The sequence below is a fragment of the Pinus tabuliformis genome, chromosome 3_2 (assembly GCF_031772625.1).
Source record: "Pinus tabuliformis cultivar Carrire ecotype Pingquan chromosome 3_2, CPIR1, whole genome shotgun sequence".
In the NCBI taxonomy this organism is placed as follows: domain Eukaryota; kingdom Viridiplantae; phylum Streptophyta; class Pinopsida; order Pinales; family Pinaceae; genus Pinus; species Pinus tabuliformis.
The window spans coordinates 24,113,187-24,185,275 of NC_142302.1; the positions used below are offsets into that span (position 1 = coordinate 24,113,187).

The 72,089-nt window shown below is 35.1% G+C and overlaps 1 protein-coding gene and 1 pseudogene across 1 annotated transcript; both read left to right on the plus strand.

The window, feature by feature from the left end:
• The first annotated feature begins 11,557 nt into the window (after positions 1-11,557).
• Positions 11,558-12,672, plus strand: LOC149179621 (fatty-acid-binding protein 2-like; annotated as a pseudogene).
• Positions 12,673-20,371: 7,699 nt separating this feature from the next.
• Positions 20,372-24,843, plus strand: LOC149179622 (glycerol-3-phosphate dehydrogenase [NAD(+)]-like). Its single transcript, XM_089413599.1, is given in 9 exon segments — positions 20,372-20,486; positions 20,593-20,669; positions 23,187-23,238; positions 23,652-23,717; positions 23,832-23,953; positions 24,055-24,166; positions 24,259-24,348; positions 24,453-24,521; positions 24,773-24,843. Coding segments are annotated over 9 exon segments (774 nt in total).
• Positions 24,844-72,089: the final 47,246 nt, after the last annotated feature.

Below are 72,089 nucleotides of genomic sequence, written 5' to 3' on the forward strand. Positions count from 1 at the left end.
ATAATAAAATAATAAAATCTTTCATACTTCTATATATCTATAAAAATGGATTGTTTGTGTGTTTTACTAATTCATAAATATATCAATCAGACTTCTCATTCTCATAGCCCATTTACTACCATGGACCGTTGGCCTTTAGGATTTGAAAAATATCAGAGATCCTTGAAGCTTAAGGCTACTAGATATTGTGTTGTAGGTACTTAATTCCACTAGATAAATCCTGAGGGACTAAAGCTAAAATGCATGATGGAAGATGAGGCTTAATATCTGATCAAGGATATGCACCCGGGGATCTACGAAAGTCATTTTGTAGCAAGGGATGCAACTTATTAAATTAAAAAATTTGGGAAATGTTGGCCTACCATGTTTTCTTATGTTCATAAATTTCCTACGACCAATATAAAATGCTAGAATTTTGCTAGAAGACAAAAGATCCCTGCATTACCTTTGAAGCGTGTCTAAATAGAATCCCCCTTCCAATGGCCAACATAGATGAATCCTTATAACTATTTATTAATTCACCAAATGGGTAGAGGCCATCCCCACCAAATATGCTATCGACCTCATTATCATTAGATTCCTAGAAAAGACCATAATATCTAGGTTTGGTTATCCTAAAACAATAGTAACTAAGAATGCTAAAGCCTTTAGCTCCCTTAGGATGTTATCTTTTTGTCAAAAAGACAAAATCATCCTCAACTTTTTATATCAATAACACCCCCTATAAATGGCCAAATTGAGTCTTCAAATCATTCTGGAGAAAATTATCAATAATACTTTAGCAAAGAGAAAAAAGGCATGGGACTCATAGCTCATGTATGCACTATGGGTAGACATGATCAATAGAAAGAGTGCCACAAGGAAAGCTCATTTTTAGCTAGTATATGGCATGGAGGTAGTGTTACCTATTCATATTGAGTTACTTATGATGAAGCTTCTACAATGGCCTTCTCACATCATTGTTATTTACAAAAAAACAAATAAGTCTTCTATGGATAATGCCTTAAGAAGTAGAGAGGCTACAACTATTAGTTTAACCAAAAGTTAATTGGCGGTCTAGAGTGGTAACAATAGTGAGCTTGATGTTGCAGCAAGCTTATTTCAAATGCATATTTTAACTAACTTGTAATCTATTTTCATTTAAGTTTATAGTTTGAGAAGTCTTTCTGGAAATTGTTCAGCTCGTGAAGTAAATTTCTAATTTGCATTTTACACAGGTTCTTTTTTACTAAGATAGAAAAATCTAATCTTGTCTATTGTACCTTAGCCAAATATGAGGATTTTGGTTCTCGAGATATATAAATATTAAAAAAAGGAAGAGAGAATTTATCATCCTATAGTGAAAACTGGAAAGGGCTTCAAATCATACAAAAAATATTCCCTCCAAAACTAGAAAGAGTCTAGATATCTCTTAGGAATATAGCCAATGTCACCTCATTGTGAATCTATCTCATTAGGATAATGCTTCTCTATGGGCTTCCCTAAATAGTCTAAATTATGCACTGATGATCCTAATGAATAAATAAGTTAAATTGTTAAGTATGTTGTTGTTATAAACAAAATCAAATACAAATCAGCAAGTACGATATTTTGGCACCCCAAGCAAAAAAACCTAAAAAATGACTCTAGATACCAAATATATGAAGTATGAACCTAAGCAAGTGATAATCCCCTTTTATTTTATTCTTAAAAAGAACAAATCAAAAAACAAATACCTCTCAAGAAAGCAAGAAAAATGTATAAAATATGACATTTAAATGGTATATGAAGTACACACTCTAATCTATGAAAATCAACTATAATGTCATCATATTTTTGCATAAAATAATGCAAATAAATCAGTTGACCTTGTTGAATTTGATAATAAAACACTATGAATGAAAAATATTAACCTAATATGGATCCTAAATACACAAGCAGGGAAAATGCTATAGAATCCACTTAATACTGCATAAAAAGTTAAAAAACAACAAATGAAACTTATTATTTGATAGAAAATACAAATGAAAATGCAACTAAATGATCCTTTGACTCTAAATGCATGCAAAATTGCAAATCTCTAAAAAATTATTGTACCTGTTACTTCCTAAAAATGTGTCTTATTTTGAAATTTCATGGGTTTTATTCTCTCACCACACAATAGAGAATACTCAGAGTTGGTAGTTACAGGTTGTGGGGATAGATTTTGAGGCCATGCATGCACCTTGATCAATTTTTCCTGAGCACCATTCATCATCCAGGGCAAGAACAAATGTGTAGAGGGGTGTCGTTGGTTTGATGGAATCTCATCTAAATGCATATTTCACCATGAAGTTTCAATGAGGCACATTGGACGTGTATTTGGAGTGATGACTACATGGCCTATAAAACCATTTGTTGCATCATTGATGGAGCACCATATTCATAGCTTGAACCCAAGTTCTGAGACCACATAGATGTACAATACTATGATGTGAGATATAGGGGAGACTTGGAAGATCAATGCCTTTACATGGAATATGTATAAGGCATGAGTTAAATTACGACAACATAGGGGGTCAAACATAACGCAAAGAAGAAAACAATGTGTCTCGCCACCTTTCTCATTATTCTTAGACTAAATATTCCTTGTGAAAGGAGTGTGTTTTCTCTAGTAATTGTTCTACATGATAATTCATAGAGAATAATGCAATGAGCCTTAAGAAAATCAATTTTTTGCCTCTACCTAGCCATAGTTTCCATCATTTCCACACTCTGAGAAGCCACTTGAGATTTGAAGGAGGAGAGATTTATGTTTATGTCTCTAATCACCTGCTCAATATAGTGTTGAGCCTGGCATACCTCACACACTATGGAAATGGAAACCTTCTAATACAATTTTCACTCGAAAGATAACAACTTACACAAAAGGGTCAGGGATGCCAAAAATGGAGGAAGGATAGGAGCAAGGGGAAAGACTTCGAGTCAAAGATGGGAGGACCCAGAGCTAGCACAAACCACCTAGAAATAATGAGCACAATACAAACTAGTAGCCCAATGAAATTGAAATCGCAAGATAATGTCAATGAGATAGAGCTATCCACAGAGTAGAGGAGCATAGCATATACAAGAAAGAACTCACCTTAAATTAGAAGACCCTTGTCACTTCAAAACTAAACCCACAAATCACCAACTTTTCATGTGAGACCAGTGGCTTACATGGAGTTCCATGTCGATTCTATATAGGTCTTCCTCATAAGTTAAAAAACCTCCTATTGAAACCTAAAAGGAGAATAGGTCAGAAAACCCCGTAATCCCAAAATTAAGATGAAATAAACGTGAAAACCCTGAACAATTATTGGACCCTATATGGCTCTTGTAAAAATCCTAAGAGATTGTTATTGCAATTCATCATCTAAATAAGATAATTTGCTTGTGTCCTTGACTAACTTCCATGTAGAGTTGACCGAGATTTTTCCTCAGCTAGCAACGTCTTCACTGAAACTTCTGCAGGGTTTTCGAATTAAAATAATTATATTGAAATTTCTTAATGGGGTCAAAACAACAAAAAAAAAAGAAAATCCCTCTTAATAATGAAAATTAACAACAATTTAACTCCACAGAAATTAGGTGCTTAAGATTTCAAGTTGACAGATCTCTTTGGGAGCTCTTGAGCATTCTAGGTTTACTAACAGAGCTTCAATAGTTCACAATTCTTACTTGAGCTAAAGGGGAGCATGCACACATGTGTCAGGAAATACCTATTTTAATCCCTTGAGGGCTTTGGTGCATTGGAGGGCATGTTCTTGAAGTTTAGTGTTGGATTTGCTCAAATTTTTGGATTCAAATAAAGAGAAAGGGTTTGATCCAAGGGATTTGGGCACATTGAGTCACAGGGTTTGAGGATGGTTGTTAAGTAAATTTCATACATTTTAAGAGAAGGTGCTTCGTGCTACACGAGATTTTTTAATTTAAATAATTAAAAATAATAATTTAATATACAATAAATAGTTTAATACAAAACTATAATTTTAAGACGAAATCATATTCATCTTAAATAAATGTCCTAAAGACCCCCTTTATGTAGTAGTGCTTGTGAGCTATGGAATATTTCACCCTTCCTTATGGAGTGGGGGGCTTGCTTAAACCAAATATTATTTTTTCAATTGAGTCTAACATGAATAGTTTATAGAAGTTTTTCAAATCACACTTGAGATATGTTTTACCCTTGTGGGCCAGTTAGAGCCTAGGGCTAGTAAGGTACAAGAAATATTATTTTTTCTTAAGTGCTTGACGTGGGACAATATGTCTTAAACTTTCCCTTTTTGTCAATTGGGTCTATCTTGAGTGGTTATGAGGAATAATTGTCATCCTCACCACCCAATTTCAAATATTTCTTGTGATAGGTTTCACTCTTCGTGAGCCAATAGTTTGATCAAGGTGCTTTGTTATCCATGAAGAAAATCGCACCCTTGCTTATGCGATGGAGGGTGGGATGCTATATTAAAAAAAATGTCAATTGTAAGATCCCACCCTTAGGTTCCTCTACCAGATCTATATTCTCTAACTTTAAATGCAATAAAAGGGCAATAATTTATTTTCTGACAAGACATTTAACGATGATAAATTACCATTTAAAATATAATTCCTACAATTTAAATAGTGAACATTTCATTTCCATCACTTACATGAGTAATCTATGCATAGAGGAATACCTGTACAGATAGCCTGGTCAAGATGCCTTTGAGTTGTTGCTCCTGCTGGAACACTCCTTTTGACTACTGACTGGATTTACCTCCCAGCCAACTAGGAAGTAATTCCTAGCCTAGGAAACCTCCACAGGTTCCCTAGCCCTCCGAGCCCAATTCCAACTAGATGTAGTGTGTGTGTCCAAGACCAAGATAAAAAATACTCCCCTCCTCTCTCTCAAACAATTTCTTCAAAACCACAGCCAACCAAAACCAAAAGCAAGACCCAGCATCCCCTTTCCTCCCTTCCTCCTTCCCCTTTTATGCCCCTCCTCTCTTCTCCACCTCAACTACCCCTCATTAATGTCATAAATTCTCCCTCATCCTTATAGTTGACTTCTCTTCTCTCAAGTAAATCTGAGAGGACATTTGGGAATGTGATATGAACATAAAATTGGGTAATTAATTGGAGAGGACCATGTCTTCTCCCAAGTAAATGTGAGATTACATTTTGGGGATGAGAGATGAATATATAAATTGGTAATTAATTGGAAAGGACCATGTCTTCTCCCAAGTAAATCTGAGAGTACATTTTGGGGATGAGAGATGAATATATAAATTGGTAATTAATTGGAAAGGACCATGTCTTCTCCCAAGTAAATCTAAAAAGACATTTGGGAATGTGATATGAATATAAAATTAGGTAATTAATTGGAGAGGACCATGTCTTTTCCCAAGTAAATATGAGAGGACATTTGGGAATGTGATATGAATATTTAGATTGGAATAATGGAGGGAGACCATATCCTATCCAAGATTAATTTCTAGAAGACAAGTTGGGAATTTGAATAATAGAAATAATAAAATTTACAGTTTCCCAAATTAAGGTATTCACCAATGTTTCTCAATATTTTCAGGTAATGTAAACATTAATAAAATTTGCATGATAAGATTAAGTGGGACATTACATACACCCCTCCTTCAGAAAAATTCGTCCCGAAGTTAGAGTGAAAGATACAAGGAGTTCGAAGGCATAACAAAATAGAGAGAGTTATAGTAGTAAAATTTGATAAGTCAGATAATGACATTTCTTCCCATCAAGAGTCTCCAACTGATCTATATCCTCCTATCCATCCCGACCTACTTCCGTTCCCACCCTATCCGTCCTCTGTTGTTATGTACAGTGGCATCGGCTATACCAATCTAACCACTGATAAAACCAACATGGCGGAAGCATCGACTATATTGACCTAACTTCCCTAGCAGGAAACTGGAAATCGTCATCACATGTCTAAGGTAGTATGTCCACCACTACCCTCCCACAATTCCAGGTTTGGAGGTTACACGGTGGGAAATGCCTCCACCCCTCCTCACCACTAGGGTCCACACCCTAATACGGACCACACTACAGTGTTGGTTGGACTTGTCATCGAATAATCCAGTCAGGTAGTCTTGCCACCTATCATTTACATTTTACCCATGTCATAAGAGTGTATATCAAGTAGATACCAAATGTAATAGAACAATGTACATCATACCTTTCCTCATTGGATATCTCGACCTTCCCCAATGGAATAGTAGATCATGGTTATCATATGGTTCTTTCCAATATGCAGTTTAGTTCTCATCCATGCATATCTATAACAAAATAGATATAGATACATGATCTTAAACATCACGTTATTAAGTCCAGTATCCACATGTCAATTTTTTTGTTCATACTAGAAATAAATCTTACATTAGATAAATCATAATTTCACTAAGTCATTCATTAGGTAAATCATATCCACTTAAGCCATATACGATACAACAATAACTCTGATAAGTCATGCACTAGATAAATTGTAACCAAGTAAGTCATACATTTGGTCATACATCAAACATTTCCATCATCAATACCTAATCCACCTAATGATTTATATAAGTAGTTTCACCCATCCAACTAAATGCATCAATATTACATAGCATTCATAAATAAATAACATGGAACTACAAAATAGAGCCTTAGCATATGTAGCTGTCTAAGTCAAAATGGGAATCACAGATGCTCATGTGACAACCTTGTGAAACCCCTTGACAACAATTAGAGTTGAAACAAGATTCAACTGTCCACAATGGAAAATAGCATTTGAACCTGGATATACTACAAGGTGGTACCAAAGTAAAAAAAAAGACCAAAATATTTGGCAAGCAATGGATTGGTGCACTATCAATTCCACTAGAAAGTGATAGTATAAGTTTCATGCATATAATTTCTTTAATACTTTAGTGAATATGATTAGCTCAATCTCAAGCCCATGGATGCTAGGCAATATCTTGACTCAGTCACCTACTATTTTATTCCCTTCTTATTTTTATTGCTTCTAACTCTACGTAATTTGAATTTGCCACTAACTCTATATATATATATATATATATATCTATATATATATATATATATATATATATATATATATATATATATATATATATATATATATATATATATATATATATATATATATAGATAGATATATAGTGAAATTGATCGAAAAAAGTCAGTCGGTAAACCCTCGGGAGAGCGAATATCCCGGAGACCAGCGATCGAACCCGGAGATGGCCCAATGCATCTGCTACTTCTCGGGCTCGGTAACCGGCTTAGTGCATGGAGGATCCAGCTCCAAGGCCGCCTGTCGACATCCTCTGCCTCGGGCTCAAGTAAATCCTGGAAGGAAAAAACCCCTGGACCGCCGAAATCTGCCAGAAACGGAGACAAAGGGCGCAGTCAAGCAGTGGAACGAAACAAGGGTTTCGTATGACCACTCAGGATATCACCAGGATCCAGCAGACGCAGACGAGAACAAGCTCGGAGGTGAAGCGGTTTACTGCAACAACGAAACTCGTGGGAAGGCAAACAGTAGTTCTTGTTCAAGGTATGGCAGAAACACCCTCTTCACTAAATATCAGAATGATGCTCTATATTTTATCGGAGTAGATCTGGCTTTTCTCCTACCTTGGAGCTCCGAATGGGCTACTTTCCCATCGATCCGCGGCAACCTGTACAACGCAGGCCCTCAACTAACAGAACTAGACCCTATTATGGCATATCGACCCAATCTCGTACAGATCCAAGGGAATGTGCGCAAGGCAGATTCAGGGGATCTGAAGGCATTCTCAACAGATCTAGGGTTCCAAATCTTTATAAAGCCCCCCACTGGGAAATCGACCCCAATCTGGGTTCAAGCTTCAGACAAGGTCTCAAAACGGAAGGAAATCATCGTCAAGCACAGTGGCCTTCCAGAACGATACCAACATCTGCTCTCAGAAGGCAGATCGTTACAAGATCACTGGACAATAGGCCACTACAACATCAAGCCAGGATCAAACATCATAGTCAACATGAGGCTGCGGGGAGGAGCATCAGCAAGCGGAACACAGACTCCAGGGTCCTTTCGTGATGCAGTCAATGGGACCAGCTCAAAGAATACAGGCTCCTTCAAGGATGCGGTGAACGGTAAAGGGGAAAACATTCAACCCAAACCAGTACCAGCACCAGAGCTACCAGGTCCCTACATTGTGGAACAAACATTAGAAGCTCCAACGATCCAGGTAACTTCACTGGGGGTAATCAATCTACACACTGATCTAGCCACTCATGCTGTTATATGTAGATTTAATGGTTTCTGGCCAAAATCAGATGCCCTGCATCACTGGATCCTCACAACATGGTCACCTGACTGTGAAATTCATCTCTGCTCAAAAGGTTTTTTCATAGTCCGCTTTACAACAGAACAGGAACGTGATAACATTATCAATCAGGGGCCATGGTTTTGGGAAAGGCTGGCCTCTTCACCATCCCTGGTTCCCTGAATTTGACGCAAATACTATGAAAGTGACAACCGTACCTGTTTAGGTGAGACTGCATAACCTCCCTCTACACTTTTGGCACTGTAAAGTGTTATCAGACATAGGGAATTCTTTGGGGAAATACCTTAAAACAGATGAAGAAAGAATTAACCAAGGAATATTCACCTATGCTAGAATATGTGTAGAAGTGGATCTAAGTCTGGGGCTACCTGACCGCATCACTTTGAACTATAACAACACGCAGAGGATACAGCCGCTTGATTATGAAAATACAGCATTCAGATGCCTTAGATGCATGCAAACAGGGCATCTTCAAAACACCTGCCCACTGGGCAAGAATGACCCCAAAGTGAACAAGAAACAACCAAAAAAGCCGAAAGGATGGCAGCACACCGATTGGAGGGAAAAAGAGGACATGCAGAGGGCAGAGCATACAGTGACCCAAGAGGAACCGGATACAAATATGGAACAGAACGGCACACAGGAAGAAAAAGCACCAGACCCTCAAATGGAGGACCATCTCCAGCTGCAGACAAATCCACAGCTGGAATTCAGTGGCAACAAAAGAACTCACGGATCTGAAGGATCAGAATCCGACAAAGAATCTCCAGCAAACATACCCGAGCACCCGCAGGCCATCATTATTCCCCCTCCTGACTCACAGGGTTGGCGTAGGGTGGAAAAGAAGAAGGGCAAAAAAATATAGGCTTGATGTATTTGAAATTTTTTATTTTTTTTCAGTTTTTGTCCTAACCATGGACAGCCATTTGCATATGCTCCAAGCATCTACAAAATGTAATTTATTTCAATCATGAATATAAATTACGACTTTTTTCTACGTGAAAAAGATATAGATATATATATATATATATATATATATATATATATATATATATATATATATATATATATATATATATATATATATATATATATATATATATATATATATATATATATATATATATATAATATATATATATATATATATATATATATATATATATATATATATATATATATGCTAGTGGTTAAATACACTCAACTCTCATGTTACCTTGGTCTTTGGACCCATTTTTGTTGGGTAATGAGCATACACAATAGTAGAATATTTGCAAAAATAGAAGAGATAGAAGAAATGGAGGTATTGCTTGTTATAACTCAATATGGAAATTGTCAAGACTAGATATATAAAGAGGAGTGAGACTACCCCATACAACCACCCTATTTCATTAAGACATGACTAACCCGGTTTAACTTAATATTATTTATAACATGTGATTTTATTAATTAAAGGCACTTATCCATAATATCTCTCTAATATTTGTCTTTCTAATGTATTGTCTAGAACTATTTCTGAATTGGATCCCACATAAGTAAATTCACTCTGGAAGTCAAGGAATCTAATTCCAAATGGATCAAATGGAACCAATTCTCCTTTGTGTTGGGTTTGCAATAATTGATCCAGTTATTGATCCGTTTAGTTAACAACCATTTTCCATGTTTTATGCATCTTTGTCGGTGACATGCTTTAAGTATTGACTTCTTCCAGGACTTCTATTCAAGGAAAGTCATCAACTACCTTTCGTTCAAGCTTCAAAATCTATCAACTTTGGACAAACATCCTTGAAAAAAACATGAAGCCCTCATGTTCCATTCAACTTTAGCCCATTACAAATCCCTTGAGATCAAGTCAAATCTATTCTCGCATTGCCTTCGAGCATTCAATTCCAAACAAACTGATCAGATCCAGATCAAGGTCAAATGCCATCATTTAACAATCATCAATGGTTGAGATGTGTGGGAATAATATGCCAAAGATACCTGTTCCAAATTGCAGTCTACATATGGAAGCTGAGTTGTTATGAGCAGAGACTTCAACTGAAGTGAAGACCTAAAAATTCTTGTGTACCAGAGACAATTAAAAATTATAGTGCCATTTTGCTCTTCTACAGATATAAAATAGGAAAATTTTGTGGGTGGATTAAGTAAAATGGAAACTACTGCAGGATGCCCATCATTAATAAAATTATGTCATGATAAGAAAATGTATCTTATGGAGGCAAACAATATACCAGAAATGTCCAAGCCAGGTGATGTTATTCTGGGAGATGTTGGCACTGAACAGGAGCTTTACAAATTAGCCTTTGGTGAGATCAAAGATGATGTGAATGAAACTAATGGAGAGTTCTCATGGTTGTTTCAAGTGCTAAATAAAGAATGAAGAGAGAGATCGATCTAGTATATCTCCTGCCATTGATCTAATTGCAAAGTCAAAAGAGAAATGCTTTTCAAAAACAGTAAAGAATGTAGCTGAGGGTTTGGAGGTGGATGTGCCTTTGGGATCCAGATGTCATGTTAACTCAAGTACTGTCATGGATAACTTTCCCCCTTTTTCTTTATAAAGGATGATAAAAGGGACTATGTAGGTAATTCCAAGCAAGATTATGTGGTCCTAAGCTGTGTTGTTGCAGACAGTTTTGAGGATGACTAGTGTTCCAATGATGCTGAAAAATGAGCAAAAAAGGGTCAATGGATCAGTGAATCAACTTTTGACCTATGAAAGACCTGCAAGTACTTTCCAGGTCCAAATTTGACATGCAAATACTCACAGGTAAAATGCACCTTGGAAAGTTTGACTCACTGCCACTTTGTAACAGCACAAGCAGGCCATTGAATCAGGCCCACGAGTCCAAGTCAAACCCATTGACTCCAATAACCATGTCTACAAAGTACATAGGCATGGTCAAGTGATGTTAGCACTCACAAAGAGTAGGTTGATCAAATTACTTTTTGTGTCCCTGAGCTGAAGTGTTTTAGGTGACATACATATTTCCATCCATATATGAGGTAACATGCAGATTAGTTGGTTATTCTTATCAAATCTTGGTCTTTCTAGATATCCATTCATCTCTGTTGCAGAGTCACACACATCATGCAATGGAAGTGATAGATGGCTAGAATTTGGCTTATTCATGGATAGTGTTCTTAATCGTTCTGGGAAAATTCGTGTCCCTGGATGCTTGGCTCTTCAAGGGGTTGTGGCATTTGTTGCTCAGGTGACAGGAGGATTTCTTTTCTCATTGAAGCAGAGGACTTTTGGTCCTGCTGTTACTTCTACAAAATCAGGCTGTTCACAAGATTCCAATTACAGAAATTGTCTTTCCCATAATGGACTTAGGAAGACATGTACAAAATCTGATATTGTTAATGGAAATATATCTAAACTATAGGAAAATCCTGTGTGTAAAGCAGATACACTCTCTGATATCCTTGGGAAAATTATGTCAATCATGGGAGGAAATCTACAGAATGAATATGAGCTCTCTCCATCATATTCTGCAGTAGCTCTTGCCACTACACTTGTTCCCTCATTTGACGATTCGTCTTCCAAGTTATTGCCCATTCTAGTTGAAGATACAAATAAGGAAATTAAGAAAGAAAGGCATGAATCTTTACGAAGTTTCTGTGAAGTTTAGGGTCATGAAGAATGGGATAAGCTTTACTTGACTCTGAGGAAAGATGGTTGTGTCAGTGATGTAACAGAGCCCAGGACTGGAATAAGATTTCCAACAACTCTTATTAGTCACTATTATGGAAGAAGCAACACAAGTCCAATTTCCCAGGTGCTTGTTGGTATTGGTTCTTAGTGAAAAATAGTTGCTAAAGTTAAATCTCTAAAAATATATGCTTTTGGTTTATATGTCACCCCGATTCTGTATGCAAGAAACTAGGTGAAAGGTATTCTAACTTGCCATTAGAAGAGTTGAAGAATCACCCAGATCTTTTGAAGACCTGCTGAGACATGATTTGCAGATGACAGTTCGACTTGTGGTACACTACAAAGGATTAAAACTCAGTATGGTGTGGAATGCTTTTGAAGGATCGTTGTGGAGACGTCTAAGAAAGATTCAAGGAGTGGCAGATGATGATGGAATGATTGCATTTTGTTCATACTTTTCGAAAGATATTTCTCTTTCCCCGGGAACTACTATTGATTTTCATCGTTTGTCAGGAGGGCAATTACAGACTGAGGTTTGTGGCGAGGAACTGGGGACAATCTATAGTCATGACCTATGTAGGGCATTTTTTTTATTTGTACGTTGGAGAAGAGCCTGTGTCATTGAAAGAAAAATAGGATATAGGGGAAAATATTGGTCGTGCTCTCCAGAGATGTTGAGGAAATTCAATTCAATATTTTTTTTTTAATTCTTGAGAGATGGATGCTTTTTGTTACTGGAGTTCATTGCAAAAGCAGTGATTACAGGAAGTGCAACTTTGAGAAATGGCTTAAACTGGCAGTCCAATGAAGGTTTCCAAGAGCATGTCTTGCGCCAGAGATCTTTATTTTCCACACACTTATGATTTGGAGAGGAGACAGTCACATGGCGACTCTCTTCATCAAAGGGAGTGTATTTCGGGTTATTTGATTTCAAGCCAGGTATTCAATAATAGAAGAAATAAAGATTTGACTGTGAATGGTATTGGATCAACTTATATGGTGCATAAGTCAGCATCTGATTTGAACTTTGTAACACATGGAAAAATCACCCCGTGTTTTGTATTAACCAAATTGTTTTTTTTGCATCATGATGGCAAGTACAAAACTGGCTGCATAACAATCAATGCACAGAGTGGAGGTAGCAACAAAAGAAAGAAGAATGTAAGAAAATGTTGTTGGTTGTAGAGTGTTGCTCAATGATCTCTCTATTGTCTGTCCTCTTCATGCCATCTTTATAGAATCCTGAAAACTCTAAACCAGGTCAACCTAACCATGCATTCTCATGTAAACAACAATCGCCAAAATAATTTCACAGTGCTGTTATGTGGCCATCTACAGGCCACTACAACACTTAAATCTTAGTGCTAACACCAAATAAAAAATATTTAAGGCCAAAACTGTGCATGGAAAGGCTGGTCACTAGCTGATACAAAAGAATTTTGTTGTCGATTGTCATTAAACTGTAAAGTATTGACCTTGTACATGCATATTAACAATGCCTTAATCCCTAGTTAACTGTTGTTGGAAAATAGACCTGTTTTATTTCCAAACAGTCAAGAATTAGGAATCGAGCTATTTTTAGTGGATGACTGTGCTGGAAACTACAAGATAAGTGGTTGGTCTGATAGAAGACCATCTTGCTGCCATTTGTCAACTTTTTGGGAGGAAATTGTTGTAAAATGACTGCCAACTCACAAAAACTACCAATACAGACTGATGCCCATTTTACCAGAGAAACCCAACACCAGAGTTGGAATTTTGACGAACTAATTTCTTTTCTTTTTTTTTTAAACACATATAAACTACTATCGCATAGTGACATCCTCAAGATGAATATATAAATTGGAACAACACTGATGAAATCACCAAGCATCTTAGCTCCAGTGTATCTACCAATGAGGAATCACCAAGCTTTTTAGCTCAAATCAAGCATAAAAAGGAGGCAAGGAGGCAATTCAAGAGGTCAATGCAAAAATCCCTTCTTCAACAATCTATACTTCTTGCTCCTTTATTTTGTTTCTGAGTCCTAAGCTACGGTCAAGTGTCTTTCATAACGTGAGAAGATTCTTAGGTTGTGATACTTTTCTTGCCCCCTTAGACTCTTTGGAGTTTGGACAACTCTTGATTTAAATTTTCTCAAAAAAAAATTGTACTCAAGTTAACTCTAATTAATAAAAGTTAGTGTGTTTGAACTTTGATCTATTAAGTGTTTTAATGAAAGAGAATTCCTTCGGTTTGTTGGCTCACTTAGCTTGGAAATTCAGATATAAATTTCATTAATCAGAAAGTTATAAATTATGATTCCCTTGCTGAATTTCTTCTTTACCAGCTTCTTTTCTCACACCAAAGGACAAGGACCCAGTCAACCAGGCAGAGTAGACAATATTTCACAATTTATGTGTTGATTTTGAGATATTTATTCACAGATTTCAAGGATCTGTTCACAGATCTACAACTATGAATTGCAGCTCTGAAGTTTTTCTACATTATTTGAAGCATTGAGTTGTAGATTTTCAAAGTTTTGATCAGTGATAGACATTAGGGACATTCCCCAGACTTGGTAAGCACAAACATTTCACTAAAGCAAGAGGGATTGTGTCAGTGACAGAGGCAGCTTCCCTAAACTGTCCATTTGAAACCCGTTGAGGCTCATTCCTCAAAGGAAAATTTTGAGCCATAACGCCAAGTAAACAAGGTTATTTTTTTTTCAAAGCCAAATAGATCCATCAGGTATGCAAAAAAAAACGCATCTGTCTTGGCTCTATGATTCCAACACCTATGAATTATTTGACAATAAAAAAAATAAAAGCTTTTTGTGATAAGCTCTCAAAAGATGTATGGCAGAAGCTCTGGTTTAGCCCTTATGGACACTAACATACTTTTTGAAGTTGACAGTGATGTTTCAGGTTTGGCTCGCAAAAAATGTACTCAGTTAGGAAGGGCATCCCACAATATGCCAAAATGAAAAGTTTAATGAAGAAAAGAAGCAATAAGACACTTATCGTCAATAATTGTATCCAAAAGTACAAATGTATTTTGCCATTGGACACATCGCTTAACATCTAAGGAGTTACAAATATACATAGATCATTAAGCTTTGAAGTAATGGCAGACTTGAGATAGGTCAAATGCTTGCCATGCATAATCGCTAAATTATTTACCAGAGTTTCTCATTTGTAATCAAGCAAAATGTGGGTAAACTATATAAGGTTGCGGATGCACTAAGTTGATGAAGGATTTTGAGATAAGTTTGACCAATTAAGCTGCAGGATTTCAGCACCTTAAGGAGATTTGTAAGGATGATATAGACTTCACAGAAGCTATTTGGACTATATGGTGCCAAAAAAAAAAATATTTTTTATTTTTTATTTATTTTTTAATCAAGTAAACAATAAACATTATCAAGAGCGGCGCACGACGAACAGGAGGAGCGGCAGACAGTGATTACGCATAGTTGCTTCGATTTTATGAGCTTCCTTTGCATCGAAAGCTTTACATGTCGGGTGGGAACAAAGGTGTCAATTTTATGGAAATATCGAAATCCAGTCACTCCGATACTAGGATGGAGGTAGATGGGTCTTCATTAAATGATTTGATGGATTTTACTGCCGATGAGAAGATAGAAACTAAAGAATGGATCTCAAATCCAGAGATTGTTGCTGCTCAACAAGATGGGTTGTTATGTCAAGATGATATGTTCAGCCTTGCTGAACTATCAGTTGTTGAAGACCAGATAGAGCAAGTGATAGTAGAAACCACTATCTGCAATGAGACAACTACAGAGACTGTGCTATCTCATGAATCTCATGAATCTGGAGCTGTTGTAGAGATGAACAACTGTCATTCATTAGTCGATCCTAAAGTAAAACCTCAAGTTCCTAGTTTACAGTCCCAGCCTCGAGAAGAGGTTATAAAAAATGCCACAGTGGAACAGTCAACACCTGTCAGTATAGAGATTGAGGATACAGGCAAAGCCTAGGAATCAGAAAATAATAATACTGCTCAGATTGATGCCAGAGATGTAACTCAAGCTAAAGATGCATTTGATATTGGCGCTGGTGACAAATGTCAAAAGGAGTCTGTGTAGTTGAATCAACTTATTCTAGATAATTCTCAAAATGTAAAAGATGTATCCACAACAAATTTAGCGAGTACAACACAAGAAGATCAGCCACATCTGAGTTAGCCTGAAACTAAACAATTAAAGTCTTATGGGGAGCAGAAGTGCCCTGAAACAACAACAATGAAAGAAGAGGAAGAAGTCTCTAATCCAAAAGAGCCTGGATTTGAAGCTTTGAAAGGAATGAAAGCAACTTCTGATATAAGTACTGGTGATGCAGATCAAAAGGAGCTTGTACAGGCCAATCAAGTTACTGTAGATAATTCTCAGTGTGTAGAAAATGTAGCAACAAAACTTGCAGCGAGTAGAGTTTTAAAAGATCAGCCACATCTGAATCAGCCTGAAAAGAACGAACAAAGTTGATTTGGGAGCAAAAGCAGCATGATGGAGCAGTGATGAAAGAAGAGGAGAAAGGCTCTTGTCAGTACCTTGAAGAGATGTCGGGTACAACACAAGCTGCTGGTGCTCTTGATGACAAGACAGAGGTTGCTTGTGATGTTGATGGCAAGTCAGAGATTGCTTGTGGTGTTGATGGCAAGCCAGAGGTTAATGATAATAAGGTATCTGCTTCTGATGGACAATTACCTTCTACTCAGTTTGAAAATATGCAGTCTGAAAATGTTCTGCAAAATACTAGCACGTTGGCTAGTCTAGAGTCAAATCCTAATCTCCCTCAATGAGGGATCACAGAGTGCAATGCTGAGCCCATGGAGCATGGAAATGTTGAGGAGTCTGCCAATATTCCGAAGAAGATGTAAATAAACCCCCACCATTGCTGCCCCACTGTTGCTGCAACAAGGGCAGCGTTGAGCGATAGATAAACCCTTTTCAGATGATTTGAGCAGTAGGGTTGATCTTTCTGAGGTTTTTTTTTTTTTTTAGAGCATGGTGATCCCATGAAGCATAACCAAAACCTTGGTTGGTGCTGCGGTATTCTCTCTAGTAGGTAGGCTTCAAGGTCCAGATTTTGAACCAATGCTCTGATACCACGTGTAAGATCCCTCCCTTAGGGTCCTCTACCAGATCTATATTCTCAAATTTTAAATGCAATAAAAGGGCAATAATTTATTTTCTGACAAGACATTTAACGATGATAAATTACCATTTAAAATCTAATTCCTACAATTTAAATAGTGAACATTTCATTTCCATCACTTACATGAGTAGTCTATGCATAGAGGAATACATGTACCAATGGCCTGGTGGAGATGCCCTTGAGTTGTTGCTCTTGCTGGAATGCTCCTCTTGACTACTGACTGGATTTACCTCCCAGCCAACTAGGAAGTAATTCCTAGCCCAGGAAAGTTCCACAAGTTCCCTAGCCCTCCGAGCCCAAGTCCAACTAGATGTAGTGTGTGTGTCCAAGACCAAGATAAACAATACTCCCCTCCTCTCTCTCAAACAATTTCTTCAAAACCACAGCCAACCAAAACTAAAACAAGACCCGGCATCCCCTTTCCTCCCTTCCTCCTTCCCCTTTTATGCCCCTCCTCTCTTCTCCACCTGAACCACCCCTTATTAATGTCATAACTTCTCCCTCATCCTTACAGTTGACTTCTCTTCTCCCAAGTAAATCTAAGAGGACATTTGGGAATGTGATATGAATATAAAATTGGGTAATTAATTGGAGAGGACCATGTCTTCTCCCAAGTAAATGTGAGAGTACATTTTGGGGATGAGAGATGAATATATAAATTGGTAATTAATTGGAGAGGACCATGTTTTCTCCCAAGAAAATCTGAGTACATTTTGGGGATGAGAGATGAATATATAAATTGGTAATTAATTGGAGAGGAGCATGTCTTCTCCCAAGTAAATTTGAGAGGACATTGGGAATGTGATATGAATATAAAATTGGGTAATTAATTAGCGAGGACCATGTCTTCTCCCAAGTAAATCTGAGAGTACATTTGGGAATGTGATATGAATATTTAAATTGGAATAATGGAGGGAGACCATATCCTATCCAAGATTAATTTCCAGAAGACAAGTTGGGAATTTGAATAATAGAAATAATAAATTTTACATCAGTAAATAAAATTTACAGTTTCCCAAATGAAGGTATTCACCAATATTTCTCAATATTTTCAGGTAATGTAAACATTAATAAAATTTGCATAATAAGATTAATTGGGGCATTACATCAATTGAATCTAGTTCAAGTGGTTGGGAGGAGATGTTATCCTCCCCACCTAGGTTCAAAGCCTACTTGTGACATGTTTGCTCTGCATGCACCAATTTTTAATTGGGGTTGTTCATGAGGCAATTTTTGATTAGGGTTCTTGACACCTAACTCAAGAATGGGATGAGTGGTTACATGTAAAAAAAAGAAATTTGCACGCTCCCAACACCAAAATACTTTCTTCACATGCACGTAAAAAGAGTTTTCTAGGCAAGTATATCACAGTTGTTCACTATCCCCTCACTAGATAAGAGAGGAGTTGACAGAATTTAATGTTTACAAGTAGAAACTAGATGCTTTCTTCAACTATATAAAATACTTCTACAAGTTGGCGCTTTCAAGATGGATAAATATTTTAGGACCCATGTGGCCGTATGAGAAACCCTTTATTTGTTGTAATATAGAGAAGACTTATGAAAAGTTGTGAATAACTTTTCATAATGCAAAGAAAAAAAGTTGTGAATAACTTTTCATAATGCAAAGAAACTCATCAGAAGGTGGGCACTGCAAGAGTTTGAATGCAAATGCTTTAGAAGAATTCAGTCCATCCAAAAAGCTAGGATTGACTCTAAATTATGTGCTTCATTTATAGGCCTATCAACAATCTCACATAGATTTTAGTGTAATCTTTATATAAATTCAATGTAATAAAAAAATAGTTATCGTTTTTCCAAAAAAAAAGAGAGGATTCAAATGATATTACCTTGGTAGTTGCTTCAAGGTGAACAAGATCCTTGTCAAAGTCTAACAACTCTTCCATACTTTTATCAAATACCTGAAATAATATGGACTTCATATTAGAGGAAAGGTGATAAGAAACATATGAATCAAATAATTTTTTTAAGAATTTGATAAAAAGCATACTCTAGAAGGATGATACTATATGGGTCCACAAATCCAACTCGAAAATGAGGATGACATTTGCCATGTATGGAAATACATTTGTAGGACCCAACTTACATGCAAATTACATTTTTATCATCCATTTCTTATCCCAAGTTACTATGATGACAATAACTACTCATTATATGTTAACTCTCGTTACTAACAAAACACAGCTTATAAATGACCCTAAAGCCATTTACAAAAAAATTACTCTAAACTATGCTATAGTGGGCATGCCTTGTTAGTCAACTGAAAACCTTATTTACAAAATCAGTGTACCAATAAAAATACTAGTTCAATATAACTTTGAAACCAAAATGATGCAAAATGATCTTTTCAATAAGAGTAAATGAGCACATGAAACAAAATTTCTTAGTGCATTGGTATAATCATATTTAAGTTTTATCATTAATTTTGGCCATCTTGTTTTACACTAGATTGAACTAACCTTAAGGGCAGTATATAAATGGCTCAACCCAAATCTTTAACTTGTACCACAGTAAATCTCTAATAACACCTAAAAGTGTCTATCAACATCCAATGCAGAGAAAGCACTTTCACAGAAAGAATAGTATAGACTAACTTGCCTAATTTAGGGTTATGTTGTCAAGTTATGGAGCGTAAAATCAAGAATTTTCCATTTGGTGGAAAATCTGCTACAGATCAAATAGATCAAGATAACATGCTGATAGGAAAAAATAGGAAAAAGAGAATTGGACCATCACGAATCAAGCAACCTCTTTACCAATCCATCGAACTAAATTTTATCTCCTACTGCAGAAATTTAACACAATTTCATAGGAATAGCCCAATCTAAGCTAATTAAGCCATGTTTTCCAACATATATGCCTACATAAAAGGCTAAGAAACATATGAAAATGTAGTCCTCCCCCTTTCCATCCCTTGTGGTTAGGCAAGCACCACAGAGAAAACACCTTCAAGAAGGAGAAATAAACCTCAAGAAAAGTATCACATCCAGGATCTTTGGACGAAGAAACAAAACCCAGCCAGCAAATAAATTTCCTATGAAAATAAATTTGGATCCATATCTTTATCTCATAGGGTATACTAATAAATTGAAAACCATAATCTCCATATTGAAGATCCCTCCAAACCAACAATAAGAGAAGGTACAACAACAACATTCTAATCATGAACACTTGCTCATTAATCATTTCATTTCGTGATCCATGAATAAAGGTGATGGTGTCAAAGATCAGGTTTTAGTTCTTGGTAGAAAAAATTGGGGTACCATTGTTGCCAAAATCATTGCTTTCAACACAATCAAGCTTGGTGATTTTCATGGTACTATTATCATTTCCTTTATACATGGTATATGTATGCTAAGATTTGGGACATGAAGCCTCATGAGAATATAATTAAGAAATTAAGATAATTTTAATGTGTGTAGAGAAATTTAGGATGTGGGTATATGAAGAGATATTGATATGCAAAAACAAGCTTACAGATCTCATCAACCGAACTAATGTAACCTTATAGATTTGAGGCTTATGCGATCTGAATTTTGTGTAGTGATATCTTCTGGAGTCATCGCATTCATGTTTTATTGTATCGACATTTCGAACCAACCTCTATGGTTCATCATCAGGATCAGATGTGTGAAAAAGTCAGATATTGATGGGGTAATAAATAAAGGAGAGGGTTGGGATGGTAAGGTATGGAACCGACAGGTTTGATAATGTTAAGAAATAAATTTAGTTTAATTAATTAAATATTATTATTAAGTTTAATTAATTTAGTTTAATTAATTAAATATTATTATTAAGTTCTTATTTTTGTTTTCATTTGGCCTCATGGAAAAGAAAAATTGGACAAATTCCTAGAGCACCTTAATAGTCAATCAAATTCTATCAAGTTTACAATGGAAGTGGAAGAGAATGGCAGTCTTCCCTTTCTTGACATCCTAATCAAGGGAAACCAAGATGGCTCAATATCTCACTAGGTCTATCACAAGAAAACCCACAGAGAATACTACGTACATGCCAACTCTCACCATCATCCTGCTCAAAAACTCAGGGTGCTCAACATTCTAGCTACCAGGGTGGTACGTATTTCATATCATGATTATTTTGATCAAGAGAAGAACCACCTCTTGGATTTTTTTGAAAAGAATGGATATAGAAGACACCAAGGAATCAAAGCTTTTAAAAAATTGGAGAATCATAAAAACAAACAACCAATGGATGATTGTGTAGGTAAGGTTCACCTTCCCTACATTCTAGACACCACTAGTAAGATTTCACACATTTTAAAAAATAATAATATAAAAACCACTTTCAAACCCTTGAATAAAATTAGCAGATGTCTGAAATCGGTAAAAGATCCTATTGATCCTAAACATCACAAAGTGGTTTATTTGTTCCTTGTTCATGTGGAAAAGCCTATATTGGTGAGACCGACCGTTCTATATTAACTAGGATTCAAGATCATGCTGCTGACATCAAGCATAACCATTCCAAAACCTCAGCTTTGGCTGAGCACTCTAGTAAAACCAATCATCACATTTGCATTGAAAACTCCTGTGTTGTGGCCAAAATTGATCATTATCACCATAGAAAATTTAGAGAGGCTATCGAAATAGGAAAACACCCCAATAACCTCAACCATGATGATGGTTGGAAAATAAGTGATAATTGGATTCCTACACTAACTGGGGATTCTACCGTCTCCTAGGTGCTCCTAGTCCCATTATCTCTTGGTCCTCCTTATGGTTCACCTATCCCTAAAATCATTAAATTAATATTTGAATAAATAACATTAATCAAGAACCCATCCTTGTACTCTTTCAATCCCTAAAAAACTTTATTAAGATTAAATTCAAATAATTTTATTTAAACCTTAGTTAACCCAATCTAGTATTAATTAAAAACCGAAAAACTTTATAGATCGATATATAATATTAATCTAGCATCAAAACTTAGGAACATCCTTAGCAATATATCTTAATAATTATTAATTAATAAAGAGAAAAATAATAAACATTCAATTAGTAATATATAGAAGACCAAATTAGTTTCATTATTAAATTACATGTTTTAATTATCTTGCAACATTTAAAACATTAATGTTAATACAAAGTAAATTTAACATTAATAATCTTAATGTCAACAAAACTAATTAATACAAAAACTTTTAGTTAATGGACAAATAACATTATAATATTTGAAAAAATTATAATATTATAATGTTACATTATAATATTTGAATAAATAACATTAAGTATTAATTAATGTCAACAAAAATAATTAATACAAAAATTTTAGTTAATGGAAAAATAACATTATAATATTTGAATAAATAACATTAATCAAGAATCCTTGTACTCTTTCAATCCCTAAATTTTTTATTAAGATTAAATTCAAATAATTTTATTTAAACCTTAGTTAACTGAATCTAGTATTAATTAATAAACTAATAATCATCAAGAAAAATATAAACATTTAATAGAAAGAAAAATAAAAACTTAATAATAATATTTAATTAATTAAAATAAATTTATTTCTTAACATTATCAAACCTGTTGGCTCCATACATTACCATTCCAACCCTCTCCTCTATTTATTGCCCCATCAATATCTTACTTTTTCACACTTCTGATCCTGATGATGAACCACAGAGGTTGGTTCGAAACGTCGATACAATAAAAAATGAATGCGATGACTCTGGAAGACATCACTACACATAATGTAACCTTGTTTTTCTATTCTGTGAAACAAGTTGCTACACCTGGAACTCAGGCTTACATACATACATACATACATACATACATACATACATACATACATACATACATACATACATACATATATATATATATATATATATATATATATATATATATATATATATATAGCCCCAAGGGTTAGCTCAACTAGTCGAGTCCCCGTTGTTAAGTACCTCACCGATCGAGAGGTCACAGGGTCAATTATTCTCGATGCCCTTGGGGTTAGGCCATGCTAGTCGACCGAATGGCTTTAAAAAAAGATTCCCTTCGGGGTTGATTTGCCCAGATTTTCTGTGGATGTAGTGGCCACCCGTAAACCACCTCTAATATATATATATATACATATATATTCTAATTCTATGCATATGCATATGTTATGTATTATTGGCATAATCTTACACCCATAAAATATCATTTTCTAGTTGGCACCCTACAAAATTTACTTAGCCAGTTCCTTTATTAGTATTGAATGCCTAATGGTAGATGGGGTATTATTGGCACAATAGAGAGCCATGCACCTTTTGAATGATTTATATCACTATATTTCACTTGATTTTATACTAATAGTCCTTGCCACTTCCTCAATTTAAAATTATCAATATTGAACTACATGGTTAATTCTAATATTTAATGTCAACTCTCCTTCGATGTTCGTACATAACATTTGTGTTCCAAATATTTCCATCTAAGTGATGTTGGTTATTTGTATTTCATTTAACCACAAGAAAATGTGAAGTATCTATCCAATATAAAGTTGGGTTCAATAGCAAATCTAGAATTGGATAGTACATGTACTAGTTAAAAAAGCACACATATTTGTTTTCCATTTACGTGTTTCTTATAGTAATTCCTCCTTAGTTCCAATTTCCACTCACTTGGTATCTAATGTTAGTTCTCAATCATAGTTAATGATGCAACCATGCTAGTATTTGTGACTCCTCATCAGTTTTTCGAGGGTTTATTCAAAATAATAAAAGGAAAAATAAAACCACATTCAATAGCCATTTCTCTAATTAAGGGAATGGAGGTACGGTCGCTAATTTGTTGCTTTATCATCATTATATATTTCTTGTTCTTATAGATGAATATTTTGATGATTTAATGTCATGGGTACATGGGTGCACACAGTTTAAAGAGGAGGAGCCATGAATGACATCTATCTTGATAACTGAATGACTTGGCATAGATTTCTCTATACTTATGGGTGTGAACATTGCCAACGAGGTAGAATTTAATTTCTGTGTTAAATTGGGTGAGACCTATAAAAATTATATTCATCTTGATCTCCTATGAGTCAATGGAGAAAAATTATAATCATCTTGATCTCCCAAGTTGCAATGGAGAAGCTAAGTAGGGAAATTGTGGGATATAGAGAAGCTAATAGGATCGCAGATACATGGGTTCAGCTATTTAGTACACCTTGTTAGTCTTATCTATAAGCTTTCTACCCATATATGTGTTTGTGTGCAATTCATACAACACTTAGTCATTTTCCCCAAAAACAATTCGAAGAAGCCTAATATGAGATCAAATGCAGGTGACAGATGTTGAGGGAGTGGAACTCTATGGAACACTAAAGAATGTCATTGCCATAGGTACAACTACATTTATATTTCAAGCATCTAGATTGAAATAGAGTTCCAAGTCTCTTGTGGATATCATTTGAATGTATATCTTCTTTGCCATAATACTAGCATAGATCAGGAGGAATTAGAAAACAAAGGCTTAAAATTCTCTATGCTTTATAGATCAAGGTTTAAGAAAGATCTATGCTAGTATGAGTATTTATAAATTCATGTTGAATTAGTTTATACTAGTTTATCCAATAATCTTTCTTATTTGGTAGCTCTTATAGATGATTTGGATATGGGTAACAACACAAAGGTGGGTGCATGGGTTGGAAGTTCATTTTTCTAGAGATTTCTCTGCACACAAAAAGTACATTTGGAGCTTGAATCAAGATTCTTAATTCAATGTTAAATTTTCAAGGTTTCCAATCATGCATTTCCACTTCATTTAAAGTATGATTTTCAGATAAGTTTTTAATTTATTTATTTTTAAATAGTAGTGGAACTTTAAAAAAAAAACTACAAAGTTGGAATTTTTATTTGAAATTTTGTTAAAATGGTGAAGTGAATGGCTTTTTTCACCAAATTTTCAAATCAAGTTTGCTAATTTAACCCTTGAATTCAGTCTAAAAACTTATAATTCATATTTTGAAGAGATGAAAATCATCCTATGTGGACATTGTAATTAATCATAAATTTACAATAAGACTAAAAAAACTACTTCCCCAATGCATAGTTCTCCAATTAGTCCTAATTTCTCATAGATATTACGATCGACCCAAATTGAAAAACTAAAAATGTTAAGTAGAGATTAACCCAAATGTGAGAAAAATAAATACAAAATACCTACCTTCTAGAAGTGATTGAATCAAATGTAAAAGCCACCAAAAATTCATCCAGGTTCACCTTGTCCTGCTCTAGCCTCAACATCTCCTTCTTCAAATTCACATCATTCCTAATGGTGGTTGTCTTATTATTTTCCACATACAGAGGGGGTGGGGGTTGATTCTGCCATGGGGTTGGGTAATAGGTTCCACATACATAGGGGTTGGGGGTTGAGTGGGTCGTGAGGTTCGATAACAACATCAATGAATAGGACCCCTCCCTAGATAATAAATGTATTTCTATTTTGGATGGAATATTGTGACCAAGCAAGAGAAGTTCCCCTTCATTCATTCATTTCCATCCCCATAGATATTAATGTCACTACTCTATATTCTAAAAATACATTCATAAATAGAAAGAACGTCTAATAACAATCGCTGAAATATTCGTTACCTTTTCCTTGTTTTTTGGGTATATTCACATAAGTATAGACCTCGAGTATGTGGCTCTATGTCCATGAGGTAAACTAGACACTCTTATTCTTCAAATAAGTCAACTTACTTTTTGCTGCTAGAAAAACTGAAACTAGTTAAGATGATATTGAGGTTCAATCTTTGGCATAGGGGTCATTGACCTAGGTGAAGGAAGAGGGTGCATGTTATATGACCATGGGCCAAAACCGCCTCCACTTCCCTATGAGGGGGGATAGCTAGGGCCTGTAAAACTCTTAAAGAAAATATTTATAAATACATTATTCGAAAAAGAGAATAACCTAAAATACTGAGTAACATTTTGAGGACCCTAATACTCAAAAACAAAAAACAAAAAAAAACAACAAGGAAAGGAAATGAAAGTTGGATACCCGATATGACATGTTCTCTGTTCATAGTGAGCTTCCTCGTCGAGTCAATATAAGTTTTATACATTGGACAAAACCCTCAAACTAAAATCCTGAAAGAAATATAGGTTAGAAAGCATCAATTCAAAAATTAAGAAGGAATTCAACCAAAAGAACCCTTATTATATGAAATCAAAACTCGAAAAATTGAATTGACAACTTAGGAGTAATGGGTTCTTGTCTTGGGAAGAAATGTGTTCTTATTAAACATAAATAAATATAAAAACCCTGCACTAGCCTTTACCTTGCAAATATTTTTAACAAAAATTGTCATGCAATGGTTATTTAGGGGGCATTATTTCAGAGTTTTCTCTCTGATAACAATGGAAACGTTGAAACCATAAATCAACGGAAGCACTGAAACTACATTGGTATACAGTGTATTGCTATGGAATTCAATCCAGTGGTTTGCGGTGAATTTCTATCGAATTCAATCCCTCGGTTTGTGGTATAATGATGAATATTGCCACGTTTTCTTCACAACTACCTTATAATGTTAAATGATGTTATTTCATCCTTTGTTATGTGGTGTCGCAGACTCACACTTTCTTCACCTTCGAGGATCACTTGGTCTCTGTATATTATTAAATATTTCCTATGTTTCCCTATGGTGCCACAAGCTCACGCTTTCTTCACCTCTCAAGATTGCTTGGTCTAGGTTGTTAAATATTTTCTGGGATGCCCTCTAGCTCATACTGCTTGGTCTATATTGTTAAATATTTTTTGCGCTTCCTTCTAAGGCACAGTCAATAATCCTAGCGCCTCTAACTGAGATTCCCACAATATTTCCTGTGTTACCCTCTCGGGCACAGTCAATAATTTAGAGCCTCTACTTGGCATTCCTGTAGTACTTATTGTGCTGCCCTCTAGGGTTTATGCAATAGTCCTAGCACCATTTCATGAATTCGTTTCTACCCAGCATTCTCCTCTTTGTTTTAATTAGAAATAATCAAAATAATGTAATTAAAACGTTGAGAAAATAACTTTAAGACAATTCCCACCCTTTTTTAATTAAAAATAATCAAAATAATATAATTAAAAATTTGAGACAGTAATTTTAAGACAAAATAATTTGATTAGAAAGTTGAGATGATAATTTTAAGAGAAAATAACAAGTTTAAACTAAAATGACAATTTTGTCTTAAATAAATGTCTTAAACACCTTTATTAGTAGTGTAAGAATCGATTCCTAGAGGGGCTCAAATAATTACCCATTTCTATGGCATGGAGTATTTGGTTGGGGCATAATAAAAATATCGTAAATACAAGATCATGACCCAACCTTAATAATTTTGTGGGTGTTCTATTTCACTTTCCCAAAGATGTTCTCTAACGACAATTATCCCTTGCTTTAGTGAGATACAAATATTTGATACAGGGAAATCCTGTGGGGTTTTTTGATGGGATGAGCTAAGAGGCAGTTCATTATGGTGGCTTGATGTACTATGACTTCGTAAATGCATGGAGATTCATTGGTCCCCACAACTAGTGTTTAGTTTAGATTAGTTTAATCTAATTATGGAATAAATCCCAAAATTTAGGGGATCTATTGTGGGGGAATGTTATGGATCAATGTAATTTCTCCAAGGGTGGAGAAGCAAGGATTTTTTAAGGAATCCGAAAATATAATAAAGGGGATTATGGAGGTAGGGGAGAAGGTTTGATTTTCTAAGAGATATGAATGTATCTAAATTTTTTTAAATCAAAATATAAAGTTTATGGTTTTAGGATATGTGTTTCTATTAACCAAATATATTATTAATTTATTGGTCTAATCTTAGACTTGCAGGTTGGAAATTCTGTGCAAGAGTGCATTCCATTGGATATTTTTAGATCTAATCTTGTAGAATCTTGAGGGGTATGCACCATTTTGGTATTAGAGTACTCAGAAAATGGCCAAAAGGGGAATTTGGATGAATTGGGGAAAGAGGGGGGAGGATGTTGGATTAAGGTAGAATGAGGGAGAGACATTGATTAGGAGGTTAGTAGTGATTGAGGATAGATAGAGGTCAGATGAATCAAAAGAAGAACTGGAGAATGTCCCAACCCCTGTTGGGGCATTGAACCCCATGGAAATTCTGATGGAAGCAATCTCAAAATAGGAAACCAAGGTGAAGGACGAGGTTTCAAACTTCAAAGGTGACCTAGACCATGAGATGTTATTATATTGGTTGCAAGAATTAGAGAAGAATTTTGATATGGAGGACATAGATGAAGATGAACCTAGGAGGGTGAAATTCATAATGACAAAGAGGAAGTCACATGTTGCCTTATGATGGGATAACCTTCAGGATACCTACAGGAACCAAGGAAGAAAATCGAGTTATGGCCCAAGATGGTAAAGGATTTGAAGGATAATTTTTTCACTTCAGATTACTTCCAGATTGTGTTCAAAATTTTTGAAAACTTGAGGAAGGAGTTGTACTTTAACAAGTACACTCAGTCGTTTATGAATCTACATGAAAGAGAAAACCTCCAAGAAGATAGTGAAAAGTCCACTGCTAGATATGTCAATGGATTGCAATTTCAACTCCAATATGTACTCACTTTAGTCAAGTTGTGCTCAGTGGAGAAGCATGTCAATATGATTTGAAAGATGAGGAAAAACTATCTCAAGGTAAATGTAAGGTAGTAGGTAGAAAAAATATCAACACAGAATTTGAGGGATGCTCTTCAAAACCTGCAAAGAATGAAGGGTATAAAGATGGTTGGGAAGTGAAACTCGGAAGGGAAGAGGAACATTTTAGAGGTAGATGAATAGGATAGGGCTTAAGTTATCGAGCAAAATTAAGATGCTTTATATGCAGTGAAGAACACAAAGAAATATAATGCCCCAAAAACACCAAAAGAGCATTGGTTGTAGAAGAGGAGGTTGTGGTTCAAGAAATTGAAGAAGAAGAGGGGGGGCCTTAATGCTGCAAAGGAATATGATATCAAGAAACAAGGAAAATATGGAAGCTAATTGGATGAGGAAGAGTGTTTTCCACACTAAATGCAAATTTCAAATTATGCAAGGAAAAAATTGATGGGGGGTCTACTAATAATCTGGTAAGTATTGAAATGGTAGAAAAATTATAGCTTACTTATATTCCTAAATCCAACCCCTAAAAAACTTCTTGTTTGGAATGGGACCATAGTGTTCTTATCGATAAGACTTGTTTAGTGTCTTTTAAAATAGGTCTTTTTTTAGGACATGGTATCACGTGATGTAGTATTGATGGGTGCATGTCATTTTCTACTCGGAATACTTTGGGAATATGATTAGAAAGTAATTCATTATGGCATAGAAAATGCTTATGAAGTTCAACATGATGGGAAAAACAATATTTTGATGCCATGGAAAGGAGAAGAGGCGTCCAAAATGACATCACTGTCACTTGTTACAATGGGTTATAAGAATTTTGCGTAAGCAAAATAAAAGGGGAATTTATTATCTATTATGCCTATAAGAGGAAAGGACATCTTAAGGGTGAACACTTCCATGAGAGGTTCAAGAACTATTGACAAAATATTTAGATGTAACTCCAACATAACAACTTGTTGGGTTACCACCCTCAAGAGGAATTAGACACCATATTGAATTGGTAATAGGATAAAAAATTCTTAATCAAGCTGCGTACAGGTTATCTCCTTATGAGGATTAAGAAATGAGAGAATAAATTTCATATTTGTTAACAAAATGATTCATTAGAGAAGGCATGAGTCTTTGTGCCACTCTTGCTTTAGTATCACCTAAGATAGGGAATAAATGGGGACTATGCATCAACTCTAGGGCTATCAAGAAAATCACAATAAAGTATAGATATCCACTACCTACTATGGATGGCATATTAGTGTTATAACATCATTTAACACTCCTATAGACTTGATGCTATTTTATGGCCCTGGGAAGTCCCTTTTTCCATACAAACTTGATCTTATATTAAAAAAATATTATTTCAAATTTCATACGCAACTCTGCCCACACTAAATCACATATATATTTGGGTGCTATAACATTGTACCCTCATATACCTTTTAAAATATGAAAAAATTAAATTAAATGCTATTTTAATTGCGGGGTTTACGAGTTTCACTGAAATCCCACCTACAGGAGCCTGTGTCACAATTGAATTAACTAATTTTAGGTGATATATACACCGTTGGGTAGGCCTAATTAACACAAAGGGAAGGGTCATCAAAATTATAACCATTTTTCTCACAGATCAAGTTTTTTTTTTCTCGTGCCTCCTGCACTCCCAGTCTCTAGGAAATTTTGGTTTCCTTTGTAGAGATGTTCATCGTCCTTATAGCATTTCCTTGCACTAGTTAGAGTAGTTTTCTTCATGGCTCGGGATGGATGGGATATCTAGAGGAAGGCTTCGTTGGTACCTTTGGCCTTGATCAAGTTGTACCTTTCCTGTATATATTGTTATTAATCAATAAAGAAGCTCATGTCTTGTTCCTGATATGTTATTATCTCATGAATAGTAATCTCTATGCTTGTATATGATGATCTAACATATCTTTATGTATGCACATTCAATTATCTATTATTTATGTGCTTTTGTGAATTGACTTGCAGGCCTGCTCGTTTTGGAGGAAGAAGAGGGTTTGGAGCCTACATCAAAAGCATCAAGCGTAGGACCTCTAGGTACATTTCCAAACACTTGTTTAGCAATTCATATGGTTGGCATGCTTGTTTGACTGCTCTTTGTTAATTATCTTGTTCTACTCTATTGAGGTTTTCAATCCTTGCCTTAGGGAATTTTTCTCAAATGTGGACTTAAGGAGTGATTGCCACTAGATCTAGATCATAGAAGGTGATGAATGGAAGAAAATTTTCAAAACTCGGGATGGATCATATTAATGGTTAGTTATGTCATTCAAATTATCTAATTCTCCTGCCACTTTTATGTAAATCATGAACCAGGTATTTAGAACCTATATTAAGAAATTTTTCATTATTTATTTTGATGAAATTTTGATTTTTAGCAAAATCTTGGAGGTATATTTGAATCATTTAAATATAGTACTTGATAAACTTAGAGCAGAAATATTGTTTGTGAATCTTGAGAAGAGTGAATTTTGTAAGGAAAATTTATTTTTCCTTGGGAATGTAATTATTGCAAATAGAGCGAGTATGAACCCAGAAATGGTTAGATCCATATTAAAATGGCATAACTTCGAATGATTACAAATGTGAGGAGTTTCATGGATTGGTGAAATTTTATAAGAAATTTATTAGAAAATTCAATGTGATAAGTGTTTCCATACCCGATTGTGTAAGGGGAAAGTCATTTTCATATACTAAGGAAACTAAGGGGAGTTTTGAACATCTCAAAAGAAAATTGGTTGAGGCCCCCATTCTAGCTCCACCAGATTTTGATAAGGTATTTACTATTGAATGCAGTGCTTCAACAATTGTAATTGGAAGGGTCCTAAGCCAAGAAGGTTGGCTGGTTTCCTTTCTCAATGAGAAATTAAATTATGAAAAAAGAAAGTATGGCACCTATGATAAAGAACTATATGAATTTTTTTTAACATTGAAATAGTGGAGACATTACTTTTTGCATCAATAATTTATCCTATTAACTGAAATTCAAGCATTGAAATACATAAATTCTCAATTTAAGTTATCCCATAAGCATGCTAATTGGGTCTCATTTCTACAGAGTTATACATTTGTAGTGCAACATGTAAGTGGGATAACTAATGTTGTAGCAGATGCTTTAAGTAGTAGACATCACCTACTTGTCACTATGACCAACAAGGTTGTGGGGTTTGAAGAAATTAAGGGAGAATATGTTGAAGACCCCTATTTCATCCAAATAATTGAAGCTCTCGACAATCCAACAAATGCAGCCAAATGTCCTAGAGATTATCTATTAGCTGATGGATTTCTATTTAGAGGAATCCAACTTTGCATTCCACTAGGATCCTAGAGGGGAAAGATAATTAGGGAAATGCATTATAATGGGTTGGGTGGTAATTTTGGTAGGACCAAAACCTACAATGTGATAAGTGAAAATTATTTTTGGCCTGAGCTGAGGAAGAATGTCATAAATTTGTTTCTTCATGTAGAATTCACCAAATTGTTAAGGGTGGATAACAAAACAAGGGATTGTATAAACTATTTCTAGTACTGGAAGGACCATGGATATACATCTCTATGGACTATATTTTTGGGTTACCTCACACTCAAAGAGAAAATGACTCTATTTTTGCAGTGTTGGATAGGTTCTCCAAAATGGTCCACTTCGTTCCATGTAAGAAAACAAATGATGCAAGCAAGGTGGCTGAATTATTCTTCAGGGAGATAGTGCACCTACATATACTACCCAAGACCATTAATAGTGATCAGAATTCAATGTTTTTAAATAATTTTTGGAGGATGTTGTGGAAAAATTTTGAAAATAGATTATAGTATATTTCAACCTATCATCCTCAGACTGATGAGAAAACAGAAGTAGTGAATGGAAACTTGGGGAATCTTCTTCAAAGCTTCGTGGGAGAAAATACAAGTTAATGGGAGTTAGTTTTAACATAGGCTAAATTTTCTTTCAATAAGAAAATTAACAGGTATACAAGAAAGTATCCTTTTTAGGTTGTTTACAAAGACAACCCACAGGGAATAGTAGATCTAATTGACCTTCCCAAGGGAGAATGCATTCTTCAAAAAGTCAAAGATTTTGTAAAGAATATGCATGATATGCAAGAGGAGGTTAGTTGGAAATTGCAAAACAAAAATTAAGTATACAATATAAGATCTTTGCATTGGAGACCAAAGGTGTACCAAGAAGGTGAAAAAGTCATGGTTTACCTACAAAAGGAGAGGTTCCCTAAAGGGACATGCCATAAGTTGAAACTAAATAATATTGGTCCTTGCAAAACCATAAAAGAAATTAATGAAAATGCCTATCTAATTGAACTTCCAAGAGAATGTGACTGTAGTATCATCTTTAATGTTGTAGATATATATTCCTATCATGTAGGGGCCAAATAAATCACTGAGGAATAATTGCTTGGAGAATGGATTATATAGCTACTGTAGAAAAGGAAAGAATGTGTTAAGAAAGTGGTAGACACCAAAGATACTATCACAAGATCAAAAACTATAATTTGTATCTGGTAAAATGACAAGGGCTACCTGATTCTGACAATACTTGGATCATTGAAGAGGTCCTCAATAGGTTTACTGAACATGATTCTTTTGAACCTGGAGGTTTGGAATTTTAATATAATAAGGGGAGGATGATGTACTATGATTCCTTAAATGTGTGGAGATTCACTGGATCCCCACAGCTGGAGTTTAGTTTAGTTATATTAGGGAACAAATCCCAAAATTTAGGGGATCTTTTAGTGGGGGAATATTGTGGAATGTTGTAACTAATTATAGTGGGTGGAGGCAAGGGTTTCTTAAGGAAGACAAAAAAAAATAAGGGCCTTTTGGAGGAAGGGGATAAGGCCTGTTTTTGTATATATGAATGTATATGTTTTTTTTTTAATGGAAATTTGAATTTTATTATTTTGGTATCTATGTTTATGTTACCCCATTATATTATTAATTTCTTGGTCTGAGCCTACACTTGCAGGCTAGAAATTCTGTGTAGGAGTGCGTTCCATTGGAGAGTTTAAGATCTAAACATGCAGCAACCTTAGGAGTCTACATCATGGCTTAAGTTTTTCTCTTCATCTTTTGGAAAATGATTTATTTCCTCGTAAAGGATATCTAGTCCATGGAAAAAAAAATAAAAAAATTGGACACACAAATGCTCTTGGTGTCTTACTATATTCTACGATATCCCTAAACTTTTCCACTTTACATGCATTTGCATATTCTAAAATGGTTATACAATCAATATGAAATAATTGTTAATCCAAGCCCTATTAATATATCCTTACCATTGGAGGAGAGTGTGGGTGTGTTTCATGATATTTCATTTTCTCATGTTCTACTACTATTTAATGAGCAACTCAATAAGCTCTACAGGGAGGCTTTGCAACACAAATTTAACATGTTCATCATTGAAGAATTCAAAGACGATAGTCTCATTGTTAGAACTGAAGCAAACTTTAACAATATATGACTTTATTTTTAGCTCGACTATTATGGGGTGGTAAGTAGAACTTGTTTGAACCAATTCTTGTTAGTCATGCCTTATTTATCTTCATCTACTATGACTTATTATAAAATTATTTTATACTTGTGACAATGTTCTTTCTAAAACTCTACTGAGATTAAATTATAGACTCAACTTCATATTATTTAAAGATATCACACAACATAGGAAAATTATTTATTTGGATATCACTTTTTATATTGAGAGAGCGAATAAGATCTCATAAATTAAAATATAAGTGAAAGTGTTTTTATTGTTAGAAGTATAGTTTTAAAATCTATTTTCTTAAAATAACGTAATGAATATTCACATAGTGTCATAGTTATGATTATGAAAAGGGTATGATAGAGGAGAAATTATGATTATGAAAAGGAATGATAGACCAACAAACCATAGAAATGGTTGATTTGTTAGAAAAAATATTATAAAATTTAATTTCAAATTTGTTATTTATAAAAAAAATAAAATAAAAATTAAAGAATATATTTTAATACTTAAATTAAAAGCATCTGAATTTTTAAAGAATAAGGAAATAGATTCATATAAAATATAAATTTAACTCGACATATGAGGTATCATGAGAGAAATATTGATGATTCAGAAGAGTATTGGGAATTAACATGATAATACAAACCAGGGGAGGAAAATAGGACAAATTATGGATTTATAAAGCATAGAATGAGCTATCTGAGGGGTCTCACCATATTTCCCTACTAAAATTATCAACTTTCATGATGTTTCCCTACTACACTTATCGAATCTTGATAACATTGATTGATATGATTCACTATGCTTCAATTATTTACTAATATGTTACCCCTTCAAACCTTCTATGAAGCTCTCAATTTTTTTATTCGTACATCCTCCATTTCTTATGTTATGCAACCTGATCACAAAGTGGAAGAAAAGATATATTAATGACTTGAAAATTAGCCTCTTCAAGCAGGAAACCCCCTTTACATCACATAAATGAACAATTCTTAGATGATTAAAATGACAAGACCTCCTTGGTATATATAGGAGTCTAAGGGGTTACAATATAATCAAAGGCTAGATAAAAATAATAATGTAAGGGAACAACAATAACAATATGGGGGCTATAATAACAATAATAATAAGATGGATACACTAGTATTTTAGGGACCTAACATGCCCCTCTCCTTACAGAAATGTGTTGTCCTCAATTCTTGAGTAGGTCTGGATGCTTTTGTATAAAATTCTCATCCTCCCATGTGGAATCTTTAGTGAGTAAGTTCTTCCACTTAATGAGATACTATGAAGTTGATCAATTATGTCGCTATCAGGTTCTTGTTTTTGTGACTGCTTCAGGCTCCAATATTATTTTTCCTTCCACGTCAAGTTATGATAAGATGCAGGAAGCTCCAATTTTGTATGCCATAGTACCAATCTTTTGCAACACCTTGTAAGGGCCAAATTACTTGGGTGATAATTTATTATCCTTCTTAGCTTGCTTGAGGGACATTTGTTTATATTGTTGTAGCCATAAAATTACCCATTCCCTACGTCAAAAATGCTTTCACTACGATGCTAATATTCCTTTTGTTTCATTTGATTTTGTGCCAAAGTGAGGTTAATTTTTAAGAGTTGGAGAACTTTTTGTTGATGCTCAATGTGATCTTCCATTACTTGAACCTGATAATTTTCTCTTAAAGAATATGTTACGGATGGTGGATGATTTCCATAAAGTGCCATAAATGGGGTCATTTTTGCTACGGTATGGAAGTAAGTGTTATAGCACCATTCAACTAAAGGTAACCTATTGACCCATTATGTTTATTTATCATATACAAAGAAACGAAGATATCATTCCAAACATTTGTTCACTATTTATGTTTTCCCATCAGATTGAGGATGATAAGATGAGCTATGAGCTAATTGAGTACCAAGAGAAGAAAATAATTCCGTCCAAAAATTTCATGTGAAAATGGGATCTCTGTCACTTACAATAATCTTTGGGTTTCCATGTAGCTTTTGAATTGTTTCCATAAATGCAATAGAAATTGTATTGGATTTAAAAGGATGAGGTAATGCACAAAAGTGTCCATACTTGGTAATTTTATCAACTACCACCATGATGAAATTCTTCCTTAAAACTTAAGTAAACCTATAATAAAATTCATCGAGACCTCCACCCAACGCTGATTTGGAATGTTAAAGGTTGTAACAGACATGGGGTCTTAATTGTCTCATATTTATTTTGTTGGCAAACCAGACATTCTGCCATAAAATTCTGAATATCAAATTTGAGGTCATCCCCAAAAAATTCCTTCTTAACTTGTGGTATGTTTTTAAAAATCACGAGTTCCATCATAAAGGAGTGATGTGAAATTCCAAAAGAATATTTTGTTTAAGTTTGGAATTCCTACATAGATATAAGTGATATTTGTACCATAATGAGTCATTTTTCCAAATAAATGTATCAGATGTACTTGGATCTTGTTGCAAATTTTGAATGATTGTCCACACCTCTTCATCATTCTTCCATTACTCCCTTGCTTCAGTTATCCAGTCAAGTTGGATAATAGAAATGGAATAGAGAAATGCTTCCACATCCTCATCTGCTATGAAACCAACACACAAAAATATAGAAAAGATAGATGAACGCCTTAGAATTCAACCTCTTCGAGGGGGCAACCTCCTTTACATTACACAAATGAACAATTCTTGGATGATACAAATGAAAATACCTCCTTTCTATATATAAGACTCTAAGGGGTCATAATATAATCATAACCGACATAACAATAATAATGTAAGGGCACAATAATAACAATAGTGGGCTTCTATGGGGCACAATAATAACAATATGGGGACTACATGGGCACAACAATATAATAAGGGGGTTGTCCTAATAACAATAAGGTGTTACACTAGTAGATAGGGACCTAACATGCCCCTCTCCTTCAAAAAGTGTTGTCCTCAACACTTGAGTAGTTCTTGATGCTTTTGTATAAAATTCTTGTCCTCCCATGTGGAGTCTTTAGCGGGTAAGTTCTTCCACTTGATGAGATACTATGAAAGTGATCGATTTCATAGTTGTTGGGTTCTTGTTTCTGTGACTGCTCCAGGTTCCAATATGATTTTTCCTCCCTTGTCAAGTTCTGGCAATATTGTTTGAACTGGGATCTTCTGCAACTTTTGAATGAGTGGCCACACTTCTTCATCTTTCTTCCATTCATCCCTTGCTTCGTTTATCCAATCTAGTTGGATAAGATAAATAGCATAAAACAATGCTTCCACATCCTCATCCTTTCTTGAGAATGCATCTGCAACAACATTTTCCTTCCTTTTTTTGTAGATAATTTCAAAGTCATAACCCAACATATTTGTGACCCATTTTTTCTATTCTTCTAAAGATAATATTTGTTCTAAAAAGTATTTAAGGCTATCATTATCCATTTTTACCTTGAAGTGTATTCCCATTAGATAAGGTCGGCATTTCTTAAGTGCATGTAGTATTGCCAACATTTCCTTCTCATAAATATCTTGCTTGAGATGTAGCCGTAAAAATACCCAATCACCTAAATCAAAACTTCTTTCACTGCGATGTTGATCTTCTTGTTGTTTCATTCGATTCTGCACAAAAGTGGCATTATCCTTTAAAAGTTGGAGAACTTGTTGTTGATTCTTGATGTGATCTTTCACTGCTTGAATCTTTTTCTTCTTGATATGTACTTCTATCTTGAGAGTTTGAGGAGTGGTAATTTCTTCCAATGCATTACAAGATATGGTCGGATTCATTTCTTGATGCTCGATGTGATGTTTCACTTCTTGAACATTTTTCTTCTTGATATGTCCTTCTATCTTGATAGTTTGAGGAGTGGTAATTCTTTCCAATGCATTACAAGATATGGTCGGATTCATTTCTTCTTTCTCGATGTGATCTTTCACTTCTTGAACCTTTTTCTTCTTGATATGTCCTTCTATCTTGAGAGTTTGAGGAGTGGTAATTCTTTCCAATGCTTTACAAGATATTGTCAGATTCATTTCTTCTTTCTCTGGAGTTGGTTCCTGGTGTATATTCTCTTCTTTGATGTTTCTTGATCCTTTTCTTCCTCCTCTTCACATTCTATGTAAAATAATTTCTTCTCAACACACTCATGACCTTTAATGTATTTGTTATCACAATTGTGACAAAGCCCTTTTGCTCTTTTTTCTTCCAATTGTTGTGGTATCAACCTTGTAGTTTGTGGAAGGCTAGGATAAACAACACTTCCATCTTTATATTTGTGAGTGGTAGACTTCCTTGTTTCCATAATTTTTCTTTCCACTTTTCTTTCCAACCTGAATGCCTTCTCCAATGAATCAGGTTCCCAAAGATGAACCTCATGCTGAATGTTATCCTTTAAAGTTCCTATGGAGGCATCAATCCTCTACTTCTCTGCAATATCATTTTCCCTTATATTCAATTTTTGAAAGTCCTCAATGTGCTCTGCCATTGAAAAATTTTGTTTGAGATTTATTAGTTGGCTGAAGAGGGTGTTGCTCTTTGTATCCTCATAACATGCTATCATTTCCTCCATGAAAATTGACCACGTAACAAGCGGTTTATGAGAACGAAGCCCTTTATACCATAAAAATTGATCTGGTTCTAAATATGAAGATGTAATACCTACCTTTTGTAATAGTTGCACCTCATGTAGATCAAAATAATTCTCCATCTGTAGTATCTAATTTACCGGATCCTTGCCATCAAACTTCCTCATATCGCCTTTTCTTGATTTTAGGAGCTTGCTCTTGAAACGGCTGTAACTCTGTAATTTCAGATCTCCAAGTTTTGAAATTATGTCCTGTAGTATCCCTCTGCATTCTATTTCTAACCCCACAAGTCTGATCAAGATCGGATTCTGCAACAAAGAGTTATTTCAAATCTCCCATGATGACTTGATTATAAACTGGTTCAGTAAAGTGCACTTGTACAAAGTTCCATGTGTAATTGTTTCAACCTTAGGATCTGAAAACTATACACAAAAAACCACAGTCCGTGCTCTTTCTGTAAATTCTTACAAAATTTCAATCTAATGTTTAGAGAGAATGGTATGACGATTTTCCTAAGGTCACCTGTTTAGAATGTAATTCGGGAGTCTACAAAAACCCTAAATTCCTCAGATTATATCTATGAAAATATAGCGAGACAAGATCTGAAATTCGGACCCAAACTTCACAACGATTTCAGTTCAAATGGGTATTAATTTCATAATCTAAACCTTCGTAGAAAAAATATTATAGTGAAAATTCCATGATGACCTGCTTGAGATGAAATTTTGGAGCTTGCAAAAGCCCTAACTTCCTCAGATCATATCTCTGCAAATATAGCGATACAAGATTTGAAATTCGGACCCAAGGTTCAAACCCATTGCTTATCAAATGGGATTTTTTTTAGCTTCTGAAACTTCGTAGAAAAAAATTTATAGCAAAAATTCCATGATGACCTATTTGGAGTAGCAAAACCTTAGAATCCAAAGCTCTGATACCAAATGTTATGAAACCAGCTCACAAAAAGATAGAAAAGATAGATGAACACCTTAGAATTCAGCCTCTTCAAGGGGGCAACCTCCTTAACATTACACAAATGAACAATTCTCGGATGATACAAATGAAAAATCCTCCTTTCTATATATAGGAGTCTAAGGGGTCATAATATAATCAGAGCCAGCATAACAATAATAATGTTAGGGCACAATAATAACAATAGTGGGCTTCTATGGGGCACAATAATAACAATATGGGGACTACATGGGCACAAAAATATAATAAGGGGGTTGTACTAATAACAATAAGGTGTTACACTAGTAGTATAAGGACCTAACATCATCCCTTCTTGAGAGTGTATATGAAATAACATTTTTCTTCCCTTTTTTATAGATGATTTCAAAGCCATAACCCAACATCTTAGTTACCCATTTTTGCTGCTCTTATGAAGATAATATTTGTTCCAAAAATCATTTAATACTATCATGATTTATTTTTACCTTGAAGTGTCTTCCCATAAGTGAAGGATGCCATCGCTTCAGGGCATGTACTATTTCCAACATTTCCTTCTCATAAATAGGTTTGTGTAAAGACTTTCCTTTGATTGGACGACTTTCAAAAGCAATGGGTCTTCCTTCTTAGGCATCAAATTCAACCATAAATGTTTTTGTGAAGTCTAGAGTAGCTAAAATTGGAGCTTGGCACATTGCCTCTATAAGATGTTCAAAGGACTTAGTTGCTTCTAGACTCCAAAAAAATTGCAGCTTTCTTCTATAATGTTGTTATAGGTGCTATTATTTTACCGTAATTATTAAAAACTTATGATAATACCCTATTAACCTAAAAAATACTTGAATATTCTTTAGGGTTGTGGGGATTTTCCATTCCTTGATGGATTTAATTTTTTTAGGATTTACATTAACACCCTTGTGAGATACAATATGACCCAAATATTCCACCCCATGTACCCCAAAAAAACATTTGGAGGTTTTTGCATACAATTGTTTCTCCTCCAATAGTTTGAGCACCCTGTCAGCATGTTGACCATGATTCTTCTAAGACTTGTTGTAGATTAGTATATCATCAAAAAATACTAACAAAAATTTTATAAGGAAGGGTTTGAAAATGGAATTCATCAAACCTTGAAATGTGGAATGTGAATTAGTAAGGCAGAAAGGCATGACCAAAATTTCATAGTGACCTTCATGAGTTTTGAATGTTGTTCTTAGAATGTCTTCAATATTCTTTATAATTTGATGATATCCTGAATGAAGATCCAACTTGGTGATGTAAATTGCTCCATGTAATTCATCTAACAACTAATAAATAACAGGAATGAGAAATTTATCTTTAATAGTGATCTTGTTGAGTTCCCTATAATCTGAACACATATGCCATGATCAATCCCTCTTGTGTACCAATAATATTGGATAAGAGAGAGAACTTTGGCTAAGTTGAATTATACTTTCCTCTAGCATTTCTGCAACCATATGTTCAATTTCACTCTTTTCAGCATAGGGATATCTGTAAGGTCTGATGTTTGGAGGAACGCTTCATGGAATCAAGTGAATAACATTCATATCATGACCATGAATATGTGGGAGACATTTTGGAATATCAAATACCTTGGAATGATTGTCCAAGATTCTTTGGAGATATGGAGCAATAGATGATTTTGATGTTTGAACAACTAGAAAGCATAATTGTGCAATTATTCCTCCTTGTTCTTTATTCAAAATGTTTTTCATACAATTAGAGATTATTATCTTCCCTTATTTCCCTACAATGCCCCTTAATTCAATTTCTTTCCTTCCCAAGAAAATTTCAATAAAAGTCCTTGAAAATTAAAATCCATAGTCCCCAAATATTGTAACCATTAGACTCCTAATACAACATCAACACCACCAATTAGAATGGAAAGAATTGGACTATTCAATACATATTCCCCCATGGTTTGATTGGTATTATGACACTTCCCTAAGAAACTTTTAGTTCCTCCATTTGCAACCATCACTTGGAACTCTAGTGTTGGATATATAAAGCATTTCAATTCCTTGGCTATCTTACAATGAATAAAATTATGGGCACTACCATAATCGATCAAGACTATTACCCTTTTTTTATTGATATATATTTCTATCTTGAGAGTTTGAGGAGTGGTAATTCCTTCCAATGCATTACAAGATATGGTCAAATTCATTTATTCTTTCTCTAGGGTTGATTCCTAGTGTATTTATTCTTCTTTTAAGGTTTATTTTTCCTTTCCTTCCTCCTCTTCATAATCCATGTAAAATAATTTCTTCTCAACACTCTTATTATGCTCAATGTATTTGTTAACACAATTGTAACAAATCCTTTTTTCTCTTTTTTTCTCCAGTTGTTATGGTGTCAACCTTATAGGTTGTGGGAGGCTAGGAGAAGCAACACTTCCATATTTCTAGTTATGAGTGGTAGACTTCCATGTTTCCATAATTTTGCTTTCAACGTTTATTTCCACCTTGAATGCCTTGTGTAATGAATCAAGCTCCCAAGGCAAACCTCATGTTGGATGTTATCCTTTAAATTCCCTATGAAGACATCAATCATATCCTCCTTTGGAATATCATTTATCTTGATATTCAATCTTTGGAAGTCCTCAATGTGCTCCACCATTGAACCATTTTGTTTGAGATTTATCAATTTGATAAAGAAGGTAATGCTCTTTGTATCATCATAACATGCTATTAATTCTTCCACAAAAATTGTCCAAGTGACAATTTATTTATGAAAACATATTCATTGATACCACACAAACTAATTTTATTCTAAATATAAAGATGCAATATGTACCTTTTGTGTGTGAGACACATCAAGTAGATCAAATAATTACTCCAAATGTAGCATCCATGTTATCAAATCCTTGCCATCAAACTTCCTCATATCTATCTTTGGAATGTTGTGGGTATTAAGCCCAACATTGGAGTCTATAAAATCATAATTCATATTCCATTTGTAGATCCAATAATTTCTCCATATGTAGTATCCATGTTACCGTATCCTTGCTATCAAACTTCCTCATATCTATCTTTGGAATGTGGTTGGTATTAAACCCAACATTGGAGTCTCTAAAATCATAATTCATATTCCATTTGTCATCATCATTATTTTCATGGATTACCTTGTCACCAAGAGGAATCCTTTCTTGCAGCAACTTTGTCAGCCCTTCCAAATTGAAATTCATCATGTCCATGTCTACTTTAAAGCCATCCTTCAAACCTTCCATGCTGCCTTTTATTTTTTCTTCTAAACCATCCATATTAGCATCCTGTTCATTTTTTGTTACTCTTTGTGAGAGCAAAATTTGTTGCACTTGGTCTCATAATTTTGATATATTATGTTGCATTTCTTCATCTTCTTCATGCCTCATAGTAGAGCTCTTTGGTTGCGTAGTAGGTGTATCCATTTTTTATTCCTAGGAATTTTGGAATGAAACAATGATATTTATTCTTCACTATTCCCTTTGAACCACTTCAAACTAATTTTTCAAACAAAATTAATGCAAAATTTAAAAAAAATACACACATTTTTCTTGTTGTTAGGAGCTCGGCCTTGAAATTGTTGTATCTTTGTACTTTTGACTTCCCAAGGTCTCAAATTTGATCATGTGTATCCCTTGAGTCTTCTTTCAAATGACACAAGTCAAACCAATATTGGATTATTCAAGATAAAGCTATGTCAAATCTTCCACGATGACCTGATTATGGACTGGTTCAGTAAATCAAACATGTACGAGATGCCATGTGTCATTGTTTCATCCTTCAACCTTGAAATTGATACACGAGAAACCATTGCCCATGAAATTTTGCTTTCTTTTTATCTGATGCTTGGAGAGAAAGTTTTAAAAATTTTCCTAGGTCACTTGTTTGAGACTGAATTATGGAGCATGCAGAAACCCTAACTTCTTCGATCCATATCTCAGAAAATATAACAAACCAAGATCTAATTTTTTTTTACGAATTTCACTAAGATTTTAGTTCCATGCAGTAGTACTTTTAGTATCTTAATCCTCGTAGAAAAATATTTAGAGTGAAAATTCCAAGATGTCCTATTTGAAGTAGTGAAACCCTAGAATCCAGATCTCTAATACCAAATGTTATGTAACCAAATAAAAAAACAGAAGAAAACATAGATCAATGACTTGAAAATTAGCCTCTTAGAGGGGGAAACATCATTTACATCACATAAATGAACAATTCTTGGATGATTTAAATGACGAGACCTCATTTGTATATATAGGAGTCTAAGGGGCCATAATATAATCAGAGACTACATAAAAATAATAATGTAAGGTAATAAAAATAACAATATGGGGGCTACACTAACAATAATAATAAGTGGGATACACTAACAATAACAATAAGTGGGCTACACTAGTATTATAGGGACCTAAAATCATACAACAGTTCTTACATTTTTTCTTAAAGCCTTGGCATTTTTCTTCACCTTTGTCCCTTCGTCACTCAACAATTTTCTAATAACTGGATAGATTTCCTCAGCATCAACATGTTATCTCCCCCCTAACCTCCTCTATTAATTTTTTTATTGAATATTCCATTCATCATCCATTAACTTTCCTTTCATTGATTGATCCACCAAGAATGGAATCCTTATCATGAGAACTCCAACATCTATTCTCTCAATGCTCTCAAGCATTTTGTTCCATCTGCAATGCGTAATGAATCACAAAATGGAGGGATGGGATAAAACTTGCAATTGATTGCACCATTGAAAAATAAGCCCATGCCTTTTGGTGTCATCCATAAAACTGTCTGGTAAGCAGTCTGAGACTATTGAAGAGACTGTGTTTGGATGAAGAGCTCAAATGAAGAATTGTCCCTTATCCACCAAGCTTATCTTGATTACAGGTTCTTTGGGATTGTCAACGTGGACAATCAGGCCCCTCTTCATCTTTGTTGTCATCTTCTTACATAATCACAAAGACCCATCGCCTATCGAAGTAAAAAAACACTCAATCACTTCACATCTACATATGTATCTGTCGAGGCTCACCCAGACTAATGAGCAATATCCACTCGATGGTAGATTCATTAAGATTTTGTAGATTAAATGGCCATACATCACCTCACTAATGCATACTCTCCTATTTGAAATTTGTAATTTAAAATTTGAATTTTGAACTCCTGCACAGAGCATTTCATGAATACCATGTAGGCTCGCTTAATGGTAGTGTGTTTTGTTGGAAAATTGTAAAGGTGGAAAGATTTCTCTTGATGTTAATTACTTTTATTTCTTTGAGTTATTATTTAAGATCAAGGACACCAGATGTAGCTGCACTGCTAGGGAAAAACCCCTATATAGGTGAAAACCCAGTCAAGGACTCTTCCTTTAGTAATTCAAATAAGATAGACCAAGACCCTAGACCAAAAGAACTTCCTCCTCCACTAAGTCAGCATTCCAAGATGATTTAGTAGTATCTTCTTATCCAGTGGCTTCAACCTAGCAACAATCTATATATTTTGGCTTCAGAACAATATAATTTCAACTCAGCTTCATGACTACAATTTTGATCTAGAAATTGCAATAGATTGAGCCTATCAACTTGAAAACTTCGACCTTGATGCAGCTTCAACCTTGACATAGAAGCTTCACAACTTCAACCTTGACGTAGAAGCTTCACAACTTCAACCTTGATGCAGTAGATTGATAGCTTCGACCTTGATGCAAAAGATTCACAACTTTGACCTTAATGCAGCAGCTTCACAACTTTGATCTTGATGCAACTTCATAATTTCGTTGCACATGAGAGAGAGAGAGAGAGAGAGAGAGAAACCAAAAAACTTCGATTCCAACTTCCTTCTTGAACTTCATACTTTTTCTGCTTCCTAGTTACTACAATTCGAACCTGTGTGAGATTTCCTCTAAATGAGTTGAGTTGCTGCTTATATGTAGTCATCTTAGGTGATTGAATTCTTCTAACGAGGCTGGCTTGTCCTTCCTTCAGGCCGATTTGGTGGAGGAGGCTTAATTGACCTAATTTATATTAAAATAATTTTCTTTCTTGACAAATAATTCCCAAGAAGGGTTATTTACATTGTGACATGGACAAGGAAACTTAACATAAACCTTAGAAGTCTTCAATGGAGACTTTAACCTAAAAAAAATTGACCCAAGCATGAAACCCATGTTTTAATAAGCCAATTTATTTAATAATAAGTTGTCTTTTTTCTTTCTTTGACAAATACATTTCAAAGATAATTATGAATACGACACTAGTTACATTCTTCAACACTCCCTCTTAACTAGGGAGGTATTCATAATTACCTATATCTATATAGGTACATGGAATATCTCCAAAATGAACTACAAAGAATTCAACAGACTTAGTGCTATGGACTAGATTCTTGACCAGGTTAATCTATTCAGGTGGGACTAAGATGGACTAAAGCTTCAACTAGTCTAGGTACCATTAGGCTTACTAACTAATCATCAACCTGGGGATCTAGGTGTGTATCCAAGGTCAGAGCTCCAAGGCCAATGCCACCCTCCCTCTTCAGTATGTAGACATCAAACACACATAGGCCAGGCAGATGTCCTCCCAAGCATCCACCATTAGATGCTTCATCTCTCCCTAATAAGCTAGATATATCCATTTGTCCAAGCATGCTCCCAGAGTGTTCAGCCTATTTATGGAGAGACAAGAACAAACTCTAGTTAGTAATCAAATTTAAAATATACATCCAAGTAAACACAAACCTTCAGAGTCTTCAACCATCTTTATGTCACTTATATCAAGTTATTCATAAGAAACTAGTTGGAAACTTTTCTTCTTTCATTTCTTCAGTAGCACCGAGACATCCTAAAAACTTTGTGGTGCATTCATTCATTCTCAGATTTCTTCTTCAAGGTATCCATCATGACAATCATAATATGCCCTCCCTCTTAACTACGGAGATGTACTCTTTTCTTCTAACCATGTTTCTTCTCAACATCGGAAGATCAGAAATTTTTCTTTTTCTATAACATTGAAGAAGCTTCAATCTTTCACAACTTCATCAAGTTCATCTTGATCATCCTCATCCTTATAGTTTTCCTCATCATGCTCATCATTATTTTTCAATTATGAATATCTCCAAGATATTGAAGATTATGTACTTACAAAATGTAAACAACAAGTACAACCAAAAATAAAAAAATGGAGTTAACTATATCATAATCATGTCAATACAATAATGGAAGCATTAGACTTTAGATACCAATTAGCTAAACCTAGTTAGGCTCATAATCAACATAAGACACATCTGGACTTCAACTTCTTGCTAGGGTTATTGTCATAAAATTTATATCACATCATCAAGACTTAAATCAACTTAGTCAAGAAATCAATCTCATTCTATCTAGGGCCTCAATATTATCTTCAGAGATATATGACAAATTCTACTATTATCCATTACAAACCTAGATTCCATCTTAGAGACCCAAATCCTTAGATATCATCAATTCAATCAAATAACAATTCTACTATACATTTTAGACTCTAATAGGGTTTGTTGCAAAACCTATATTTAATCATCATATTAGAAACACTATCATCATATCCTATAATATAAAACTTCTACTAGGGATTTCTTACAAACCCTAGAATTTACAAACTATGAGCACCAATAATTAGGTTAGCATATATACATATCTAGGAGTCCATAATCATGCACAATCATATCACAATAGTATCCACTAGGTAAACCCAAGACACAAATATCAATACATTAAAGTTAGACATAAGACAATTTTGATTAGGCTAGGGTTTCAATCAAACAGAGGAACATACACCTAGGACTTCATTCCTAGGATATTACTATAGACATTATAAGGGTTTTTCTCATAAACCCTAATTCATCAAACCCTAAATATCTAGGGACTAAATACATAACTTTAGATAGAAAACCGTAAAGGACTAGGGATTTTATCATAACACTACCAAAACATCAAAATAATAGGAATTATATATTTCATCAACAACCCTAAGTAGACTAGGGTTTCCATATTAGAATCCATATACCCTTAGGTTAGGGATTTACTGTGAACCTTTTTAGGGTTCCACAAGAATGATAATATAATGAGGGTAGATTCAATCTAATAATTAATTACCCTAAAAAGAATCTTTGTGATTCAAAACCCTATACATAACGATGTTAGTAGTGTAAACCAAATTTTAAAAGAAAGAATGATCATACCTTTTGCATGAAGAGAACTTTATAACAAAGCTTATATTTTAAGACATACCTCAAGTTGTTCCTTAACAAACCTTGTAGCACATCATATATTTAATGGAAGAACGTATTTCATGCTTCAAGTCTATCCTTTGAAGTCTCCTCCATAACCCTTGAGTATTCAGCAATATTTCCTAGCATGGAAAACATAAAAGGTTATTAACATATATTCAAACAAGTATTTTTGTGAGGAGGAAACCAAAAATGAAAAGATGAAAAAAAGAACATAATACTTATATTTTGGTAAATTGGTGGAGGCTCCTTCTTAATCCAATCATGAGGGAAACCTACACCAAAAAATAAAAGGTGTTCTAACAAGACATGTTAGACTTATTAGTTCTAGAAATCAAAACATAAATGAGAACAATTCAAAACTTAGAATAGAAGGATATGTAAGGGATAGCATCCCTAAGATTCCATAGCAAATAAGTCTTTGACTTCAGATTCCTCCATATTATTCTTATTTGGTGGAGCTTCATCGACAATATTTTCTTGATCCATATCTTTCTTCTTATTCCTTAGACTCTTTGGATAATGACTTTTGTAGTGAGCCATCTTGTGACAATTGTAACAATCAATCTTTGATAGGTCTACTTCTTTGGTCCTATGTACTTCTTGAAGGTTTCCTTTTTCTTGTGATGAGAAGAAAAGGAATTTGATATGTTCTCCTCTTTATCCTCCTTCTTGTTGCTTACTAACAATATTCTAGCTTCTTCTTGACTACATGCATTCCACATTTGTTCAAATGTTGGAGTATCCTTCCAACTGTTAAGCCCTGATGTAAAGGCACTCCAATATTTTGGTAGCCCTAGAAGGGCAGTAATTACAAGCTCCTTTTCTGGGTCAACTTCATCTATTAGTTGGAGTTCATCTCTGATTCTATATATCCTTATAAAATATTATGAAACAGTATCATCATTCGTTATCTTAACAGTTCTTAGTTCATTCTTGAGGCTTTCTATTTGACAAGTGTTCTTGATTGTGAATAACTTGGAGAGAGCCTCATACATTTATTGAGCAGAATTTATGTTGGATATGTATGGAATTAGGTTATCCTTAACTCCATCCACTACTAGGTTCATAGCCACACTTTTGATTTCTTTAAACATTGTTTTCTCTGCATCACTTGATTCATTAGTAGGATTCTTGACTTTTCCTTTAACGAGATCCAAAACTTTGTTCTTTTCAAGAATGAGGTCTATGCTCTTTTTCCAGGCGCTATAGTTGGAGGTCCCTTCTAGTTTATTTTCTCCCTTCATTGAGTTTTTCATGGTTACTATAGATATTAGTCTTGTCCCTTTATATGATCATTTTCCTTTCTTTGATCTCCTCTTCCTTAATAGATCTTCAACCTGCCTTTTTCCTTCTTCTTCTCCTTCCTCTGATACCATGTTGGAAAATAGTAAATGTAGAAAGCTTTTCTCTTGTTGATAATTAGTTGTGATTTCTTTGAGTTATTATTATTTTTCTTATGTTCTTCGCTTATCTTAGTTCATCAAGAAATTACCAAAAACAAAACAAAAAGATCAAGGACACCAGATGTAGATGCATAGCCAGGGGAAAAACCAATCAAGAACTCTTCCTTCAATAATCCAAATGAGATAGAATAAGACCCTAGACCAACAGACCTTACTCCTCCACCAAGTCAACCTTCCAAGATAATTTAGTAGTATCTTCTTATCCAATGGCTTTAACCCAACAATAATACATAAATTTCAACTTCCCAACAACAGGACTTTGACCTAGCTTCTGGACTATAGTTTTGATCTAGAAATTTCAATAGCTTCATCCTAGCATCTTCATAACTTCGACCTTGATGCAGCTTCACAGCTTCGACCTTGATGCAACAGCTTCACAGATTTGACCTTGATGAAAAAAATCATAGCTTTTACCTTGATGCAGCAACTTCACAGCTTTGACCTTCATGTAGTAGCTTCACAACTTCGACCTTGATGCAACTTTAGAATTTCATTGCACATGAGAGAGAAAGAGAGACCCAAAAATTTTGATTCCAACTCCCTTCTTGAACTTCACACTTTTTATGCTTCTTAGCGACTACAATTCGAACTTGTGTGAGATGTACTTCAAATGAGTCGAGTTGTTTCTTATATATAGCCATATTTGGTGATTGAATTATTCTAATGAGGCTGACTTGTCCTTCCTTGAGGCCGAGTTGGTGGAGGAGGCCTAATTGACCTTAGAGGTATAATCTAATTTTTTGCAATTTTTCGATCATGAATCTCATGAGAGATTATAAGCCATATTATAAGAAGGCATGGGAATTTTCAGTTAGGATGAAAAAATTTGAATGAAAGTACAATCATAGAAACCTGAAGAAATTAATGTGCACAACAAAAGCACCAAGAATGTTGCAAAGAGCCATTGAAAATATGGTCAAGTTAATGGGTTTATATATATATATATATATATATATATATAATATCATATATATATCCATTGAGTTGTTGGAAAAGCAACTTAGTATGTGAAATGTAAATGTTGGACATAGATATGTATATAATGCTCCAAAAATAGACCAGGGATGGTGTTCCCCCTGGGGGGTTGCGAGGCTTACTCTCAATTTGGCAATGTAAATAATTTCAAAAAATAATTATGCTTGAGTTATGGAACACAAATTCTAAGGACTAGATGGTTACTTTCTTAAGATGTTCAATTTACTTGCTACAAGAGAAATTAGCTTGTTTTGGGACAGTTGTTCAAAGATGGTTGTTGTGATTTTAACAAGCATTGAAGCTCTTAATTATGGGTTGCAAAAGAGTACATAGGCCCATGTTGCTTAGTGAAAGGAAGAAGGTAGCAAGCGACAAAAATTTAATGAAAAATTGGTAGGGCTATTGGGAAGATTCATAAGATAAGTATTTCCAATGCATTCTCTATGTTAATTAATGGGCCTTGTATTGCTAGTTTGAAATGCTTTCATGAATATAAGAGACATGGCTGTGTAAATATTATTTGCAAAATCGTCTAGTGTGCTATGATATTGGTTTAAAGGTGTTGTGATATCGTGTGAGAAAAATAGCTAAGCATGAAATTATTTAGCATGAGCCTTCTTCTTTATTATTGCAATATGCTGACTAAGTTAATCTCAAGTTTGCATTGCATGGTGGTGTTGCAATGTGGACTATGGAGGATTTCATCTCATTTGTATTCTTCTTGACTAGGTGTTTTATATGAGGGACCTCTTCAAGAATTTTGTGTTGATGAAATTCTCATTGGAGTTTCAATTTGATGTTGCACTCGTGCATGACTGGTTCATAGTTTTCTATAATAGAGAGGGAATGATGCTTTGATGCATGTTACTCTCAGTTGTGGTTTTGCATAGATGATCCTAGGGAGGGGATTTAAATATAAATGCTCATCTTGATACTGTTTGTAAGAATAATAGTTGATCTTATTGTGCTTGAAAGATTTAAAGTATCGAAGCATGTTTCTAGGTGTTTTGGTTTCACCTGCAATTCCTCCTTACCTGAATTTTAAATGAAAATTCCTTACTTAATGTTGTTGCATGAGGGATGGTTGGTTTTATTAAGCTTGAAGGCTTAAAAGTTATAATTTGTGGTCCTGATTGTATGCATTGGTACTTTGGTTCTTTCATGTTGAGTTATGTATGTGAACACATCTTTGTGAGAACAAGGAACACTAGTTAAGAGGATTGTATGTTTTGGACATTCTGGCCAATGGTAATTGCTTAAAGAAGTACTTAAGCTCTTTGTGTGTTGTGAGGATATGAAACATAGTGATTTCCTATTCAAAGGGTCAATTAAGCCTCTGTGTATGCCTGAGAGATTGATGGAGATGGAGATTGACATGCATTTCTAACAACATTGTGTGTATGACTATTAGCAACATGGTTGTGAGCTTAAGTTTTATTTAAGGAGATTGGCTAAGCCTCCCAATTCTGGTTAAGAGAATTAATGTATTTCATTCAACCCACTATGGTGTCAAACCAAGTGGGAGAGTCTCTTATCAAACCACCAGGTTCAAGACCGTGTGATGGATTTACCACTCGGTCCAGTTATACAATTTGTACAGAGGAAGGGGTGAATGTCTCTAAAATTCAAAAATGGGCATGTCATTTATGGCTCTAGTTCCATGTAGAACCACTGTGGACTCGATTATTTGAATTACAGAGGTGCATGCAAGGAGGATTCCCTTAACCTTCATTGGTGACTGAGCTCATAACAAAACTTCAATGTTGATCGACACATTTTGCAATCCTAGAGGAAAACCAAAGGCATGCCCAATAGTTGTAGCTATGGAACGTTACCAGATGTTTTAGCTACGATGTTTGGGAGTTTCATTCAGGGAGCGACTAGAAGTTTTAATTGTGGGGCACCAGGAGTTTCATCTAAGGAATGACCAAAATTTTTAGTCAGGGGCACATTGGGAGTTTAAGTTGGGGAGCGATTGGGAGTTTCAGTTGGGGTGCACCAGGAGTGTTAGTCGGGGAGAGACCATGAGTTTCATGTGGGGCACACTGGGAGTTTCAACTGAGGGTGCACTAAGAGTTTCAACGAAGGAATGATTGGGAGTTTCAACCAGGGGTGCAACAGGAGTTTTAGTTGGGGAGTGGCCATGAGTTTCAACTCGGGGTGCACCGATAATTTCTTCTGGCAAGTAATGAGAGTTTATGTTGGGGGTGCACTGGGAGTTTTCACTAGGGTGTAGTGAGAGTTTTCGCCAAGGTGCATCAGGAGTTTTTTCCAAGGTTGGAGTTGGGGTCATGGGACCCAAACCCATCAACAAGTCAGCATCCAGTAGCAATCTACCATGGGGCACTAGAAATACAAACTGACTGGACAACTGCATAGGGACCACATGGATGCCAAGTGGCAAGGGAAAGGATGATGTGGCATTTAACTTTGAATTGCCATAACTTTTTATCTAGACGTTGGATAGGGACACAATTTGTATCACTAAAATTTTCTCAAGGAGACAAATGCAATGAAATCATTTATGTGAAATTTTATAGAAGTTGAAAAAGATAAAAAAAAATTAGACCTCGTTTCCATAACTTCACCTTGGACCTTGGGTCAGCATAGTAACCACCTCCTCTTAATCAATGTTACGGAGAGGATTAGGAGAGGTGTGTTTTACATGCCTAAATTGTTTTTTTCCCAAGGCACTACCCTAGACCCCATGCAGGGGGTGATATACATCCTGCAAACCCCCTAGCGGTGGGGGGTTGTCACCCCCTTTGTGAACCCCCCCCTGCTGCGCTCAAAAAGAATATAACACCAACCCAACATGTAGATGATTGGAAAAATGAAAGTGGAGGAGAATTATTTTTGGGAAATTATCTACTATCATGCTTGAACAAGAAATGAACCTCAAGCTCCCTATCCATAGCTGAAGTTTCAAACATTGCAGCAACAAAATGTTGTACTCGTGTTCTTTGGATAGAACTAAATATGAAGGATATCAATGTAGAATATGACCAACTGATATCAATTGTATATAATAATAAAAGTGGAATCAACATTTCAAAGAACCTAGTGATGCATTCAAGGACAAAACACATTCCCATCAAGTATCACTTTTTAAGAGAGCAAGTTGTTGAACAAAGTGTTAAGTTGGAACACATTGCTACCAAGCAATAGGTTGCATATATATCTACCAAACCTATACCCAAGGAGACATTTTAATATCTAAGACAAAATTTGGGAGTAATATCACTCCCATATTATTACTAACAAAAAAGTAAGAGACTACAAAACCTCATGCCACATTAAGAAGATGGGAACTTTTGGGAGTGAGTTGTAGGAGAAGAATGTTGAAATAGAAAGGTTGTAGGATATGAATCAACAACAAATTGTGAGCTAAATGATATATTTGAATCAACAATAGCACATAAGATGAGGGGGCATCATATTTCCCTTGATATCAACAAAGGGTGAGATTTATAAATAAGGACAAGATAAGTTCGGGGGAAGCATCCCTTCATAGGAAAATATGAAAGTTGTAGTTAAAGGAGTTAAATTATAAAAATAATAAAGAATAATCCCTAGGGGAGAAGTCCCAAAAGGAAAAAGTAAAAGGAATTTCAAGTACAGGGGAGTAGTCTCAAGGGTGTTGTGTATGTGTTATTTTCTTTCCATGACTAGCACTAGGGGGATCACAAGGGGGGTGGAAACCCCCCCTGTCGGGGGGTGGTAACCCCCTTGCACGAGGTTTGGTGAAACACCGCGAGATTTTTTTTTTATGCGGACCCAAGGATGGTGAGAAAACCAACCCATGGTTTTTGCACATGGTTTTGGGCATGATGGTTTTTTCCCATGGTATTTTATAGATATGGTCAAGGGAACTATGGTGTTCTTCTAATCCATGGTTCATGGATGGGGTTTATGAATTCTTTGACATGTATATAATGTATTATAACATTGAAAGGAATATTATGAAAAATCAATCTGGTTTTCCTGGTTCAGATTCCAAGAGAAAATATGTGTATATATTTTATGTTCTCACCATTGTATTCTTTTATGTATTAAGAATATGTATGCATGTAATTTCTACATAGAGTTAAAACCTCCATCTGGTATCAAAGTTGTTTCAGCTTCAAGGGAATGCCTTTATGATTAAGGGATTTTTCTTGGGCATATAGTAGACCTTGTTATAGTGGGAGATTAACGAGATCAATTCTTTTGGTGAAAGGGGATGGAAAATAGTGGAAAGATAGAGATCGATAAATTAAATGGATAGAGTTTTGACTTGTGGAAGATCAATATTGATGATCTGTTGATGGACAAAGATAAGTGGATTGGTGTAGATCTAGGTACAATACCAATAGGAATGTCAACAGAATATTACGAAAAGTTAGATCGGAAGGTGAAGAGCACAATATGATTGTGTCTCTTAGATTCAATATTGTTGAATGTATCATGTGAAGCTACAACAAAGGATTTGTGGGACAAGTTAGGGAATTTGTATCAATATAAGTCTCTTGTGAACAAATTGTTCCTATGGAAAAAGTTGTATAACTCGAGGATGAAGGATAGATACTTGGTGATAGAGCATATAAATGCCTTCAATACTGTGGTAAGTCAATTGTTATTTGTTAATATTAAAATTTTAGATGAAGATAAGTGCATCAGTCTGTTGTTTTCTCTTCCATGTCGGGATAGTCTAGTTGTTGCTTAGGTAGCAATACTACTACCTTGAAGTTTGATGAAATAGTCTCATCCTTGTTGTCAGAGGAGATGAAACCATAAAATATGGAGAAGAATAATGGAGGCACCTTGTCTATAAGAGGATGATCTCAGAACAAAAATAGAAATAAGTCCTCAAGTGGGAGATCTAAATCTCCAGGAAAAGTTGTAAAGGTATGTTAGAAATGTGAAAACAAAGGGCACTACAAAAAGGTCTGTAGAACTAAAACTCCTGAGAAATGAAAGAGATGATGATGCTCCTTCTACAGAGGAGAAAAACACTTAGATTAATTTAGCAATGTATATTTGGCTTCTTCTTCAATTACACACATAGATCATGAGCCATGGGTGATTGACTCAAGTGCATCCTTTCATATGACTCCCCATAGGGAGTGGTTCTGCGAGTATGAGAAATATGATGGTGGTGATGTCTTCCTAGGGGATGATAGGAAGACCATAATCATCAGACACAGAAAAGTAAAGCTAAAATTGCAAGGTGGAAGGATTAGAACACTTCCTAGTGTTATACACATTGTTGCATTGGCTAGAAATATAATTTATGTAAGAAAGATGGATGATGCAGGTGTAAAAATAGCGTTCAAGAAAGATACATGCAAGATGGTTTGGGGAGCACTCAAATTGATTTGAATATTTCATATTGGAACTTTGTACAAGCTTGTAAGTAGCACTATTAGTGATGGGTGCAATAGTTTTTTGGTTCTTGAAAGTGAAGTAGAAAATCTAGTGTCCTCTAGAGAAAAGACTTTGTTGTGGCATCAATGACTTAGACATATTAGAGATATGGGCCTTTGAATACTACATGGTAATGGTATGGTAGAAGGTATGTCTAATTTCTCTCTGGATTTCGATTTCTATGAACATTGTGTATATGGGAAGAAAAATTGGGTGAGTTTCCACTCTGATGCTAAGAGGGCGAAAGGGACATTAGAGCTTGTGCACAATGATGTGATTGGACCTGTGTCAAATCCATCCCGGGGTAAGTCTATGTACTATGTCTCATTTATAGATGACTTCTTGAGGAATACAAGGACATATTTCCTCAAGAAGAAATCTAAAGTCTTTAACAAGTTTAAAGAATTTAAGGCTCTAGTGGAAAATTAGAGAGAGAAGAATATTAAGGTGTTAAGGACATAAAATGATGGAGAGTTCTGCAAGAAGGAATTCAAAGAGTTCTATAAGAAGTGTGGTATAGCATGGTAGAATTCTACTCCATACACACATCATCAAATGGAGTTTCAAAAAGAATGAATAGGATGTTGAAGGAAAAGGAAAGAAGCATGATTAATGGTGTCGAGTTAGGACATGAATTTCAAGGAGAGGCAACATATACTACATGTTACCTATTTAACATATCACCTTCATCAGCGTTGGAGTATAAGACTCCACATGAGGTTCGCACTAGTAATAAACCCTCTCTCTCACATCTTAGGGTATTTTGTTGTGATGCATATGTACATGTTCCAAAGGAGAAAAGAACCAAGCTGGATAGTAAATATGAAAGGTGCATATTTATTGGGTATAAGGATGGTTTAAAAGGTTATAAACTTTGGAACCAAGAATCAAAAATGGTTGTGTACAAATGAGATGTGGTGTTTGGAGAGGTGAAATATTTTATTAAACATGAAGTCCTACCAAAGGAAAAGGAACCTTGGGGTAAGAAAGAACTAGTATGCAAGCTAAAAAAGTCTCATTTGGGTTAAGGCAATCACCAAGGATGTGGTATCAAAAATTTGATACATATATATGGTAACTTGGATTCACAAGGAGTAAAGTTTATCATTGTGTATTTCAAAATAATAGGTGACCATGTTATTTATTTAGTCTTGTATGTGAAAGATATGTTGTTGATTGGAAATGACAGAGAAATTATCCAGGATGTGAAGACCTAATTGTCCTATAAATTTGACATGACGAATATTGGTGATGAAAACTATATTTTGGACATGGAAATTAAATGATATTGGGCAAAGATGAATCTCTAGTTAAACCATAAGAAGTATGTCAAGAAAATATTGTAGAGGTTTAATATGTAGGATATCAAACTGATGAAGGTTCTTATTCCTATAGGTGTAAAGTTGTTTGTTGAACATTGTCTCACGTTCCATATGCGAGTGAAGTTGCTAGCTTGATGTATGTAATGGTCTATACTAGACCATAGATTGCACATGCAGTGGGAGTCAGCATGTTTATGTGAAAAATAGGGAAGGAGCATTAGACAACAGTGAAGTGGGTTTTCAGGTATTTGTGTGGCACTAGTGATTACAGTTTGTGCTACCAAGGAAGATCAATATTAGAGAGAGTGTTGGACATAAGTGGCTTTGTTGATGCAGACTGGGTTGGATATATAAATAAAAGAATATCTACAAGTGGGTACGTTTTTAACCTATTTGGAGGAGCATTCAATGGGATGCGCAAGAGGCAGTCCGTAGTAGCACTTTCAACTACAAATGTTGAATACATGGCAGCCAATCATGCAAGAAAGGAAGTAGTTTGTTCACAGATATTGTGTTCAAGTATGGGGTTTGTACAATGAGCTATAAGGATAGGCTGTGATAGAAAAAAGTGAAATTTTCTTGGAAAATAACCCTGCTTATCACTCAAAGATAGATCACATTGATGTTGAGTATCACTTTTGTGAGGGATATGGTTGAAGACAAAATTGTGTTGATGGTAAAGGTGGACACTTTGAAGAATGTTGCGGATGCATTGAAAAATTCTGTGAACATTGAGAATTTTTCCTACTGTAGAGATACAATGGGCGTTGTAGTAGTAGACCAGTGACTATGCACTCTTATGACCCCCTGTGTGGAAAGAAAAAAACAAAAGGGAGAATGTTGGGTATGTTTTATATTTTTTCCACGACTAGATGTAAGCATTGTTACATTTTTTTGGGTGTAGTAGAGGTGGGGGGGGGGGGGGGGGGGGGGGAGGTTTTGTAGGGGGTCGATAGTCCCCTTGCACAGGACCCAGGGTTATGCAGACCCAATAATAGTTGGGAGGATCAGTGATGGTGGGAAAATCTACCCATGGTTTTCGGCATGATGGATTTTTCCTATGGTATTTTGTAGATTCGGTCAAGGAACTACAATTATGTTCTAATCCAAGTTTAATGGATTGGGGTTTATGAACGCTTCGGCATGTATATAATGTATTGTAACATTGAAAGGAATATAATGAAAAATCAATCTGGTTTTCCGAATTTAGGTTCTAGGAGAAAAATATCTATGTATATTTTATGTTTTTTCCATTGTATGTTTTTCTATATGCAGGAATTTATGTACAGGGTTAAAAACTACAAAGAGTAGAGTTACAAAAGAAGAAATGTTGCATACAATGATAGACAGACACATTTTTAAATGGGGAGCCTAGTTGCAAACAAATAAGAAGTAACCAATTAGAAAAAGTTGTTATTTTATTGATGACATGTTAGAGGAATAAATTGCATCTAGAAGTAAAAAGAATATGCATAAATCAAGAGAGATAATAGATAGGGGGAGAAATTACAGTCACTGAGAAGTTGTAGACAAAAGAAGATTTATAGATAAGGAGAAGCACGAGTTCATGGGGGGAATCCATTTTCCATTGATGTCAAATGAGGAGAAGTTGTAGGCACAAGGAGAATTACAAACACAAATATTTCTTAAGTATTATTACAAAATTTTCTAAGGGTTGCCTTCAATGAGAAAAAGGGGAGATTGTTGGAAATATTGTTGTTATTGATGTCAAAGATAGGGGGAGAATACATATGCTGAAGAAAAAGATTGGAGAATGAATACTGTTGGAAATATTTTTTTCATTGATGTCAAAGATAGGGGGAAACTACATATTTCCAAGATAAATATTGGAAATGAAGATCGCTGGAAATATTATTTATGGGATTTTGATGCCCAGTTTGGATATTTTTGAAGGAATTTTTACTCTAATTACCTACATAAAATGATAGGATGAGATATATTGTTGGAAATATTATTTTGATACATTTCCAATGGTATATGGCACCCCTCTAACTCCATAGGAATGAGGATATATGAAATATTTTTTCAAGATGGCCCAACTAGCGAGTACAAGTAGGCTGATTGAACCAATTTTACAAGTTGGACCCATAAGTGAATGTAAAAACACTATAAATAAAGGATATATGATTTCATTTTAGGTGTATACAAACAAAAATAGATTTGAGATTTGTAAGAGGAGTTGAGGAATATTTTTGGGATGATTTTTGGAGTTTAAAGGTGCAGTACAAATATCTGATTTATGGGGTGAACGTGTCATATTGTAATTTTCGCTATAATGTTTCTTATGGGATGTTTCATACCATGAAACATGGAGGAGATAGAGAGACAATATTAATGTCACTATTTTTTAAAGTTAAGACTTTGGTTTTCTAAATTTCAAAGATATGCTGTGAGGAAGTTGGGCTTCCTAAATGCTCTAGAAATCCACTTCAAAAAAGTCAACTTGGGATTTTTTCTATAGATTTTTTTATGGCATGTTTTAGACCATAGAACTTCAAGGATACAAATAAAATATCTTCATGTACTTGAAAATTTTAGACCTTTGTTTTCCATAGCTTTAGAGATATTCTTTGGGGAAGGTAGGCTTCCTAAATGCTACATAAATATGCTTCAAACATGGCATTTTCTTATTTTTTCTATAAATTTCTTTTTGTGATATTTTATACTCTGAAATATTGAGGAGACAAAGAAGATATTTGAAGGTATCTATGGTAGAAATTTCATATCTCGTTCCACTATAATTTTGGAAAAATAATATGAGGAATTTAGGTTTCCCGAATGCTCTTGAAACATGCTTCAAACAAGCCATTTTCATATTTTCGCTATAACTTTATTTTTATGATATTTTAGGCTATGAAATCTAGATGAGACAAACAATATATATCAAAGGTACGTGTGGTAGATATTGTTGACCTTGTTTCACTACAATTTTGAAGATATGAAATGATAAATTTAGTGTTCCTGAATGTTCCTGAAACATGTTGCAAACATGTCAACTTGGAATTTTAGTTATAAAATTATTTTTTATATTTTTTATACTGTGACACTAGGAGGAGACTAAGAAGAGATATCATGGCACCTATTGAAGGTACTTTAGAACCAGAATTGCAAAATTAAATTTGTGACATGTTGTCTAATTTTGTTCTTGGGAATAATCCAAAAGCAACGGTTTTTGGGAGAAATAGACTTGGTTAAGGAAAACACAACTAATGGACTTTGTGAAGGTATAAGAAACAAAATTACTTGGTGAAAAAAAAAAGAATTAGAGGGGATTGGTGTCTCCTATAGGTTGGTTCCTAGAAAGAAACAAATGTGATTGGTGTCTCCTATAGGTTGGTTCCTAGAAAGAAACAAATGTGATTGGTGTCTCCTATAGGTTGGTTCCTAGAAAGAAACAAATGTGATAGGTGTCTCCTATAGGTTGGTTGATACAAAGAAATAGAGGGGATCGGTATCTCTTATAGGTTGGTTCCTACAAAGAAGTAGAGGGGATTGGTGTCTCCTATAGGTTGGTGCCTACAAAGCAACAAATGGGATTGGTGTCCCTTATAGGTTGGTGCCTACAAAGTAGCATATGAGATTGCTATCTCTTGTAGGTTTGTGCCTATAAGATCTTTCATATAAAGACGTTTTGTGGTTTTCTCGTGTAAGAGTTTCCACATATATTTTGTGTTACCTGTTTATTGTATGAGATTGATACTTTATGATGTCTTAATGTTTAAATAAGTAAAAATTGTCATTATGTTGATTCACTCCCCCTCTTAATATAATTATGAATCTAACAATATTTTTGAATGTGAAAGATCACTTCATTTTCATATCCAAGACTGGTTTTGTGTTTGTTGTTGATGAGTTCTTCCCAAGTTTTGATTATGGGCTTGGGAAGTGCAAGTTGAACCTCTACATCTTCATGTGAAACTACTCCTGAAGTGATGTCACTGATATGATCATGTGTTGATTTTTGACAAAAAAATAAAATAGAGAGCTATTTTGAAAAAGAACTAGTTCAAAGCGTTGAATCTTTTGTTGTAATTCATCTTGCTATAGCTATGACTTGAGTTGAAGAAAATTGACCTTGTCTTATGAATCTTGTAAACAAGTAAGAATATCATAGTGTGACTTTGTTGATTTTGATTGTACCGTCATTAGTGAAGACTATTAGATTATTCAATAACTCTAATAGTCCATCAATTCTATCCATTTCTCTCCATAACTCAAGCTCAATAATAGAGGGCGTCAACTTCTACCAAAAATGCACTTGTGAATTTACAAAAACTAGGTAAATCCTAATGCTTGATAGTTGATATCTTTTATGATCAATATTTTGGTAGAAGAGTTATAGTACTCAGAGAAATCATCCATATTGATATTTTTCCTTTCCCAATGTAGGATAGCTAATGGAAAAAGCTATCACTATGTTGGTAGAAATACCAGTAGAAAATATCAATCCAATGTTTCATATAAACTACATAATAAATCCTTGAATTCCAAACTTGGCAAGCAAAGCTACTTGAAAACAATAAACCTTTTCTCCCTTCTCAATAAGCTTCTCAAAATTGATAATTATGTAAAGTAGGAGCAAGACATCCAAAAGTAGATGTCAATGTTACTTTCTTTTCTCTCTCATGGTAGACGATTGAGCATTTATGGAAATGGATTGGAAGAATATAATTTACTACATCATAAATTGCAACAATATCTTGTTTTTGAACAACCATGGTAAAATACAATAATGGATCTCCAAGATCCACAATTATGTCGATTCAGTACGATGTGTTATAAAGTTGTGCAAAATATGGTCCCTGTTTCTCATGCAATTTTTTCACAACCACCCATTTTATATGTTCAAGAAACTCATGATTTCTCTCTGTTTTCCCATCATAATTAGTTAGCCTATCAGTGCTAACTTCACTAGCACCAACAACAATAACTCCATTAGCACCAGAAGCAACAAATTGAAATTTTTTGGGGCAACCAGATGCAAGGAATTGAGTAATCTATTGATTTAAAAAATTAGAGCATCCCTTTGGAAAGAATCATGAAGATAATGAAGTTATATAAAGATGTTAGGATGATATCCACAAAGGATCCAATAGTTTTTTTCATGCCTTTGGCTCTTTGACCTTTAACGTTGGAATTTCCTTCATCTTCTCAACATTATATGGGCTAGGCATGATTGAAGGATGATTAAATGAAGACGAAGCACTAGTCCAACTTGTATTCTTGAAAGACACTAGTTTGAAAATAGATGGTTCCCTAGACTCAATAGCTCCTCCTCATAGACGCAACACTAAAGAGATTGTAGAATCTTGACTAATATATTATTATGACAATAAGGAGAGTCCTTTAGTAATTTTCTCTCATATATAAGGCATTATTGAGTGGAAACAACCCCAAACTATGTTCTCAAATATATTTAAAGGCTCCCATAGAATTATATAACCAGTCATCAAGAAATACATCAATCGCCCCTCTAGATATTTAACAAAAATATGAGAATGAGCTAAAGTTTCCAAGCTTCCTCTACCTAACTACTCTTCTAGTGTTGATATAGTAAAACTAAGAGCCCTCATACGTTTTGTAGACCATGACCTCCATATAAGATTAAAATCCCTCTCTCACAACTAGGAGAGCCAAAGCATAATAGAGTATCCATCTACCAGTGAATTTCCATACAAGAGGAAGAAAAACAAGTCCCATACTTGAAAGTAGGCCCATCTTTGGAACATATGTCCATATTTCTTTTGTAGATTCCCAATGTCTATAACCAAAGGACCCTCAATCACACGAGATTTAAACAAGGTGAAATTGAGAATTTTCTCCAAACTTGATGACAAATCCTTCTTGAAATCTAATCCTATGAGTCTGACCACTGCACATAAAGTCCATTGACCCATGGAATTCAAAAACTCATGAGGGGATTCTATTATTGGATCAAATCACCAAAGAGAGCTTGTTAATATAAGAAACAAGCATTAAAGGGGACAAAATAGACATAAGGATAAACAATGTCAGGAAATGTCAGGCAGAGAATGGTGCAGAAAATGTTTAGGGAATCCTAGACTTGACGAGGTGCAGAATTTCCACAAACCTATGGCTCCAAAATAATCAAGCAGAGCAAGAAATATGCCTACTCTGATACCATTGTTAAACTCATGTAAATGGAACACAAAAATTACATGAACATGATATTCATATTATTCGCAAGATGTACATATAAATACAAAAAAAATCAACCCTTGGTTTGATATTCCAATAGTTCTCTTGGCGTTCTCATGAATGTTCGTATTCACTTGAGGCTTTTCATCTTCCTCTTAAGTGAATAAATCAAATTTACATAACCCAAGAGGATTATGTTTCCAAAAATAAGTTATGTTATCTATAAATATTTAATATTAAGATATATTAAATTCTATAATATGATTAAAAATATTAATACAATTTAAAAAGTTTAATGAGTGGTAAGATGTATTTCTCATTGATTAATGTGCATTATCATGGTTTGAAAAAAATGAATTTTAAAGTTCATAATATGGATTGTGTCACTTCCATATTCAATCAGGTATGAAATACATTAAAATAGAAAATTAATAAATCAATATAAATTAATTTTAATTTAGGATTTGTCCTACATAAAGTAATATCAAATCTTTTGAGATACCAATATTTTCTAAAAATTTTGGACTTAAATATATTTAATACCTTTATATATTTGTAGATACAAAGTTAACATGTATTTATATTTTTTTTTGTTTGCTAGGTAACATGAGCCCTGAGATTACTGGCACACATAACCTGTGGCTTGCGTAGCTGCGACCCAGGGGAATCTAAGTTGTCAAAATCACATAGGGATCGCATTCAGTCTGGGTCACACCAGTTCGTAGCATGACTAGATTTTTGCCCATGGAGTTTCAAACCGGTGACCTTTACACCATTGAGTGTCTTAATAGAACACCTTGTCATCATATTATCCACACCTTGTAACATGTATTTATATGGTTTTATTTAATTTATTATATTTTTTTAAATTTTTTTATTATGATAGTAAATTATTTTTTATATTTCAGTTTTAAGGAGATTATTCTTATTTATTTAATTAGTTTATTAATGTTATATTAGTGACATGTGATTATAAATGTAGACATTACTACAAATGTAACATATAGTTTTATGAATTATTATTATTTTATTTTTATTTTTATAAAATATTATATTGAATCAATATATAGAAATATTACTTACAATTTTATTTTATTTAATATTAGATTGTAAACTTTAAAATGTGGGGTCACAAAACAACCACCAGCATCATAAATGATGAGGCCACAACATACCGTGAAGGAACAAGTGAGGAAATCTGGCAGTTAATTGAGGAATGGGAAGCTGATTTGAACCGATAGGTTGGTTCGATGGACATTGAGATGGAGGATTGTGTTGAGAAATGACCACAAGAAATTCTAGTTTATATTTGTCCTTGAATTAAACTATGAATTAAAATTGAATTCTATTCTCATAACAACTTGTAAATAGTTAATTAAGTTTAATTAACTTAATTAGCTTAGGAATTTCGAGTTGGAAGTCTTTATGTAGTCATGTATATGTTCTCCCTAAATTTTAGGGGTCCAATATGAGTTTAAATTGAGTTGTAATTAGATAACTCAGTTTACTGAGTTATGGTCAGTTAAATTAGTTCTAACTGTTTATGGAACTAATAGAGGACTAACAGTTAGTTGGTGCATTGGTGCATCCACAAGTGTTACTCTAGTTAACTAAAGATTCCCTCATGAGAAACTCATGCATGTCAATTCAGAGAAAGGCCTAGTTGAGAATAGAGTGGAGGGACAATGTGTTATCAGTTGTATGATTTACTGAGTTATAAATATCATGCATGCAATTAGAGAAGGACCTATTTTTGGATTGCATAGTTTTGGAAGCATGAATTCACTTTATATATAGGCTATTCATCCTAGGAATTGCGCAAGGAAATAGGGGCTTGCAAAGTAGTGGAAATTGGCTAAGTGTTGGCTAATAGCAGGCTTGTGAGGTAGAGAGTTGAGCATGCTTATGCATAGTTGTTCTAGTGAGAACAAGATTTATATCTTCACTCATATCTCTGATTAATGCAATATAGATAGGCAGGGTTTTGAGCTATGGCTTTCCCCAGAAAAACTTATTATTTTATGTGCCATTGATTTTTTTTCCTCTTGTTCATATTGTTTTCATTGATCTATTAGCTTCCACTGGTTGAAAGTAGAAGTAGATTCTTGTCCTGTTCTTTAGTAAATTGCATGAGCTTATGAATCTATAGGAAAATCTACATGGTATCATAGTTGAATTCAATATACTAGATGAGATTTCGAAGTTTTGAGTTTTTGGTTATAGGTGAAATTCAAATTTACAATATATACTTTAGATGGCGTTCTACGATTTGCGGCTCCAATATGCCTTAGAAGGAAGTTCAAATTATATAGCCTGGAGGGACAAAATGGAGGATGTGTTGGAGGATAATGGCTTGAAGGAATTCGTTGATCAAGACATTCCAAAGCCAGCAACATCGAATGCACAGAATCTTGTCGAATAAAAGAAGTGTGTGGTGAAGGAAAGGATAATAATCCTTGAGGGAATTTGATACCACAATGTCTGGAGTCTCCATGGAAAGGAAACATTGTATGCTATTTGGAAAGAATTGACAGACTTGTATCAGAACAACATTGACCAATGGAAGTTGGCACTGAAGGACAAACTGTGAAAAATCAAAATGGAAAAAAGCGAGATTATTCCAAATTACTTGACCAAGTTCACTCAATGTCGTGATGAACTTGGAAGTGTTGGAATCATGGTTGTCAATGATGGTATGGTGAGTCCTGCTCTTTTGGGACTCCCAAAGAGTTGGGATAGTCATCAAGACTCTATCAATGGTTAAGATAAGCTGCCAAATTGGGAACGACTATGGTCGGATGGCTCTTCATCAAACACTGATGATGAAGAGAATTGTGTCATAGTGATTAAGGCGAAGAAGGGGAAAGGGAAAGATTCCCATTCCAAATCGGATTCTTTCCATGGAGGTAAGAAGAAAGACATGACGAAAGTTAAGTTCTTTCATTATCATGAGTTGGGCCATTTTTCTACAAATTGTCCACTCAAGAAGTCCTCAAGAGGAGCGGCAGGTGAGGCTTTCACCTCTCAATTCTAATTGGACTTTTCCCTCATTGCATGCATGGTGTCATCAATGATGGGAAGTGTATGGTACTTAGATAGTGGAGCTTCATTCCACATGACTGGTGACAACGATTTATTCAATGACTTGGAGGAGAAAGACCTCCAAATCCATATCGAGATGGGTGATGACGGGAGATATAGTGCTACTGGATTGGGCACGGTTACTTTTCAAAAGGAGCATGGAGATCCACTCACCTTGAATAATTTTATGTATGTGCCTGAGCTGAAAAAGAACTTGGTATCTATTGCCATGCTTGAGGCTAAAGGCTATGATGTGATCTTCTCGAAAGGAAAGGCGTTCCTTTGACACATAGCCATGGGTCAAGTAAAGAAGATAGGGATTCGGGTGAAAAATCTCTATAAGATGGAGGTAGAGGATTGTGTTACTTTAAACACGAAAGCAGATATGGTGCAGATCCGGGACGTTGGTGAGTTGTGGCACAAGCGATTGGGCCACTTGCATCATGGAGCTTTAAAGATCATGCAAAATATCTCTACCGGTTTGCCCAAAAGTACGCTTGAGCAAGTTGATACATGCAAGGAGTGTACTTTGGGTAAATACACCAAGTCTTCCTTTCTCAATATAGACAATCGAGCAGAGGCTATTCTAGAGCGAGTCCATTCAGATGTGTGTGGACCATTCTCAATAGCATCGACAGCCAAACACAGGTATCATGTTATATCTGTTGATGATTTTTCTTGAAAATGTTGGATATTTTTCACGCAAACAAAGGATTAAAGCTTCACAAAGTTTTGTGAGTTTAAACAGTTTGTGGAGAAAGAGTCGGGTAAGAAGGTTAAAGCTCTACGGATTGATAATGGTGATGAGTATGTCTCAAACGAGTTTAAGAACTTCTATGCAGTGGAAGCGATTAAACGGGAGTTGATGGAACCCCATAACCCTCAGCATAATGGGGTAGCTGAGAGGAAGAACATAAGCATAGTAGGGGAAACAAGGGTGATGTTGCATGATCAGGGTCTCCCACTACACTTGTGGGCTGAGGCATGCAACACAACAGTTTATGTTCATAACCATAGCCCACATCAGATACTTGGGATGAAGACTAGGGATAATTTTAAGGATGGAGATTTATCTTAATGTTTAGAAACATTGGCAAATCACACTAGTCCATAATATGATATCTATAAAATGTTTGGAGATATTTTTGTAAAAATATTCAAATTTACAATATTTTTATATAGTATATATATAATTTTTTGGCGATTTTTAGGGTAAAATAATTTCATTCTATAAAATTTTGGCGAATAATTTTTACAAAAAAATGAAAATTAGAAAATCTTTTTTTTGGAAAAAGTATAGAAAATTAGCCCATGGGCGAATATTAGCCCCTAAAATTTTCCCTGATGAAGACACCAGAGGAGGCTTATTTCGGTAAGAGGCCAGATATCGATCACTTCAGGATTTTTGGGTCATCAGTATATTTCCATGTGACAAAATATGCACGGAAGAAGCTTGAGCTGACATCAGAGTTGGGGATACTTGATGGGTACACTGATACACCTCACAACTATTGGTTGTACTTATCAACCAGCGGGATGGCAGTGGTTCGCAGGGATGTCAAACTCGATGAGGAGAAGGCCATGTGAGATTCCCTTGAGAGGGAGATTCAACTACATGTGTGTTATAGACATTTTTGGGCATTGCAATCCCAATCAAACATGTCCATAAACCAAGGGCTCCTAAGTCCCTAAAAGTGTTGTTCCATACCCTAAAAGAACAAGGTCAGCTAATTACATCATCTCCCAGAAGTTATCCATGAAAAACTACTCAGAACTGGTCAAAACTGGACCATCTCACCTACTCCATGGTCAAAGTGTGATGCATCCCACCTAATGCACACGGGAGGTGTGATGCATACTGAAAAGCCCTTCTATGGGGTGTGATGGGCGAGAGTGGACAAATGGCAGAGACAGTTTGCGAGGTGGATGATCATGGAATCTTCCAGAAACTTCTCCTGTGACACTTGCCTCTCTAAATTCGCCCAAGGATGAGTAAGAGATCATCAATATCCAAGTGGAATCAAGAACTATCAGAGAGGAAACTAATCAAAATCGCAGAAGCTGACTCACCTCCCTGCAATCATCTATATATGGATCCCTCATCCTAGAGATCCAGAGGCTGGAATTTTGTATCTTGTAAGGAAGTATTGTTGGTTTCTTGTTGGAATATCATAGTGTTGGGTGATCTAAGCTTTTCATGAGGTGAAAGAAGGGTTTTCATGTTGGAGGGTGACGCTGGGTCAAAACAATTGGTTGTAATCCTCTTTGCTTATTCTTGATATTAATAAAGCTATTCAAGTTTTCCTCCACATTCTTGTATGTTTGATGATATATGAATTTGTATCGTCAATATACATCTGGTCCTATATTGTTTATGATTGTAGATCTCTGTTCTTCGATAGTATTATGCTGCTTTGATTCCACAGGTGATCCTTGAAGCTGGGTAGACGAAGGAGAAGCGATAAGGATCTATTAGAAGGGAGAGGAATCAAGCAAGGAACCAAGCACAAGACTGAGGTTGGTGTCCTTTATTCCACTCTTATCTACTTCTCATAAAAGGAAAACGAAAGTAGTTTTAGTTTGTTTGTTTCTAAGATAGCTACCAGTCTTAGTGGGACTAGCAACTCCGAGTGGACACTAGATTTCCTGATAAAAAAATGGTGACTCTGCTGGGGAGTGAATAGATTGTTTGTTTGTCTATATTTATTTGTTTTATAAACTTACAGACGGAGCCTGAAGTCAAGCCAGCTAGCCTTCAAACTGTATTTTCTATGCAAGTGAAAAGTAGATCAATTTTGCTTGCGTCTATCTCCGGGTTTTGTTTATAATTTGAACAATTGATTTGCAAACTTTCTAATTTCCCTAGTGGTGGCTCTAGTAACCTCATTAGATCAGCCCCTGTGATTTCTATTTACTGTACATCACTTTCCCGGCCTAAATCCCTGAACTGAGTTGCAAACTATGACCCAGAACCTAGTTGAAGTCTCGTCCCTGGACCATCGCACCTTTTACTCTTGGGAATCTGGATGCATCGCACTTCCCGTGTGTTGTAGGTGCGATGAATCTCACTTTACCTGTGTTACAGGTGCGCTGATCAGACAAGACCTCTTCTACTCTCAGATTTTGGTTTCTATTTTCACTCTCTTCAGCTCTATTTAGGAGTTTTGCTGTCTGTGATCAGTATACCACTGTGGAAACCCCCTTCCTTTCCATTATTCCACCTCCATTGTGCAAAGAACTGTGAATGTTTTTATGTATTTTCCGCCATTTTCAGTTCTCTTTTACAAAGTAGTAGCATAGTCTAACTGTCGTCTTTTGATTTGAAAGTGTTGCAAGTGTCATTTTCAGTCAAAGAAAAGAATTCTATTGTTCTTGATGGTCGATTATACAGATACTCTTGTATTTGATTTGAATTAGTAGTTTTTCAATTGTCGAAAGCAATTTTCAATTCAAAATAGTAAAGTTTCATCATTATCTTCCTTTCGTTTTGAAGAGAAATTTGTTAGTATTGTCGCTTTGAAAGATAATTCAGATTTGTACTTAGCATTCTTCTTGTCATTCACACATTAAGAAAGCTGAAAACAAATACATGCATGTGCATTTTCATTTAGACTGCTTTTTGGTTTGATTTAGGACAGTGCATCTAGTGTGTGCTCTCTGCTCTATGTTGAAAGAATACCGTCTCTCTTTCTTTAGTAGCTAGGATTTTCATTGCAAAAAGAAGATTAAACGATTGTTTATCATCTTAGATTACATTTTAGGAATTGTACATCTACATCACGTGGTGAACCTGAAAGGAAAATTTCTTAAGAAAGATCAACTGTAAAATAAATTTAATGAACCTAAAAATGCTTTGGAACCTAACGCACAACATCTAGAAGTCTAGGCTAGAGACGTATTCCGACGTTGTAAAGCCTGGTAACTGTCGCTTTCATTGTTGGTTGGGTGATTCCTCCTCTTTGAGACGACAAGTGCCAGTACGGACTTGTGCTCCCATGTACCGTCGAGTATATATTGGGAGACCACAATAGGCTATATCCTTTATCCATAGGAAGTCGTGTCTGCCACCCTATCGATCGCAATTCACTGAACACAGCATTCGGGAAGGTTGACTGCTGTACAGTAAAAAGTATTCTGCGGTTTTGCGATTGGTTTGGTAATCCCTCTGTCTAGATTTCCAGAGTAGTCTCTTTCATTCCTTTTCAGACTCCTTAAAGGAAAAGGTCCATCTAAGCACTTTTCACTTCAGGCTCATTAAAAATCGAAGGCGACTAGAGTCATCTTTTGTTTTTTCTCGACTCTTAAAAATTGAAAAAACAAGTTGTGTCAAAGCGTCTAAAATTCATTTAATTTGAAAACATTTTCTCCTTTATTTTTAGTTGATCGAGTAATTCGCAATCGTGTAAGAAAGTCAATTGAAACCCCGTCGTTCATGGATACTTACGAGTCAACCGTCTTTTTCCCCATAATCAAAACTATTTCGTACAAAGCAAACTCGTTTAACCAGCTCAAAGTCCCCTGGTCGGGTTGGAACAAGTGTTCCGACACCCTCGGAGGCTCTAGTTACTCCAAACACTTCTGGTACCCCTACCTTTACAGAAGAAGTTCCACAGCCACAAGAGGATAGTAGAATTGATCCTAGTGTGAGGGTAAACACTTCTATATCTGAACCGGCTCCATCCATAGCTAATTCGGAAGGTGTTGTTTCCCAAACATTAGTCGCTGTAGAATCTATACCTTCTTCTGCACCAGAAATATTTTACGAACCTGACGGTCTACCTCTTCCACCCGCTTTGATTGCTATAGAAGAGATTGTGGGCGATCCACCATCTAGTACTCCATCGCAATATGGAGTAGGGGTCACTCTATATCCTTCTTCGTCAGAAATTAGTCTACCGTTATCGGAAGTTCCTGTAGAATCACTAGGAAACCTTTTGGATAGACTAGATATGTCTGAACAACTGTCGACATCTAGGACTATGTCATCTGACACAGTAGTGGCAGAACTTCCTGCTGCTACTCCGACAATGTTCGCCAGCATACCATCTGTTGCAACTAGCTCTCAATCACTGGATGGGATCCATCCAGGGGCTGTTTCGACGGTATGGTCTGTTCCCGTTTGTTCGTCCGGAATAATATCTAGAATCTCTTATGTTGAGTCTCAGCAAATTGATCCTTCGCAATGTCAATTTGGGTAGTCTGGTCCTCAAAGGCAAATAATTCCCTTAAGCACCGGATTACCGCCATATGGGGGGCAATATGCCCTTTCATTGTCTCCTCCGGGAGGTCAAACATACGAGAGTTCGCAACAGAATTCAGGTTATGCTGGAATTACATCCAGTGGTTGGATAACAATACTGCCTCAACAACCAAGGGTTGTATACTCAATGCAACAAAGTATGCCTATGTCAAATATTTCCACTACACTGGCTATTGTGACGATGTCGCAAGTACAAGCATTACCTATTGTATGCCAACCTCAAGTCTCTCAGGTCGCAATCCAACAGCCCCTTGTCCTTGCAACGCCACCACAATCATCAGTTAGTGGCTCCTTAACTGGAGTGACCC